Source organism: Squalius cephalus, assembly GCF_949319135.1.
Source record: "Squalius cephalus genome assembly, chromosome: 16".
Taxonomy (NCBI): Eukaryota; Metazoa; Chordata; class Actinopteri; order Cypriniformes; family Leuciscidae; genus Squalius; species Squalius cephalus.
Window position 1 is genome coordinate 21,354,850 of NC_137137.1, and position 72,089 is coordinate 21,426,938.

Genomic DNA, 72,089 nt, shown 5'->3' on the forward strand with positions numbered 1-72,089 from the left:
CTTCCCTTTTTATTCATTTTTATTGCATTGCTCATTGTTACAGTGTGTGTTATTTTCAAAATATTCTGCTGTGTTTAAACTTTAGGTCATAATTGAGGATTTTTTTTCTCAGTGGAATTCAGGTGTAAAGTGGTTAATGTGCTTTTAGAAAAATTCTACCTCAAAATAAAAAGTCTTCCATTATTTACTCACCCTCATGTAATTTTTCCAGAGGTGGACAGTAGTGAAGTATTTTTACTTTAAGTCAAGTACATTTTTCAAGTTTTCTGTAGGCTACTGAGTGTTTTTCTTTGGAAAACTTATACTTCACAACATTCCAAAGCATATGTTGTACTTTTTACTGCACTACATTTCATAAATAAAAGTCAATATTCCATTTTTTTTTTACCCTTTGATACTTAAGTAGCCTACATTATACATTTTGTACTTGAGTAAAAGTAAGAAAGTACTATATTTCCAACGTAATTAAGTATGTAAATGAAATGAAAAAAACTGAAACTTAGTGCAGTAAAAGTACGACATTGGAATGTTGTGAAGTAAAAGTTTTCCAAAGAAAAACGAGTTGAAAAATGTACTTAAGCAGAGTAAAAATACTGTCCGCCTCAGAATTTTTCGAACACAAAAGAGGAATTTAAGACTTTGCAGTTCTTTTCCATACACCACACTCGTATCTACACCATGTCAGACCGAAATTTGAATTGGTATTCCCAAAAAAAACTTTCTCTCCACTGCAATTTCAAATGTCTTATTTCCACAGTTTTATTTATTTACTTACTTTCAGCTCACATCTGTCAAGATATATTGTGAAAGATTTCTCCTTCTGAGAAATATATATTGTTATATGTTTTTTTTAGGTCAAACACTTGTTATTCTTTTACCTAATGAATCCGAATGAAAATGAATCGCGTTGCAAAATAGAGGTGAAGAGACTATAGATAAGTAGAGGGAGGATTGTTGCCCCGCCCACTAGATTTATGTACCCTGGCCACTTTAAGAGCAAACTAGGAGCGATTTGACATTTTTTTGTTTTGAGTCTCGCTCTTTTCACACTGGGCGCCTCGTGATGATCAAGGGAACACACACACACACACACTCGCTGAAACATGTGGACGGAGGTGAGAAACAACAACAACAGCTCTCTTCACGAAGAACCACAGGACCAGAGTCTCAAACAGGTAAAGCAACAATGCAATGCAATACAAAACTCTGTTCTGCAGTATGTGTTATAAATGCTCCACCTGTTGAAAGGCTTTTTAAAGACAGTGTCTTTTAAGATGAGGAAAGTAGTACTGTATACAAAATAGGTCAGTGTATCAGCATATTAGCTAACCATTTTTTATTTATTTTTTTGTTAGTATGCATTGACATAAAGTTACATTTTGCAAGACAGATGACTGCATTTACAGCACAGATCAACTGTTGTTTTGAGGAGCAAAACTACTTCTTGGGAAACAGTAAACTCTCTCTCAATCTCTCTCTCTCTCATTTCCTGTCTTCCAGCATGTTTTGGAAACTTTCAGTCATGGCATAGTTTCTTATCTTTCGACACATGCCCCCTCCCTCTCTCTTTGTCCTTTAAAGCCACCATGAAATCAAAATGGACTATTCTTTTTAATTTTTTTTTTATTGAATGTTTCAGTATTTATTATTTTAAAAAGAATTCTTTCCAAATTCACTTACCCATGTAATCTTTACTCAAAATAACTTCCCCTCCCTACTGGAATGATATTTCTTCTCTTCTCTGTTGACACTTTTTTCAGCGCAAGGCCCTACATTTTTTTTCTTGTTCGAAAAGCAGTTTCACTTGGATACGTTGCAATAGGGTTAGAAACGACCATCGTAACTTTGTTTCATGCTGACTTAAAGCACATACCTATGGAAGCTTGTTTCCGCCACTGAATAATAAATAAATAATAATAATTGCGACTTTTTATCTCACAATTCTGACTTTTTTTCTCACAATTGCGATATATCAAGTCAGAATTGTGACATTTTTTTTCTCAGAATTGCGAGATATGAAGTCAGAATTGTGAGATATAAAGTCGCAATTCTGAGAAATAAAGTCGCAATTGCGAGATATAAAGTCGCAATTCTGAGAAATAAAGTCGCAATTGCGAGATATAAAGTCGCAATTCTGAGAAATAAAGTCGCAATTCTGAGAAATAAAGTCGCAATTGCGAGATATAAAGTCGCAATTCTGAGAAATAAAGTCGCAATTGGGAGATATAAAGTCAGAATTGCATGATATAAAGTCGCAATTGCATGTTATAAAGTTAGAATCGTGAGATATAAACTATTCTGAGGTAAAAAAAAAAAAAAATCCGTCTTTTTTTCCCTTAGAATTGGACTTTATATCTCACAATTGTGAGTTTATATCTCACAATTCTGAGAAATAAAGTCAGAATTGCGAGATGTAAACTTGCAATTGTGAGATAAAAAGTCAGAATTGCGTGATATAAAGTCGCAATTGCGAGAAAAAAAGTCAGAATTCTGACTTTATAACACGCAATTGCGACTTTATTTCACGTAATTCTGACTTTATATCTCGCAATTCTGAGAAATAAAAGAAATAAAGTCAGAATTGCGAGATGTAAACTCGCAATTGTGAGATAAAAAGTCACAATTATCTTTTAAAATGTTTTATTTTGTGGCAGAAACAAGCTTCCATAGGATAGACCATAGACTGTAAAAAAATATGACGTGACGTCACCCATAGGTTTCTGAAGACCGTTTTTGAAGCCTAAAGTGGGCGTGGCCGACCGTCGCCATCTTGGCAGCGCGTCACTCTCGAATTTATTTATTTTTACAGTCAGACAATGAGCTGAAGTAACGTGACGGCTAACAGACAGCAGACAAATGGCTAATGATGACTAATGACCACAGCAGCAGGAATCCACCTGTCACTCAAAAGTGGACACGCCCTTAATTATGCAGAACTTTAAGGCTTAATATAATGTAAACGGACGAGTTATAAAAAAAATCACCCCCCTCACAGTTGTCATGAAGGGAAAAATAAGCTATATAGACCAAAGCCACTTTTTGCACCAGGCTGTAAACGTGTTTTAACATGGAGGAGATGCAGATTTGACTCACTTCTGCACCCAGCCTCAAGCGGCCAGTCAATGAATTGCCGTTGAATTCACTTCCGTGTTGGTTTCAAGAGAGAGACAGGGAGGTTGCTAGCCTGACTACGTCAGACTTCTTACTTCCGCTCAATTTCATTTCGCTTCTGTACTCAGTCTGAGACAGCGTAATAGCTTTCCGTTTTCCTCCGGCCTGAAAACAGCCGGCCAATCAACGAACAGAGGGCGGGCTGAGAGCCGTGACGTAGACGCTGATTGTTCCGTGGTGGATGCGTAGATTTACTTCACATAATCTGCAAAAGTCGTTCACAGCCATGTTCACTCCGGTATTTCGCTCGATGGTTTTGTTTTCGCATCATACATGTGTTTACAGTGGAAGTTAGATGCGGCTGAGCATGCGCATAACACACGCCATAACCAAACGTTATGTGATTGGCTTACGGGTAACCAATGATTTTAAACTTCAGATAAGCGCCGCCCCGCGAGAAAGAAAACGCTTTTCAATTATGCCATGCCAGACTCTGTCTACGAAGCAAAGCGAAGTAGCAGAGTTTGGTATTACCAGGTTAGGAGGTTGCCGCTTGGGATAGACAGGCTCTGTTGATACTTGTTTTGACAAATATGTTTAAAATGATGTACACTTGTATTTGATAATGACTACTTCAGCTATATCAGTGGCCTAGACAATTCTGTTTTATTCTACGTGATGGGGCAGGTCCGCCCTCATGGGAGCTGCCATTTTGGAATCACATGACTAGCTACCCGCTTTATCTCCATTACCAGACATGCTCTTATACAGAATATTAATCATGGCAGAGAAATAAATGCTACTTGTGAGAAGGTAATATCGAGAATGATATCTGTAGCTGTCATACAGTTACAGCATACATGACATTATATCTTATACCTTATTTATTTAACCCCTCCCTCACCCCCTCTATTATGGTATTTAACACCCACTTTTCCCAATTCAGTCAGGTAAAATCAAGCCACACCTATAATTTTCTCACTGAATAACCTGTTGTTTTCTCTCCCCAGATAGTTTCCCAAGTGTCTTCATGGCTCCCCTTCATCTCTGATAGAAATGGTAATGCATTAACAGCTTTAATTACATCATGCTAATGATGGTGTACATGCTTTAACATAATCTTCATTGTCTCCACAGGCTCAGTAACGGCCAGCCCACCCCCTCTTGCTGAGACCCCCGTGAACAGAGAGAGTGGAATCATACCAGGTAGAGTTTCACTCTCTGATTTCTCGAGGTCACAATAGAGTGCAAAAGTGATCGGCTTTTCAGCTACACTACCATTCAGTCAGTTTTTTTATTAATACTTTTATTCAGCAAGGATGGCTAAAAGTGATCATATATAATGCTACAAAAATTCCATTTTAAATGAATGCTGTTTTTTTTTTCAATATATTAAAGTATCCTGGAATTTCAATGTTGATAATCATAAGAAATGTTCCTTGAGCAGCAGATCAGCATTTTTAGATTGATTTCTGCTCGTACATTTGAAGTTGATTCTCTGAGATTTCTTCACCTGTCAGTGATCTGACCTGCCCTTCCTCTTTTATTTCTGTTCCTCGCTCTCATTCAGTCGGTCTTTGGCCAATTTTCCTCAGTCCTACCTTGTTCATTATCTGTTATAAATGTTGTCATGTCTTTCTTATCAAGCAGACATTAATCAGTCATGTTTTAAAACATACAAGTCCTGTCAAAATACAACCTTAGGGAACATGATTTATCTGACAGCTCTCCTTTCTAATTGCTCTTTTTCCTATGGATCACATTTTTTTTGTTTTTCTCTTCATGTTCTGAGAAGAGTGGAAATCAAGCGTGAGATTAATCATTTGATTTCACAACTTGTATGACCTTTTGCCTGGGAAATACAACAAGGGGTTACAGTATTTTTGTAGAAATATCAAAATCAACGAATTCTCAAAAAAAAACACCATACTGTATGTATACACAAAATTTCTAGAGAAGTGTGTGTGTGTGTGTATCGTTATTAAACACTTGGAATTTCTGGACAAGGGCAGAATATCAGAGGCTGAGCTGATCATTTGAAATGAGGACATAACCTAATTTGTTTGCAGAATGTTTATGAAAATATCATTCATTGACTACACATAGGTTGGCCCCAGAAGTATTTGGACTCCTATGTCAGACTTAAACATTTCAATATTTCATTGCATTCCATAAATGAGATTAAACCATGCAACTCACCTGGAAATAAATGTTGGTAATATGATTTTGTTTTGTTTCCAATACAATTTTTTCAAATGTATGGAATATGGAGTGTTAAATCATTGCTCAGGGCTGATTTTCCTTTTACCTGCTCACAGGTTTAAACAGGTTTCCATGCCATAACTGGAATTTTCCTCCTCCTCCATGCTTCCTCATTAGAGTATATATCTCTTTAAACACACAGGGTTTATGCCTTTCTATGTCTTGATTCTTGAATATAAAACACTAATTAAAAATGTTCTTTCTCATTTAGTGAGACCTTTGACCTTTTAGAGGCCTAAGATACGTATATAAAGCAGCTATGATGTTTCATAAACTGACTATAGGATATGGAGATGTTTACTAACAGTACCAATGTATCCACTAGGAAGACCAGTGACTGGATTGCAGACAATGAAACTGCGGCCTCTCATTCGGTCACACTCTATATCAGCGTTATCTCATCTCTGCATATAAGATCCAGATTATGTGCCTCTTCAAATGTTTTCAAGACTGCAGACAGCGTTTAACAAGCGTTTGGTGTGTTTGCAGGTGCGATCGCTGCCGCGGTGTTCATAGGCCTTCTGTTAGCCCTCTATGCTGTTCTTTGGAAATGCATGGGTACGCAACCGAAAAGGTATGAACCAGACAAAACCTTTCACAAGGTGCAAGTGCAATGCTGTGTTTTGTTGCATTTTGTTTAGCATTTTACTTTTTTTGTTTTGATTTAGTTTTGTTTTGCTGCAATTTGTTTAGCATTTTTACTTTTTTGTTGTGTTCTGCTTATTGTGGGGACCAAAGTACCCCAGCCGAAAAGTTATGAACCAAACAAACCTTTCACAAGGTGCAAGTGCAATGCTCCTTTTTTGTTTTGTGTTTTGTTGCATTTTGTTTAGCATTTTACTTTGTTGTTTTGTTTTGCATATTGCTTGCATCTTTTTTTTTTGCACTCGTAAAGGTACGAACCAAACAAACCCTTCACAAGGTACAAGTGCAATGCTGTGTTTTGTTGCATTTTGTTTAGAATTTGTCTTACTTTTTTGTTTTTGTTTTGATTTGCTTTGTAGTATTTTGTTTAGGATTTTTTTGTTTGTTTGTTTGTTGATTATGGTTTAGCATTTAACTATTAAAAAAATGTTTTGTAGCTTTGTTTTTTTTTTTTTGTTTTTTTTTTTGTTTAGTTTTGCACATTGTGGTGTCCAAAAGTAGACCAAACAAATCCTTCACAATGCGCAAGTGCAATGCTGTTTTTTGATGTTTTGTTGCATTTTGTTTAGAATAATAGTTTTGTTTTTTTTTTTTACATTTTGTTTAGCATTTGACTTTTTGTTGTTTTTTGTTTAGCATTTTACTTTTTTTCTTTTTTGCATTTTGGTTTATTTTTTTGTGCATATTGTGTGTTCCAAAAGTACCCCAACCGAAAATGTATGAACTTTTCACAACTTTACCACAACTGAAAAGGTATAAACTTTTCACAATGGTGCAAGTGTAATGCTGTGTTTTGTTTAGTGTTTTTGTTGCATTTTGTTTTGCGTTGCAGTTTGTGGGGTTCACAAGTAAAACAAATCAACATTATAACATTAAATGAATGTGGCATATTCGTTCAAAAACTGTTCTCATTAAAATTTTATGACATTTTGAAATAATATAATTTTCCAGTTTTTTTCAAGTTGTTATACTGAAATCATTTAAAAAAAAAAGAAATGAAAAAAAATGTGTATATTAACTTTAGAAAAAGTAAAGCAGCAGCAATTTCGGATCCACTGTAAAAATAAATAAACCATGGTATTTTAATAACGAATTTTTGTTTTGTCTCAGTGTCTCTGTTAGGAGGAAAAAAAGAACAAGTTTGAAGGCTCGTGAACAGCGGTCTCTTATGTGCTGACCCCTGGACGGGACGTCCGCCTGTCTACCGGAGATTCTGAGTTACTGTTCTTAGGTCAGATCTTCTCCTGCTCTGTATCAGCACCCTCATGAACTGTGTTTATGTCTTAACGCACACTATTTGAGGGAACATTTTGAGGTGCTTCTGTTTTACAGTTCTACATGGTCCTCAACAGATCAGTATATGCAGTCTTTCATAAATCACCCATCAGGTTCTTAATCAGTCTGCTTAGCTGATCACCAGACGTTATCCAATGGACAGGGGGAGTTACATTTTGGAAAATTGTCTTGATAATGTGGAATTTAGTCATTAAACTGAATCATTTTGTCTATATTATATGTATATATAGAAAATAACGAGCCCAAATGGATCTACGTATGCTACGTATGAATAGTTTACTTGTGTATGAGATATTTCCAGAGTGTATAATGTAGGTGTAGCGATAGGCCACTATGGCACAACACAACAAATGTCCACCAGATGGCAGAGGGCTCTGTGTTTTTTCACTTGATGAAACCAGGAAATCACGGGATGTAGGTTTATCTTCATAGACTTGTGTGTTTTGGGACGTTTATTTTATTGCTGATAGCGCTACGCTAATTAATCCATGGAAGATATAATAAATGTTAAGAGACTTGGCCCTTGTTTTCCTCCAAACTTCCCCTTTGGCCATAGTGAACTCTGCACCAGTGAATGAGTGCATGTGTGCGTGTGTGTGTGTGTGTGTGTCTGTGAGTGAGAGAGATTTCCCTTATGCAGCAGTATTGGCCAGAGAACAGCACATTTCTGGGTTAAAGGCTTTGGGATACGTGCTAGTTTAACATAAGAAAAGGGAGTTGCATATTGCACTTTTTTTTTATCGCAGGTGCTTTGTTTGCACAATTGCCGTAGCCTACTATTACTTTATTTTTTTAATTTTAATTTTAATTTTTTTTCATTGTGAAGGTTGGATTTCCTTTTATTTTGGATGAATTTGTTAAGTCGATGCAGTATAAGACTCTGTAGTGTGGCTGTACAAAACAAATTTTTCACCGCATAAATGTTTAGTATAGAATGTTATGATTGATATGTGCCTGTAAATGTCAACTTTGATATAATGACTTTGTACAATCACATTAAAATCATTTATTAAATGGTTAGTTCTGGTCCTTGATTATATTCTGATTGGTTGAGCTGCGTTCAAAACCGTTGTAAATTACTCTAGTGTACAAACATACACCAAATAAATGTTTTTATGGACTAACCACTCCGCGTTGGGCCTTACAATGTTCTTAATTCACTGTAAACCACTGCTTCATAGGGATTATTGCTTTATTTAATAACAGGCTTAAACATAATACTTGCTAGAACATATTCATGTGAGAAAAGGCAATATTACAGTATAGTTTAATATTTAATTCATATAATTTCCTGCAACAGAAATATAACTATTTGCATTTAATGTGCCATTTGACAGTGTTTGAAAGTATTACAATCATGTTTTTAAATATTTACTCTGTAATAAAATTAAAAATGAAATACCTCTGAAATGGGTTTGCCTACAATCATACAGTCAATAAACTGTCGTAAAAGTGCTTATAGTTACTTTAACAGTAAGTTTAAACTTTGAATGCAAAGTTGAAATCTATTTAACATTCAATGAATTTTTGCAGAATGTAGAAATACACACAGTGCATTTAATATTACTACAGTAATGCTTATAATGCAAGAGCGGACACTCTTTAAACTGGAGTGTTATTTGAGCTACATTTTCCTCCTTTCAGAGTTGTTTCTATTATGAACAAGACAATTACTATCATGCAAAAATGACAATATAAAACCTAAACAACAACAACAATTAAATATAACATTCAACAAATATTGCATAATAAAAAACTAAAATAATTCTCATCTACTGTAGTAATTTCCTTATTTCTAAAACAGTGGAATTGAGCTCATCATTTGTCTCATATCACTTTGTCTCAGGTGTGACCTGGGCAAGTCGATCTCGCTCTCGCTCATGAACATCTTCAGAAGGAGACGGACAGGTTGATAGCAGTCATGCAATGCTATCGAGAAGCCCACATAAGGAGGTATAGAGCTGACATACTGTAGCATGAGGTGATTCTTCTTGGAAAGTTTCAATGTGGTTGGTTGTTTTTCCCTCCAATGCTTATATGCAGTAGTGTATGTAATGGCAATCTTATGTCTGCCTTTCATGACTGCAAATTCAGTGTAATAGGTAAATGAACTGGAAGGAAGAGGAAGAGCAGTTTGTAAGAGGTCTTGGGCTACAATATGGCAACATCCCATTGGGTGGGTTCTTGGGTGGTGTTGAAGATAATGTCGGCCTTTACTGGACACGAAGGCTCTACGGGGATTTGGCCGTTCGATTTCTCGTGGTTTTCGAAGCTAACATTGTCATATGTGGCTTTGCTGTTGAGCTCCATCTCCTTGGCTTTTTTCTCTTGAATCTGCAGCAGAAGTGCGTTGTTCACACCAGGACCTGAGCAACACAGACAGTCAATTTTATGAATTAATAAATCTGTTCCATTTTGTTTAATCCAAACCTGTTCTAACACACACACACATATATATATATATATATATATATATATATATATATATATATATATATATATATATATATATATATATATATATATATATATATATATATATATATATATTTTATATTTTTCCAAATTCTACCACAATATATACAAAGAAGCACACACAAAATTGTTTGGTTTGTTCAGGTATTTGGAATTGAATACTAGTGTACTTTATATAGTTTGGACTGTATCATTTTTATTTTTTAACATGATCCCTTTTATATTTCTTCATCAGTTACACTATGCATTTTCTCTTTTCTTACACACTTTATTTGCACTATTTAGATTTAATAATACTGTTTTATTTGTATGTACTGTAGCTCAGCTGCAAGTACAACACAAATGTACAAATATTTTAAAAATGCTATACTGTCTTGAATACAGTTTTTCTAAATTCAAACAGTGGTGTAATAAACAATTACATTGTTGTAAGATGACCCCTTTAAAATGCATTTAATTCAGCAATTGGTGTCTAGTTATCTCATTTACTCAACCGTTTAGGGTCAGTAAGATTTTAAAAAATTAATAAATTAGTGTTAGTTTTAGTTTTATTAAGCAAGAATGCATGCATTAAATTAACCAAAAGTGATAGTAAAGATATTTATAATGTTACAAAAGATTTCAATTACAAAATGCTGTTCTTTTGAACTTTCTATTCATCAAAGAATCCTGAAAAAGATTTATCTCGATTTCCACAAAAATATGAAGCAGCACTACAGTTTACAACATTGATAATGATAAGAATCGTTTTGAGCAGCAAATCAGCATATTATAATGATTTCTGAAGGATCATTTGACACTGAAGACTGGAGTAATAATTTAGAAAATTCAACTTTGCCATCGGAGGAATACATTACGTTTGATCATATATTCAAAAAGAAAACTGTTATTTTATATTGTAATAACATTTCATAATATTTCGGTTTTACTGTATTTTTTTGGTCAAATTAATGCGGCCTTGATGAGCATAAGAAACTCTTTTAAAACCATTAATGGCCGTCGCCATCTTGGCGGCGCGTCACTCACGGATAACCGAAAATGGGCAAAGAGGCGGGATTAGCTGAGGTGACGTGACGGCTAACAAACGGCTAGTAGTGACAGGAGCGGCAATCCACCTGTCACTCAAAGTGGCCAAGCCCTTAATTATGCAGAAATTGAAGTCTTGATGTCATTTTAATGGATAAGTTATAAAAAAATCCACCCCCCTCACAGTTGTCATGAAGGGCAAAATCAGCTATATAGACCAAAACCACTTTGTACAGGGCTGTAAACTTGTTTTCTGCTGTAAAGTTGGGCATATTAACATGAGATTCTCTTTTGGAGCCTGTCTCTAGTAGCCTGGCAAGCCAGACCTACATCAAGATGTTAGGTCTGGCAACTCTCCATAGACACGGCTCAATCTGAGGGGCGGGATAAACGGCTGTCTTTCAAATTCCCTCGGCATGCAATAGGACAGCGCTTCAACCAACCAGAGCGTTTTCCCAACAGCGGAGCTAAACGTTAGATGATAGATTCAACTTTTGCCATATCTGGCCGGCAAAACTACGAACACATCTTCCTTTTTAAGAATGACTTAAATGCCGTTCTTTGCTCTTTTCTCAAAGAAAAACTTAACTCCAAGTCCTCCAGAGCATATTCGAAAGACTGTTCGCCAGAAGCAGGAACTCTTCTTTGTTTTCAAGTAGTAGGGAACCGTCGCAACTCATGTCATCATTATGTTAAGCCCGCCCACCGATGTGATTGGCCTGACTCAATTTAGGTTTTTACAGCTCCGAAAGTCAACGGAGAGTTGCTAGACTACCCTGGCTGCAAAATAAATTTTGCTGCTGCTAGGGTGCGTCTAGATTTCTAGGCTATGCCTCTAGAGGCCAGCCGATGAATTGCAGTTTAAGTCACTTCCATGTTGGATTCAAGAGAGAGACCGCAAGGTTGCTGCTTGGTCCTACTCGACCCGTTCCGAGCTTGTTTCAAACTCAATTTTGGGAAGCGGACGCATTAACAATGATGTTAAAGACCCTAGTCTCCAGCATCAGTAGCTACCGTGCCTCTTGAAGCCAGGTGAGTCTGAACATAGCCTTTGTTTAGAATTAGAACTAGTATTTTTGAACTTGATTAAGCACCAATGACATATGTAGTTATGCGCTTGCAGTCATTTTTGCAACATACCGAAGAAACTGAGCAGCACAGGCAGAAATATGAGGCCGTGGGCCATGCCGAGTAGAGTGATGACCAGATTGAGTCTGAAGAAGAAGATCTGGATGAGCTGGGCTTTAGCAAATGCCAAAACTACGATTCCAGGTAGGTTGGTCATTGCAACTCCAGCAAACACCTGGAAAAGAGAACATAGACAAATGTAATGGCACCACAACTAGACTGGAATAGCATAGCTGAGCAGGTCTTAAAAATTCATCAAGTCTAGCATCTTTGTTGTTCTGGTACTCACAGCACTGCCCATGTTCGCTGTGGCTTCCTTTGCTCTTTCCACCTTTGTGTGGCCAATGCTGAGAGCAAATGAGCGTGTTATATGAGATACAAACTCCACCGATATACCAACAGCCTGCAAAACAAACCGTGCGTTAATAATGCCAGGGATTGCTAATGACACTGTCATTGGTTTTATGAAATGCAAACTTGCTAATGGTTTCTTCGACACACTCACAGTCACAAGGTTAATAAGCGACACAGCGTTGAAATCGATACTCCACAACGTCATGACGCCAACCGTATCCACAGTGATCATCACTATGGTGAGCAGGTTCAGAAAGCCTGATCTCAAGTCCATGCCGAGCAGGATACAACACACAACGAATGTGGGGAGGAGACACATGGCAATGTTGAACAGACCCTCATTCACGATGGTCAGGTACTGTTCGTAATACACGTACGTCACACTGCGAAATGAAAGATCACAGAGTCAGGGCACAGAGATTTTTGAACCTGTTTCTTCTTGTGCATTTAATGAAAACTTTAATGCATGTCTTTTACTTGTATTAAGAACTAAGAACTTTTTTTTCTTTGGCCATGTTTTATCTTGGACACCCTTGTGAAAGAAGTACACTTTAGCATACTTTTTAAAAGAGCTGTTATTATGGATATGATATACTTTAAAATAATAATATTAAGTGGGAACTAAATGTAGTTTTTGCACAATTAACTGCATGTCATTTACTTAATGGCAGCATAGTTTAAATGTATATTACAATGCAATTAGTTGAACTTAAGAATGCTTTTTGACATTCTTGAGTAGGACTTAAGAAGAATTTCATAATTACTTATTCCCCCGGTTTCACAGACAAGGTTTAAGCTAGTCCCAGACTAAAATGCATGTTTCAGCTGTTTTAACTGAAAGCAACTTGCACTGAGATATCTTAAAATATGTCATTGCCATTGTTTTGCCTCAAGATGCACACAGTAATGTTATTTCTTAGGCACACTTATAAAAGCTACTTAAATGTCCTAATTGAACTAAGGCCTAATCCTGGCTTAATCTAACCCCTGTCTGTGAAACCAGACCATTGTGTCTTAAATATGGTTACTAAGTGTACTGCCAAATGTACTGACAAGCATTTATGCAAACTAAAATATATTTTAATGTCATTTCTAATGAAACATGTATGTCATGTATTTATAAATACACATTTGTAATAATGAAGTTGCAATTTAGTACTTTTAAAATGTAAGTACTTTACATGTGTTTAACATATGTTTGTAAACATCAAAATAAGTGTACGGTACTTCTTTAAAGCACAACAAAATAAAAAACAATGATTTAAAATGTACTTTAAAGTAAAGCTTTTAATTTGTCATTATTACAAGTGCACTTTTTAAAAGTGTATTTCATTGTGTCAAGAAACAGTCATGAAAGTGTAATCTCTTTAAAGTACACTTGAGAGACCCTTTATTTCATTAACAATATTAAAAGCAAGTAGGGTTAGTTAAAAATATACTATGAAGATCTGAAGTACTCTACAAGTGCACATTCAATATAATTAAGCACACTTCTTTTTCATGAAGCACCAAGTGAGCCACCAATCACCACTCAGAATTTACGCATATATATCACTTTTCATGACTTTAAACAGGAAGGAGGAAATGGCTCAGAAAAATGAGAAAAAAAGACACATATTTGCTTTAATAATAAACATAATGAGTGGTATTGCTGTTTTCATTGATTTCATTGATGCCACCAGCACATATCTGTTAACATCTCAAAAAATGTGTTTTAGGGTTTCATGACCCTTTAAAATGGATGCGTGACATCCCTGTTCTATCCTGGAATTGGAAGAAATGTATCAAGTAGCTCAAGGATTCGTGATGTAGTTTTGCAATTTATGAAGTAGCTCAAGGACGCGTTATCATTCAATAACATTTCATTTCCTGATTATCGCTTCTTATCTTATCCCGTAAAAGAAACAGCAAGGGTGAGGATGGTAAGATAAGGGAGGATTAGAAGACGACACCTACGTGTAAGGGAAGACCTCAAAGTCAGGAGAGGTGCCGGGGATTTGCCTCATGGTCAGCGTGATATTACGCGCCAGTTCTCTGACCTTCTGCAGCGCAGCCGTATACTCCTGCGAGTTGACCAGAGGAGTGTGGTAGGCCATGAACCGAGAAGCTGTAAATGTCATGATAAATTGTGAATAGACTGAAACACTTAAATGTGTCTTAAATGAGCTGTTTGTAGGCCTTAAAACCTGGAAGAGAATTAGCAATTAGCCTAAGTCTGTGGCTTCGTCACATTTTATTCTATAACATAAATTACAGTCATACCTCAAACATTGTGAACAATTCACCAAATAAGGGCTTCAACTACCATAAGGATGTGAGTTGATGTGTATAACGAATTGAGACAACTGTCGTAGCCATTGTAGCTTAGCGTCTTTTTAGCTTTTAGAAAAACGACAGTTTCAAGAATCACGATTCAGGTACTGTATGAAAGTGAGTAATTTATGTTGTAGAACAAAATGTTAAAATCTCTTGCAGTAATATTAGTAATAAATTTTACTCATAAATCAGAAACTGCTAATCTTAAATTTCTTAAGGGAACCAATTGTGAACAAGCCAACAAATTGACGTTATGACTTAACAGCTCCGTAGAACAGTGATTCTCATAATATTTTTATTCACAATTTCTACCCAATCAAATATTTTAGAGCTCGGCATAGGGAAATGTATATTCATTTTAAAAATGACCATTTCTTTTTAATAAAAGTGGTTTCTTTTTAGAACCACTATAGAAGGTGTATGCAAAATGTTACATGTACAAATTGATGTATCTCACCTATTACTTCCCCAGTTTCATTGTCTCTAATTACAGCTTTATCATAAGCTCCCAAACCACTGTAAATGAAATAAAAACATTTTTAGTAAATACACTATAACCATTCTAAACATTCAAAGCTTCTATTCAGTCCTTTAGATGACCAGATGTAGTAGCATTTCTTACCCTTTTGGACACTGTAGGTCAGGTCTGTTGCTCAGAAAGTCTGGCAGGAATTTGTAAAACTCTTCAACACTAGGCCGCAGAACCCCATCTTCGGGGGTTTTCATACACTTCTTGGCACACGTAAAAATACCCGCTGTCAAAAAGTTTAAAATTTAGTTCATTGAACCATACATAAACATAAAAGCTTTAATAGTTAACTGGTAATTTATACATAAACACTTACTCTCATTGGCAGGACAAAACGTTCCATTTTTTTGGCCAGTTGTATAGATACGACAACATTTGGATCCAGGGTTCAGCCAATCAATATAGTCATCCACCCAGGAGGATGCTGGGATAGCCAAATAAGATCTAGAGCAATCAGCGAGATTCAATTGTGATCTTGAACTCCTCGTATTTTGTAAAAATGTACGTGTGTAATGAAGCAGCACAACTATTTTCAACATGTTTCTTGAGCAGAAAATCAGCATATTAGAATGATTTCTGAAGGATCATGTGACACTGAAGACTGGAGTAATGATGCAGAAAATTCAGCATTGCCATCACATGAATACTATAAAATATATTCAAATAGAAAAAAAACAACAAATAGAAAAGCTGTTACGTTTTACTGTTTTTTTTTTTTTTTATCAAATAACTGCATCCTTGGTAAGCAAAAGAGACTTCTTTCAAAAATATTGAAAAATCTTTCCAACACCCAAACTTTTGTATGGTAGTAAAGCCATAGCTCATAATTGATCTGGCTCTTTACCAGTATTATAAAGATCTTTGTCTCTGTTCTAACATTATAATTAGAATGACTGCAGAGGCCGTATTCAAAGAATACTAAGAGGTAGAAGTGATAAAGCATTTTTGTCACAGTCATTTCATTGTATAATTCTCAAACATTAATAATAGTATCTTGCCAGGACCGTGTCACTGTGGACTTTCAAGATCGATAACACAAATCTGTAAGTTCAAGGTCTGATGTGATGCAAAGTGAGGTAAAGAGTAGAGGAGTGCAGAACACCAAATTACATTTTTAGTTCACTGAAAGCGGAAAGACTTATAGTGGAGATATACAGGGGAGATATATAGTGCTCACCGGTCAGGGTACTCAGTGGCGTATCGGATCTTCTGGGTAAAAGAGAACTGGTCACATCCCACACTAGAACATACTGCATTTAAGCCCTCCGCACTGGTGAAATTGAACCCTTTGGTCGTGATAAAATACGTTGGCACGCCAACCTCAAAATACTTATTGAGGTATGCGAAGTAGTCCAACATGTAGGAATCCTGGTAATATTTACACACAGGGGAAGAGAGAGACAACACGGTAACTAATTATTGAATAACTGAAAGTGTTTTTAATTGGCATTTTGGCATATTTGCTCATGCATTTTTATTGGTGTGTTAAATAAACTTCTGTACTTACAGTTGGCATGGACAGTTCCTGATCTAAGCCCACTTTTACATTGAACAAGAGGAACACAGAGGCACAGAACATCACAAGGAACACCACCATCTAAGATAACAAGACATCATGATATTAAACTATTACTAATTCTATTATATAAAAGCATGTAAAGAATTAACAAAAAAAAACACCATACCTTATTTTTTTTTAAAGATATGCATGAAATTCTAGAAATTCTAGTGTTTTAAACAATGGACACTTGTTTTAGTCATGTACACATACTTTTACTTTTTTAATTTACATTTATACTGGAATAAAATGTCTGATTCCTTTATTCTGTTAAGGTTGATTTCATATTTTTATGTAGCCTAAAAATAGTAAAATGAAATTAATGAACATTTTGAGAAAATTATAGCTTTTATTAACTTTTATTAGTGGGCAAAATTGTTGGTTGTGTTGGAAATCAGGCCAAGGACAGCTGAATATTTTGTAAAATGTATATAAATTATAAAACTTTACTTAAAGGAGCTGTATGTAAGAAATGTATTTCAATTAATCATAAAATGACCCTGATATGTCACTAGACATTAAGAAATCATGTTCATTTCAAATACTTATATCGCTGACAACAGTAGTACGGCCAGGATATTGTCATTTAAAAAGTAAACTTGCAGCCCTCAACTGATGTTGATGTTGTCATCTTGTGTTTTGGCCTGAAGCCCCACCCTCCACCTATCTACCAATCACGAAGTCAGAAGTGTTTCGGCATCCGGGTTGCCAGCTCTGCTGCTCTTACCACAGCTGCAGCTCAATTGTAGCAGCCTACGTTCCTGCTGGATCCTGCAGCATATCTGGCAACCTCGAGTCAGGGGGGAGGGGGAGCGGATACACTGCTCTACAGTAATTTGAAAGTGATTGCAGTACCAGTTTTGGCCACAATCTTACATACAGCTCCTTTAAAGCCTTTATATATGATTCATTATAAAAGTATTTTAATGCATTAATTATGCCTTGTATGGTCAATATAAATAATTGTAACCACAGTTATAATACATATCTATTCATTGTTAAACCTTTAGAAAGCATTAAAACACATGACAACCACTTTCAGATGTAACAAGGAATCTGCAAATATAAAAATAATGATTTTTTTATGAAAAGATTTAATGCATTATAAAGTACATTATGACTACCTTTATAATGCATTATACATAAAGGCTTTAAGTGTTAACACAATATTTTTTTACAAGTTGTTTTTATTACTATAGCTTTAAAAATGTACTATTTTATATCTTTATGATGAAGTTTCATATTTTATGACTGAAAGTCTAGAACTGGGATAAAGGTAAATCCATTGAATATATAAATAAAAGACATATGAAAAGTAGCAATTGTAATAAAAATCATAAAATGACTGTAGTTAAAGAAACCATAATACTGTAAAGTAGGAACGTACCACTATTATCCTGCTGACAGGGTTGAGCAGTGCAGGGGCGTAGTATTTTTTCATTAATGGGAGCAGGATGCCCTGGTTGGGTTTGGATGGGTGTGGAGTTGTCACAGTAACACAGCAAGCTATCTCACAACGGTTTGCATCTTGTCGTCGAGCATCAAGTGAGAGCAGAGCCACAAAGGCAGTCATCTGTAGAATGAAGTCCATGAGCACAGCCAATGCCGCGTATAGGGCAAACGACTTCACCGCCGGCATAGTGCTCAAAGCACCTGCAAAGAGACAATGAGGGTGTGTTTAGAGTGTTTACTCATACATGGAATTAATCTGAACCCACTGACTGCATTATATATATGACTCATTCAAAGTACATTATTGCCACTATACATCAATCATATCTCTATTTAATTAGGGTGGTACATATCTGATGCTTTATGTTTCGCTGACATGCACATGTGAGTAAAGGTCAGGCACTATAATAAATGTTCCTCGTTTCTATCCATAATTTTATAAAAATAAAATTTCTCTTGTTCTTGTGTTTTATGGGATGAATCAGAGTTAAAGATTAGTGGGAAATTCTCACCCAGGAAGAAACAAACAGATTCAGACAAACTGCAAAGGAGCATGCTGGGAGCCACATTTCCAAGAACTCTCCCGATATGTTCCTCCCTCTGCTCTCCTGGTCTGCGGATATCTCTCTGATTGAGATTCAACGTGGAAAAGAGAAAAAAAAGCGTGGTTTATGAAGTTATAGGCAGTAGTTGAGACATAAAGTAATATCTTCTACTTCTAATATATGCATGCATGTATGTTTATGTATGTATGTGTATGCATATGTTTTTATATGTATATGTATATAAGGATGGATGGATGAATATACACTAACGTTTCAAAGTTTGGGGTTGTTAAGATTTTTTGTTTCATGCTCACCAAGGCTGCATTTATTTGATCAAATATTGTGAAATATTATTAAAATTCAAAATAACTGTTTTCTATTTGAATATATTTTAAAATGTAATATATTCCTGCGATGGCAGAGCTGAATTTTCAGCATCATTACCTCAGTCTTCAGTGTCAAATGTTCCTTTAGAAATCATTCTAATATGATGATTTGATGCACAATAAATATATTATATTATTATCACAGTTTAAAACTGTTGCACTGCTTTTTGTGTGAAAACTGTTCAAAAGAACAGCATTTATTTGAACATTTATTTTAATTTAATGCATCCACGCAGAATAAAAGTATACATTTCTTTAAAAAAACTAAACAAAAACAAACCCCAAACATTTGAACGATACTGTATAAAACTAAGAACTGTAAAAGAAGTGATTTGATTCACGATTTAAAGCTGACCCCTAGAAAGTATGTCAGAAAGATAAGCTACAAAGAAAAACAGAATGAATAAAGAAACATACCTGATATTCTAGAACAAAAATGAAGATGTTATCAGCTCCCACAGCAAGCACGAGGAAGGGGACCACCTGCAGAATGACCAGTGAGGACGCAACCCCAATCCAGGCATAGAAACCCATCGAGGCCAAGACAGAGCAGCCGACGACCAGAATACCACCCAGTCCGACCAAGAACTTTGAGTCTACCTAAGAAGACAACCATACAACCATGGTTTGTAGAAGCAGCATTAGAATATATTTACTTGTCAAACTAGGCCAATGGATAGTTCATCTGAAATACTTTTGGAAAGAGGAGATAATACTCAATCTATAACTAAGCTTATTCATTATTTTTTTCTGACCTCCATACTATATCAACTGAGAAACAAATGTGAAATATTTTGAGAAAAAGCCTACATGTTGTCACTTCTTCTTGAGTCTCTCCATCTTTCTCACTTTGTTTGAACATAAAAGGCTAAAAGTTTTGAAATTTTCAGTGCATGTCTGTGTGAGGTAAAAGGACACAAGCTCTTGAAGCTCCACCCTCTGTGCCGGGAGCAGCAGCTCATTTGCATTTAAAGGGACAGACACAAAAGGTGTGTTTTTGCTCAACCTCAAAAAGTGACAACTTTAACATGCTATATAAAAATATCTGTGGGGTATTTTGAGCTAAAACTGTACATACTCATTTTAATCAGACTTTTTTTACATCTAGTGAAAAGGGCATTATACCACCCCTTTAAAGGGGTCATATAATGGTATATGCACTTTTACAAGTTGATTGTACTGAAATGTGTGTTGGAAGTGCCTGTACACAACCATCATAAAATGATAAAAATCCATCCAGTGTTTTTTTTTAAATCTCCTTATATGTTTGACCCTCTCTGAAATCAAGCCGTTCGATTTTGTGACGTCACTAAATCGACGCCCCTCCCACGATTGTGATTGACAGTGCAGCGTTTCAACACAGACCCGCCCTCGCTCGTGAGCAAGCTGTCCGTCATCATAGTGCATTGATATGCTGGAGAAGAATGGCGTCTAAGCGATTGTGGCGTCCTGTTCTTGTGTGTAATAAGGAACACAGCAGTCATTTTGATGTTTTGATGGAATATTCCCAAAGCATTGACGCGGTGATTCCCTCGCGGGGATTCCCCACGATTGTCCATGCTTTCATGTTTGCGCGAATCATTTCACACCAGACTGCTTTACACACGAGGGTCAGTAAAGCTGGTTTTGCTAAGAATCGGTCCCAACTATTCGTGTTCCTGCTGCACCTCTCAACTGAACTGAGTGTAACGTTTTATTAACCTTTATATTAATATTTATATCAGTCTTTGCGTATCGCTTGCTGCACGCTTCACGATGAATGGCGGCTGTTTACACTCAAGGGTACCTTATGCCATGTTTTCTATGTACGACGTTCTCAATATAATTCATAATCCCACGTTTATAATCATGAACAACGCGTTATGGTTATTAGAAACGGTGTACACACAGAACAGAGGGGCGGGGTGAGCAAAGCTCATTATCATTTAAAGACACATGCACTGAAACGGCGTGCTGAAAACAGAGCTGTTTTTGACCAGGTAAAATGAGTGTTTTCTTACAATACTAATGAGAATTTTTAATTAAAGTATATTACAAACTTTTAATTTATACCCTAAAGAATCATATTAGCTTGTACAAAAATGGCATTATATTAAAAAATGGGTATGTTACTTAGATTTGATATCCAGAATGTATCATTTGAATTGCTCAGAACAGTTTACGTTGAGTTTCCATTAGGCCTTCATTTTGAGAAAGTAAATGCTTCTTCCTTTATTCCCTGTTATCAGAAATTAGGAAATTCCCAGTAAGCCATTAACCACTCCGTTACTCACTCACCAGGATACGCTTCCAGGATGAATATTCCCCAAGAGCCACAGCAATGTAGAGGAAGATGACAGCATAGCTTATCATGAATATGGGGATATCCTCTGAAGTCGTTCTGTTAATCTCATCTTCCAAAGACCTCTGCGGAGCACCAGATCATTCGATTATGACACTGTTAAAGACTGGCTTCTTTGATCTATACAGCATATGGTCAACCAGAATCTCACCTCAGCCATGTAGGCAAATGTGAAGTTTGTGCTTGTGTTTTTCTGATATTCCTGGACAATTTTAAGGAACATGCTTTCCCACTGTTGAACCACCTTAAATTTAACGTCGGATCGTGCGTAATTGTTCAGGGAGAAGGTGAGGATCAGGGCCTCAGCAATGGTGTATGCCTCATCTGAAAATGTAATGGAAAGCTGAAAGTCAGCTCAGTAAATCTTTAAGACAAAGATTAGATGCTAGCAGACAGTTTTGTGCCTTACCCTCATATCCTCCTACAGCCAGGAAGGGGAAGACAGGACCTCCATAGTCTGCCATGCAACTCATGCCAAGAGCTGTGATGTCTTTAAATGATAATGGAGAGCTGTGGGCAAGCAGAATGTAATTATGTTATGTGTGATATTGTTTTTATAAAACAGTTTAATAGACAAGAATAATTGAGTTACTTTGTCTATTTTTGCGGCAACAACAAAACACTCAATAGGTGCTGTTTCATTCCTGAATGATTCAGTGATTTTGAATGATGAAATTGGTTGAGTGAACGATTCAATGACTCTCCCATAAAGTCTTCATTCAAAATACCTACTCTTATTATTTATTTTATATTATAGTAGTAGTATGCTATATAGTAGCCAGTCTCTGGCTTCAATGAATATGCATGCTATATAGACTTAACTATACTATATAGTTGGCAAAAACAGTATATGAATAGTGTTCAAATTCACAGTATTCATAGAACGGTATGCACAAAGTACATGTATGACCTACTGCTCCTGAAGTGCACATCCTATGGATATTTTACTATGCCATGAGGCCATAGAAGAGGATTTGGTCATGTAGTGACACAACTAATGCTGGTAGGTCAGATGACAATGACAATATGAGGAAAGTAGTATTTCATCCATTCGGATTACATTCATACACATTCATACTAAAACATTTATTTTTAAAAGTTTCAGAGTAAGTACTTATTTAAAAGAAGTATGCGAGTATGTCATAAAGACTGTGACTGAATTCGGAGTAGCATACTAGCATGTATTAGTTACATTAATATGAAATATTTTATATTTTATTAGTAGTACGTATTAGCTTAAGAGAAGAGTATGCTACAGAATTCTGAATTGAACAAGTTCTTATTTCGTTCCTGAATGAATCATGTATTTGAATCAATCGGTGAGCAAATTATTAAATGACTGACTCATAAAGAGTCAGTTTCAGTTGATGCCGTTTATGATGTAAACTGCAGAAAGTCCCAGCATGCAAAAACATGAAAAGTCCCAGTGCTTGAAACAACTTGAAACTTGTTCAGTGGAACTTCAAAAACCTGGAAATGTTCCTAAGTTAATGTAACAACTACAGTTATGGATATGTGACTTACTTTACACAGTAGATGAAATGGTCCCTCCAATCCACCTCCTTAGTCACGCCGAGCTCTGTCATGTTTGCTTTGGCGTTTAGGTTGTCCAAGCTATTTTGGAAGTACTGCGGTAGACTGTTGACAGCACAGTCTGTTAAAGAGGGGTTGTCTGGATTGAGTGGCGCATAGCAAACATCTTTAAGGCTTGCAGTTCGGTTTAGATCATCTGACCAGAATTCAATTGCCTGGATTCTCTGCTGAAGCTCCAGCAGCTCTATGATCAAATCTGTGAGAAAGAAACATACTCAGTAAGCCTATATTTGAATGACTGAAACCTAAGATTCAGGGGAACAGAAAATTCTCAAAAATGAAAGCATTGCTACATAAAACACTCATTAGGACTGCTTGAGGCTAAGGCTACACATCCCAACTTCACAGTAGTTATTCCAATTGTGAATGGATTATATACAGAAAGCTATGAGCAAAAACTTTTTCCAGTGATATTCTCACCGGTGAAGTACAGTATGCTGGACTTTTGCAGTCATGTGGTACAAATGACTGCAAGTTCACATTCAGATCCTTCTCCATTCAATCAACAACTGATGGATAGAACCAAGGTAGAACCCATCCTACACCTTTTTTCTTTTTTCGATAATCCATTGAACATTACAATACGGAAGAGATCTGTCGCTACTTCTCTAGATCTAAATAGTATGCGTAATACTTTTGACACGTTTCACAATGAGTTAATTTTTGACAACCTTATTGGTAATCACAATTCTTTTTTTTTTTATTGATTGTGTAGCCATCAAACTAATTATTTTGACCAACAAGTGAAACAACAGGAAGTTTTACCTTTAGAGATGATGCCACTGAAGTTCTGTTCGCCAAAGAGTAAGGAGTCATAGTAGTGGCTGGGCCGGTCTGGAGCGGTCAAGATCAGCTGATTGGTGCGGTAAAATGGATCAAAATGTGTATCATGGAAGTCCTTCTCACGCATGGCACGACTTTGGGGTGCTGACCAGAGCTGGACAGGATCTGTGGTCAGTTCTATGTCTTTTATTCCCACTGTGAATATTATCACAACCACAAGGCAGACCGGAAGCACAAACTGAGGATACCGTGCCATAATCGTTCCCCAGGTCTCGAAAAGAGATCCTAGGAAGTCCTGAGTGGCAAGACTGGCTCTGTCAGAGCACGAAACATCTTTAGGACTGATTTTATGGTTAATCTCATTTTCGTTTTGGTCCGTGGTGCTCTTGCCCTTCCGAGCGCTCCTTGACTTTTGGCAGTAGGTAGTGCACTCTAAAACTACGTAACACATAAAAAGGAAAAAGATGCAGGCAAAGACTATGATACAGATGACAAGGACGCCGTTAAGTCTACCAATCATGAATGGTTTTGGTAAAGGTGGTGGCGGTGGTACAGCTGGACAAGATTGCTCACAGTCCTGACAGGAACAGGCCTCACCCCCTGTAGGTGTCATCTCGTTGCAATTCAACGCTCTTCCTGCAAATGGAAACGCTCCTTGTGGGAGTTCAGCGGTCTGTCCTTCTGGCAAGAGCCTGAAATTAATATCCAGAGGAGCCAGTCCATTGCTTGAGTCACCCTGGAAATCATACCAGCGTTGCGGTGTACACAGAGTCGCACCATAGCGGCCACACATCGTGGCAATAGCGAACCCTCCGGTGGCTGGGATTCGTACGTTTCTGCAGGATCTAAACGAAGCATCTGAGAAGTTGTTGGATATGTAAGCCTCGTAACCTACCACAGCTTCCTTGACAATGCCAGATGGCTGTGTGATGTTCGCGGTTTTGGTGATTTTTAACAACTGACTTTGGTTGGGACTGCAGGTGGTGGCACAGTGGAGATGTGCAAAGTTGTCTGCGCAGGATGGGCATCGGATCAGCACGGCTTTGGACAGCGTCAGGCTGCTCTGTAGAGCTGTGAGCTGCCTGATGGAGCAGCAGCCCAGTGTTTCACCATCACCGTTGGCAAACATTGGGCATACAGATTTGAAAAGTGTATAGTGGTCTCCCGTCACATTAACGGCTTTTCTGTATTCCTTACAGGGTACCCTAGGGGGAATAAGAGCCCCCTCGACACCAGGGTTTAGGCCACAGTCCTCATAAAACGAGCAGTAGCCTGGTTCATGCTGAGCACCAGTGAGAACCTGCAAAAGACAGAGATATAACATAGATAGGGATGTAACAATCTGTAGTTTAGTCAAGTGTCTTATACAGTAGATCTGTATCGAATCTTTAGCACTCAGAACTCAACAATAAGGATTTTTCCTGCGGAGTTCAGTTTTTTGCCTGCATTTACATCAAAGATTTTTCAATGTTTTTGAAAGAAATCTCTTATGCTAAAGTCAAAATATAATAACAATTTAAAAGAACTGTTTTAATATAATGGTAAAGCTGAATTTTTAGCATCATTACTCCAGTCTTCAGTCACATGATCCTTCAGAAATCATTATAATATGCTGATTTTCTGCTCAAAAAACATTTATTATATCCAAACTTTTGAATGATAATATATTTAATTAGTTTTTTTCATTCAAAAAATGACAATGAAATGAAATGAAACGTTTTCTTTACAATTTGTAACAAATAATTTTCAGAAGTATCTGGCTCACACACATTCCACAGCGAGAAAAAGTGTGGATGTGATCAAATGAGGTGCTATTTGTTTCATATTCACAAAAATTGATCCACAAATAAATCTAAAGTGATTCACAAACAAATACACAAATAAATCAAATGAGATACATTGATAAATGTATTGTGTTTCATGCAAACAGATTTGAAACTTTTGCAAATGCCTCTGACCAATCAACCAATCATATTTTGTACCACAATTATAGCCAGAAAACTTTTAATAAAGCTAGATGTGGCGGAGTCTGGATGGGTATCGTTGGAAAAAGCATAACGCCAACTTTTCTGAATTTAATGATAACCAGAATCCATCAGTAAAAACCATGGGCATGAATGTTTAAACCTGGAATTATCAGTTTTCATTTATAGACAATATTCATTCTCCACATGCTGACAGACGATTTTGTATGGTCAAAATTCCATACATATTTCAATATCTCATTATTATGAAATGCTTCACATTTATTTGTGGATCAATTTTCTATTTCGGAAAATGAAACAATTAAGTATGACCTCAACTTATACTATTGATCCCTATCCCGCATATAAAGGAAACTTGTGGAAGACAAAACTCTTCACTTTGCTATTTCCATATTTACAGCAGCACGCTTCAGATATTTTGTAGAATGATTCCGCCATTCAGACGATTTAGATATACAAAATATGACAAGTGAAGACTTACCACGCAAACAGCAAGTGACAACAATGTAACGGACCATTCCCAGCCCTTTCTTTGGGAATACATTTCTCTTCCTAAGTCTTTGCTTTTCTGTGTATGTGGAGTGTTAGTTCCAGTGGAGAGATGAAGGCAGGAGGACGTCAGGAGCTTCGGGTAGCTCTACCTCTGCCTGTGCTGAAACTGTAGAGTAAGACAGGGGGAAATGAAAGGCTTCCTCACTCTCATTGGATGAACATAAGTGATACTGATGATGACCAGAGTCTTATCTGGCCTGATGTTTGAACCACCAACCAGAATGGACAAAAGCCAATCCAGCTCACTGATCATTAACTAGATGGGAAGACTAAACCAAAGGTATGTTACAGATGCTATGGAACTTCGAAAGAACAAAACACACCCACCAAAATCTGATAACCACCCGATGACTCTCATTAATAAAATGTGCATGAAACTATGGTCTGAGCAACTGCAAAACAACTACAATTTTATTTCCCCTTTTCAGTCGGGTGAATCGTATTTGTACACAATGTGTGACATAAAATGACACTCCAGTGTTTGCTCTTTTTTTGTATTAAAACATAAAATAAAATAATCATCTCAAATAATCAAAAAAATATTAAAGTGCTTTTTTTCTTGCAGTGAAATCACATAACCATTTATTGGTAGAGAGTCTAATGAAAGACATTCAATCAAGACCCCTGGAGGAGTTTCATCAGTGCTGAAAAACAGGTAATGTAATATTTACAGTTTGACAAGACTAAAGAAGCTTAATGGTTTTGTGTAGCCATGAAATCACAATTAACCATTTCATATTGTACACTACCATTCAAAAGTTTGGGGTCTGTAAAATATAATGTTTTTGAAAGAAGTCTCTTATGGTCACCAAGGCTGCATTTATTTGATAAAAAAATCGTTTTTTCTATATTAATATATCATACATTTTAATTTATTCCTGTAGTGGCGAAGCTGAATTTTCAGCATCATTACTGATTTGATCCTCTTTTGTGGATTTTTTTTCTTTTTTTTCCCAGAATTCTTTCTTTGATGAATATATAGTTCAAAAGAACAGCATTTATTTGAATACTCTATAAATACTCTGTAACATAATCAATGTATTTACTGTCACTTTTGATCAATTTAAAGCATCCGAACAAAAATGCATTAATTAAAAAAAAAACTTTTTGTTGGACAATAATTTGAATTGAATTAATGATATGTGCATGTCTCTTGAAGCTGACCATTTATGGCATTACTTCTAAGCAAAAGCTTTAATATAATCTAAAAGTAAGCCATATAATTATTTTAACAATGGTTATTAGTTATTTGGTAAGAAGCTTAATCGCTTTTGTTGTAGCATTCCTCATTTCAAATGCCTTCAAATGAAAGTGTTTGCTAAAGGAATAAATGTAAATGTGAAAGATATAAGGGGACTGCAAAATAAACCAAATAGATGTAAAAAAAATCAACCAATGACAACAACAAAGAGAGAAAGCAGAAATATGCAGAAACAATCAAGCAAAACTGGAGGTGTCTGGAGGAACAGAGATACATGTATGTACAAGTATGCAGTAGTTCACTACATCGTACAACATGTGATCTGTTTGGAAGAAATCTATCAGCAGAATTATTTTGTAATCTATCAGTTTTTTTGCTAGTTCTTGTAACATTTATAATTTCAAAGAATTTCTCAATTTTTTCATTAATAAAAAGGGGTTAAATTAAGTAATGTCATGGTAAAAACATGGTAACATTCAACACTTTTTTCAACACTAAAGAACAATTTAGTGTTTAATAACAGGTAGGGCTGTATAGGGCTGCTAACAATTTAATAACAGGTAGGGCTCAACCTGTGCAGCGCACATTCCCTTTTTGCCTTTAAACTCCGAAGTGCCCTTTTTTTGGTGGTGGTGGTGTTTTTTCTTTTTTTTTTTTTCTTTTTTTTTTATAAATCAATGCTTTTGTTCACCCTTTACGTCTGTCTGTCTGTTTTACAAATATTTAGCCTATGAAAGTTTTTAAAAAGAGCTTGTAAATCTTGTTCGATCCTCAAACTGTCAGTAAACCTGATAACTCCGCCCCCTCTATGCCGCACAGCAGACAGCAGCTGAAGGTTTGCAAGGGTAAATAAAGATTGTGTTGTTTGAATAAGTACTAAACACTATGTCTATAAAGGCTCATATTTTATTTATTTGATGTCTGACTGAGACATGTGAGACCTGAGAGAGAGGTCTAGCATTTGCCATATCATAGCCAATATAGCCTACACTTAAATAGCCTGTGCATAGCATTTCATCTTTTATAAAATGAGATTTTGGCCAAATGTATTTTACAACAGGAAAAACTGAGCGCCCATATATATAGCTACAACAAACTAGTTTGTAACCTGTTGATGAAAATGTGATGCCGCCGGCGCCGTTTTAATGAGTTTTTTTTTTTTTTTAATGACAAAAAAAGCACATTTGCACTCATTCGCTGGTCAAAACCCCCATAACTGCATTTGAGTTAGACTTTTGTCAAATGTTAACAATATATTGATAAGTAATACAACAACATAATTTGTTTTTACCATCAGAAAATCATAAGCACAGGTGCGCCCCCGCACTATTTCGTACTGGAACTCACATAAAGCGACTGAGTGATCCTCGTCACCTAAGTAACATGTATTTCTAAGAAATTTATTCTTGGATTTATGATTGCTGATACACTTAATTTATTAACATTTAATCATGTTATGGTAATAATATTAAATTATGGTTCATTCAAGGCTGTATTCACTATCTAGCTAATTTTTGAATCTATAGTATTCTATAGGCCTACTCTCCACTCGTCTTCACATGTATAAATGTAGTAGCTTAAAACATGTTTTTTTAGGGCTTTAGGGCTAAAGAAGCCCTGAAACCCTGTATATCTATATTATCTATATTAGTATTATGGTTGTTATTAATAGTGAAAAAATCTAAAGCTTTTGAGACTGTTATTTTGTGTTATTGAATTTGTTATGAAGATGTGACCATTTCTTCCTTTTATGTAGGCTTACTAAATAATCTTAATAAAAATAATAATAATAAAAAAAGGTGAGGGGGTTGCCCTTTTTCAGTTTCAATACATGCCCCTGTGCACGGCCCTGACAATGGGTCATTGATTCCAAATGCGTTTGCAAGCTTAATTTTTGCATGTTCAGTATGAGTTTATGGAATTGCATGTTTAATCTTATCATCAATCTGAAGTTAACTTACCCAATTGCTTTAACTGATATTCCTGAAGGACGACTATTGTAAACCTTTGTCCTATCTGGTACTGGTTCATGGAAAGTGGATCTAACCCTCAAATCTGTTATTTTTCAAACACAAAATTAAAAAATATTACAGTGATGGTTTGCCTTTAGAACCTCACATCCTCACTACAAGGAAACTTTTTCATTGGCCATCAAAAATAATGTTCCTTTACTAACAAACCATAAACAAAGAAAAAAAAAGATGATAAACAGCCTGAATCTTCTTTTCATGCTGCAATAGTTCATCCTTAGTTGGCAGCAGAGTGAAATGTGTTCACTCTTTCCTTTTTTTAAATTTAGACTATTTGGTCTATGAACTTTTTATATACAAACAGACATTCATTTTATTTATCATTTTATTTTAATTTCAGAATTATTGTGTGTGTGCAAGCATGTTTAGAAACAAAATACAGGTCCAGTGGGAAGGAAAAAATGTGCATGTGACTGTAGGAAAGAGTCTAAATGTATTTTATAGAAGTAATTTGAGACAGATCAAACTAATAGATGGATAACCAGCATAATTTCATTTTATGGTTGTAAAACCACAGTTCACTCAAAACGGACCTGAAGGCAAAGGGTGTAACAATGTAGTTTAAATGATTATATCTCTTACATCAGAAAAAAATAAATGAGGTGTACTTTTTGTAACATTTCATTTTCGTACCAAAACATATGTAGTTAAAAAAACCTTTGTACCTCTCCTGGGTCAAAATGGGACTTCCTTAGTATTAGTTATTTATTTATTTATTTTTACTATGGAAGTCAATGGCTACCGTCAACTGTCTGGTTACCAACATTCTTCAAAATGTATTTTTTTGTGTGTGTTCAACAGAAGAAAGAAACTCAGACAGGTTTGGAACAACTTGAGGGTGAGTAAATGATGACAGAATTTTCATTTTTGGGTGAACTATCTCTTTAAGAGTGTTAAGATCAGACTTACAGTACATTTTTATTTCTATTGTTTTGATGCAGATGTCTGTATACAATTTAGAAATAATTCATATTAGTTTTAGTTAGTTCATAATAATTTTAATGCAAAAATATTTGTTTTAGTTTTGCCATCAATAGGTTACACATCACGAAAAAAGTTTTAAACTGCACTTTATGAGAGTATAGCCTTAAAGAGAAAAAAGCTCATTGTGATGTGTAATTCATAAATATTTAAAATCTGCCTTCTACTTCTATTGTAATAACTGTGAAGACTATGGACACTTTTCACATAGTTGGGTAAACTTCTATAGCAGTGAACGGGAGATGACAGCAAATATAATTTCCCATTTGCTCCAATGACAAAAGAAAAAAATCCATGATAGCATTCCCCAACTTTTCAAAAGAGAGAAAAAATATAGATTGATTACAACAGTTAGAAGAGAGAATGATGTGAAACTTGCATTACCCACTTAGCTGTTGTATTAGAAACACCCTCTGCCAAGATAATAGCCTATAACAAAGTTTAGCATAATAAATATATAATTTTGCAATGTTGATAACTGTGGAAATGCATCATCAGTCTCTGAAAAGGATCTATTGTTACTTTGTGTGCATTATAGGGCTGCAACTAATGATTATTTTGATAATCGATTAATATGTAGAATGTTTTTTATTTAATCAATTGGTCTGATGAAAAATCTAAAAAATTATTATACGGTATATTAAAAAAATTCACTTAATAATTAATAATATATTAAATAATAATTACACATCCTGCTCAATGCTGTCCTCCAAACAATGTGCAATATGAAGCCTAAAACAAATGGGCCTATAGTGAATGTATGTAGACCTACATTATTATAGCAAAAAGGGCTAAAATACAAACATTACATTCTAAACATAAAACAACATAAACAACTGACTTTACTATTTTAAAGCAGAAATTAAAATGACCAAATTAAAAATGATAATACACAAAAACAAAAGCACAACATGTTAACTTGTACGAGCTCATGAGGAACACGCACTCCTCTGAACTAATTGAACTAATCTGAATTAATTACACTAACAGGTTATTCCAACAATAGTGCCTTTACTGTTCCTGCTCTCATAAATATGATTACTTGTGTTATATTTTTAAAACTTAATTTGTTAATTTCTAACAAAAAAAGAGAGCAAAATTCTACTTCGTTTGACTTTTTAAGGACTACAACAAACGAATATGAATATGCTAATCAATCAATGACTAGAAGATAACTACACATAAGCTACATAAATTCATTAACTAACCATTCAGAAATGTTGTCTACATGTTGACACTGGTTCTTGAGTCTCTCCATCTTTGGCTGACTCCGGTTTGATCATAAAAGGCTAAAAGTTATTGAAATTTCCAGTGCATGTCTGTGTGAGGTAAAAGGACACAAGCTGTTGAAGCTCCGCCCCCTGTGCTGGGAGCAGCAGCTCATTTGCATTTAAAGGGACAGACACAAAAACGGTGCGTTTTTGCTCACCCTCAAAAGGTGTCAATTTTAACATGATATATAAAATATCTTTGGGGTATTTTGAGCTAAAACTTCACATACACACTCTGGGGACATCAAAAACTTATTTTACATCTTGTGAAAAGGGCATTATACCACCCCTTTAACACAACGCTTGATTATGTAACTGGAAATTCTCGCGGTGACTTTCTATATTTTACAGATAAGGATATAGGCCTAACCAAAAAAAAAAATTAAAAAAAAAATTTAGTTGTCAAAGCACTTGAGGGCAAGGCACGGTAAATGCTTTTGTCTGACGCGCTTATAAAGCATGTTTAGGACAACTTGGATAATTCCTGGAGCAGCTCACTCTGTGTCCAGCACCATTCCATATTATTTTTCTATACGCCAAACTGGTATTTATTTATTGTATGAATTTCGTATTAAAACTTTCAAATTTTCAAAGCTGAGACTTTGTTTCATATCAAAAGCAGGGCTGCCAATTTGCGTGAGAGTTGGCAACCCTGCAATAGGATGTTATAGTGACTGTGTGTAAGCAATGCTCGTACACTTGAAATACCATCGCATGCATGCGCACAGCTCAATTCGTAGCGATTATAAATGTTAACATGCCTATACGTTATGCTGGCCAGATTTCTGAAATGGAGCATACAAACAGTATTACTTTAATTTAACATGAATACTAAGTATGTTACTACCTTGGTGCGGGAAGAGGTTTTAGGTTGGGGGTGCTGATTTTTTTTTGGGGGGGGGGGGGGATAGGGGTGTCACCCCTTTTGAATAAGAAACAATATCAAGACTGTAAAACTCCTCAAAAAACGCGCACACACTCAAACCTGACTGCACATCACATTTTTGACTTTATTGATTCTGCTTTTATTCAGGAGTCCCTTTTATTTTATTGCTCCGGAGTCGCATATCAGTTAAAAAATGCGCCACGAGGAAGAAAAAAACATATAGGCCTATAGCCTAAGTCGCACTGGACTAAGTCGCATTTTTTTTAGAAATTTATTTCACACACACACACAAAAAAAATGTTACAGACAGTTCTCCGTTACGGAAGTGAGCACTAAAAGAATGTTTTAAAACTTTCACAGAGACCTCAAACTGAAAGCACAAAGCCTGTCTTTAAATTTAATTTCGTTTTGTATTAATTGTATCTTAATTTTAATCGATGATTCATCAACCAATTGTCTAATAAATAAATTAATAAATAATTAATTTAATTTAATAAATAAGAAGTAAATATAGGCTATTAGAAAATAGATAATCAGGACACGGAGGCGCTGGCGAACCTGGAGCTCGTCTCATAAATGAACCGAAACTCAGCGTATAGGCCTATAATAGGTAGCCTATTGCCTCACAGACCTGAGACATATAGATAGCTTGAAATGTCTACTTTTAAGCAGAACAATTCAAAACGAAAGAAAACAGACTGCGCTTCTTATGTAATTCGTATGAAATGTGCATTTCTCTCAGGCGCTGCGAAGATCGCGAGTCGTCAGCTTCATTTGTCTAGCCGACACTGGCATAAAAAATAACTGGTTTATTAGTAAACAATTAAAATGTCTCCTGCTATATTTTACATATTTGCCTGTTCCTTACAAAACACTGACAGTGGGGTTTTTGACGGGGTTTTTTTTTTTTTTTTTTGAGCAGCTGCGACAAATTCTTTCGACACACACACACACACACACACACACACACAATATTACGTAACACTCTGCGCTTATGTTTTAAAAAGATAATTTAACTTATAAATAACAATTTTTAAATAGCCCACTTAAAGTGTTTATTACAAATAAATGACTAAATGCTATCAATTAATACATTTTAATGAACAAACATATGCGTTGCATTTACAATTCTGTGAAAACAGGGGGTGCTGCAGCACCCCCAGCACCCTCACTTCCCGCGGCCCTGCTACCTTGCGATATGACGATCATTGCGTTCTGCTCGCGTCCAGGTCACGTTCTTCATGAAGTAGCGGCGGCGCGCGCTAGCGTAGCTCGCAACGCCATCTGTTGGTGAAAATAATCATTACATCAGCAGTCTGCTGTATGTTGGTCGGGCTCTCTTGCAATGTATTTGCGGGTTGTTTTGAACGAGCTGTAAAACACCAAAGCGAGTTCTATCTGTTTTCAAGCGCTCTCAGCTCCCTCAAGCGAGGAAAAAGCTTTACCGATGTCTTGCTGTATTTTTGTATTCTTATTTCTTTTAGGACATTTGGCTATGTTTACAGTGATTGACAGATAATAATTTCATCTGCGTTCTCGGCTTCCGGTTTCGCATATGAACATGACTGCCCTGAAATGATTGACCAAAGATGCCTGTTTTAATTTTATTGTATTTTGTGGCGCAAACAAGCTTCCATACTATTACAGTTTTTCTTGATTGCTTAAAAATACTATAACCAGGCTTTTGAACAAAATTTTCAATTTTCTACATGTACTTCAGACTGCTCTGTAACTTTTGAGAGCTGTACTATGTGCTGTTACAACACATACATGTACTGTAGCTGTTGCACTATACTTTAATAAAAAGAAATGCGTCAAATTGCCTCACATACAGATAGTTTTCTGAATACGGAATTCCATTTTGAAAAAAAGATGTGTTACAGTTACAGTAATCAGTACTTCTATTTTTCTAGGACACGGAGACGATGAAATGGAAGAGGCCTGACAAATATTTCAGTTGATGCGTGCCAGCTGGGAACAGGCATGCAAGAGGATAGGCTACTCTGCTGCCTGAATAGGGCCAATATAGCCTGTGATGCTGACAAGATTCTCTGGCCTGACCCAGACCAAAGATGCAATGCTGAGGCGGAATAAAAAAAAAAAAAATGTTGTGTGTGTGTTATACTGTGTGAAAAAAATAAAAAAATGTGCCAATGTATCCATTGGTTGTGCCTTTTGTGTTCATCATGTGTCACAAGCAACATAACTTAGGCTACTAGTTTTGGAAATGTTGTTTTAAATTTATTGCACCAGTGTGTAAGACTATGTTGTAGTGTGTGTGTGTTTGTGAGGTCTTGTGTGTGATGTCTGAGGGCAAAGTTATTGGTATTTCAGCAAGAGTGAATGGTTTTGAGTGTAGAGCTTCATTTTTACCTGAAAATGGGATGTTTGGGGAATTGGGTAAGACGTTATGGATTTGTGTTTACTGTTTTGAGAATACGAGGCATAGCTTCAAGAAATGTGTTTAAGCAATCGAGAAAAACTGTAATACCACTTTGACATAAAGGCAGTCTCACGGGATGCGGAAAGCACAATCTCTAGGCCTATATAAATATTAGGCTACGCCACACACACGACTCTCTCACACACAACAGCCTTTCAGCAGCGCGCGTGTCGGGCTTTAAACGTCACTAGTCATCATCAGCATGCAAATACTCCATCTTTTGTATTTATGTCCGGATAGTTTTATTTGTTTTGATGACATTTTCGCATGTACATCTGGGTGTTTTGCAAGTATAAGTAGATTAATTGATGCCGACTTCAGGTGTGCGTGCGATGATGATTCGAATTGTATTTGCTATGAATTCTGACTTCAAAATCAAATATATACACTCAAACATTGCTATCTGTTGGTTGAGAGATGAGGCGAATTCAGAGACTTTTGCCAAGTATTTTCTGTGCAGATCTTGCGATTTTGAAGCTATTCGGAGAATTCCTGAGAGAAAACTTATATTCTAGGGGTAGATCGGAGGATATCCTTTCCTTTGTTCATATTCATATTATTTCTGAGGACGCTTTTATCTAATTGTTATTATCTGGGAGTTAAACTAGGAGTTTGTAGTTTTATTTAATTTTGTATTTAATTTTTTGTTTGTTTTATTTATTTATTATTTTTATTTATTTATTTGGTTTCTTTTGGTAGTATTTCAGAGGAGGGTTGTATTGTATTATTGTTTTGTATTGTATTTTGCATTGTTTCTATTGCAGGTTGGAGGAGGACGTTGATGACTCACATGGGTGAAAGAGGAGGTGAGTGCTATAGTTTTTCATTTGTTTATGGTATGTTATGGTATGCTGATGGACTAAATGAATGTGCAGAAACTTGTGCGAGGTACAAGTTTGATCAGACTCACTCAGACGGCTGGTTCTGTGTTCACAGGTCAGGATCACAGGAAGAGGAAGAGGCAGAGCGGCAGCCAGCAGAGCCCAGATGACGGATGTGCGTCCACTTCTATTATAACAATATACTTATAACAATTTGATGTGACCACTGACATTGATTATTGATATTGTTTCAAAAAACTGTTTTTGATGTTTGAAATATTCCAGTCTCCAGATCCAGTCTGATGGATTCTTCACCGGTCATCATGTCCACATCATCTTTGTCCCTCTCCGAGGACATTGTAGAGAGGCGGTCATGTGGAGAGTTGAATCTTAGCAGCAGAGGGACGTACATCGTTGATTGGAGGTGCAGTGGCGACCGATCGAACGGCCCAAGTGAACAGGACAGTTGTGGCAACTGGAGTTTGTCCAGGTCCGACAGCCTCCAAGAGATGATGTGTTCTCCGCTGCCAGGTCAAGTTCCTGTGGAGCCAACAGTGACTTCCAATGACCTAACCGCTCAGGGTGCCGTGGAGGCGTCTCCTGCGAACAAGAGCTCAACGGGTGAGATTGAGATAAGAGTGGGGGGTTTAAAGTGTACTGATAGAGATTTTGCTATTTCGTGCATAAGACTGCTTCAAGCTTTTAACAGGTTAAGGTCTAGGCATATTTAACATTGCTAAGGATCATTTAGCTAAAAATTTTCTTTCAGAAATTTGTCCAAAATATCTTAGTTGGACGTTTGTCTAACATATTTAGTAACGTACTAGTACTATTCAAAAGTAACGTTCCCATAATGTTTGCAAAATTATAAAACAGAATGTTCCCTTAACATCTGTATAACCAAGAAAAAACATTTTTGAAACATTGAAAAAGACTTTGGGACATTTATGCAGGCATTAAGCAGAAGCACGGCCTTCGTATAATATATGCATTACTTGGTTTTGTAACATTACAGATAAGAATCAAACAGTAAAATGTAAGTGTCATTATGTCATTGTTTAATTTGAGGTCAGAGATGTTTCTAATAGTTGTCTTTTCAATTGTTTTTCTTCATTTCAGAAAACCCTTCAGAATGTAGGAAGAGGAATGGAATTTGTTTCCTCATGAGCGTGTGGAAGGCTATGAAACAAAATTTCGGCTGCTGTTGTCACAGTAGTGCTGTGGATGTTGTGGAGCCTTTCGTCCCTCCACCAAATCTGGACCCAGAGCCGGACCCAGAGCCTGATCCAGATCACTCAGTCGTCAAGCCAAATAATGGTAAATCCACAGTCATTATTTCTTGAACATTATTTTAAACATTATTGTCGTCTTGTTTTCCACTAAAAATATCTTAAGACTTGTTTTCTGAGAATAATAATATTATTCTCCTCATATTAATATAATATAAGGTAACTACAGGGGTAAAGGTTAGGTTTAGGTGAAGGTTTAGGGTTAGTACCAAGTTATTACCCAGTTATTGTAATAACTGTAATAAGTACATATGTACATGGGAAACAGGACTGTAAAATAAAGTGCACAGTATGTCACTTTAAAATAAAGTGTAACCTTTTATTATTAATTCAAAGGATCTACAGTAGCAAGCTCATATATTTATCATATTGTTTCTGTTTTTCAGAGTCCTTTGCGTCTCTCTTCAACGTAGGAAATATGATTGGATCCGGGGGATTTGGCAGGGTGTACGAGGGAACATGGAAATTTGATGGCAAAAAGGTAAATATTACCAAAAATTTGCAAAACATTTTTAAAACAATTTCACAGATGGTTTAATACCTAGTGCAAGGTCAGGTGCCTGAATACTGTTACTGTTATTGAAACATTTTTTGTTTGTTTTTTTGCAGGTTGCCATCAAGCAGATCAGCAAGATTGACAACAATCATTATCTTGATATTGTAAGTTGTTTAAAACCTGACTGTGTATTTAGTTGTTTAAGTGCTGATTACTGTAGTCAATACACCTGTAGGAAGCATTAGCTGTAAAGGTTTTAGACAAATAAGCCTAGAAGCACCAAATAAGGCTCTGGATCTACAGAGGTCAGAGAAAAGTACATTCAAAAATGAGATTTGTACCCAGCTAACCTTCTGTCTGCTACTTTTCTCTAGCCTGGGCATCCCGAACCTCTCGTAACAGAAGTGGCGCTGCTGCTAATGATGAGGCAAGAACCCAGGAGCCCCTACATCATACAGCTATACAAGTGGTTTGAACACCCTCGAAAATTCACTCTCATCATGGAGTACCCCGAACCGTGCGAGAGCTTGCTGGACTTCATCATTCGTAACCCTGAACTGGATGAACCAACGGCACGGGTCATCATGAGACAGGCTGTGATGGCAGTACAACACTGCATCGAACGTGGCGTTTTTCATAATGACGTTCATGCGGAAAACTTCCTGATGAAGAAAAACACGTTAGAGCTCAAGCTGATAGACTTTGGCTGCGGTCAGCTACGAGAGCAGAATATTCCTTGGTGAGCATTTTGGCAGTGTGGAAACCTGAATGTAGTGACTTTCTGATTATTTGACACTTTAAAGAAAAAAGCTCAACAATGCGTGAATGTCTTGCTTACAGGATTAATGTCTTACTGCCCACCTGAAGTCTTCACAGATACGAGATTCCACGCCGTCCCAACAAATGTCTGGGCTCTAGGAGTGTTGTTATATGAGATGGTGAACGCATGTTCTCCTTTTGACAATAGAATGGAAATCACACAAGCCAAAGTTACATTTAGGAACTCCAACTTATCCAAAGGTGAGTGAATAATATTGATATCTTTGATAAATGCACAACATAAAGCAAAGGCTCTATACAGAAACAGTTAAAGTTGAAGTACTGTATGTAAGATTTTTTTTTTTTAACCAGTAAGAGTTGCGTTTGTGATGTTTGAGTTGGGAAAAGGCACGAAGCATGCAAGGTCTTTTGAAAATATGCTCTTTTTTTGTCGCAGAAACTGCATACTTTACCTTTAAAGTAAAGATAAAGAACATTTTACCTTACATTAATCATGTTTAGATGCCAAGTCACATGGTCATGACTAACCAGCTCTCTCCTTATTAATATTTGTACAGAATGCAGTGATCTGATTAGCCAGTGCCTTGGAGAAGTTCAGCTGATTCACTCGATCAGTGTTTTCAGGTGTGAGGAAGTGTAACAGACGGACAGAGTAGAATTATTATCATTTGTTATGATCATTTATCTATTTTCAAATTTGTGTAGTGAACGGAGTTCATTTTAATGTTGTTGTCATAGTCTAGTCACCTTCATTTATATAGCGCTTTATACAATACAGATTGTTTCAAAGCAGCTTCATGATAATAAACAGGAAAATAACAGAATCAGTGATGCAAAAAGAGTTCAGTTCTGCTGTAAAAACATTTATGAGTTGACATGTTCATATAATCTTTGTATTGGATAGGAAATAACATACTTACTGTCCTTGGTGGAGGGTTTGAGCTTGGGACGTGACCCGAATCCCGAAGCCGCCACACCAGAGAGCTCAGAGCCTGGCAACATGGGGGATCTTTCGGACAGTAAATCAATCAAGAACAAGTTGGGACCCTAAAGTTAAGCCAAAGAGTCTCTTAGGTGGTCATTTGAACACACAAAGTATTATATAAAAAAGTGATCAAATTCATCATCTTTTACTGGACTCTAATTTAGATGTTCCTTGTTTATGTGAGAGATGGCTTTATGTAAACTCCCCGTTGGCAGCATTATAAGAAATAAGAAAATTTAAGAAAGATAGAGTTGGTTCTAAGAGAGGTGGAGTTATGATCTATGTGAAAACTGGTATCCAGTCTAATGAAATCGCTTGGTCAAACTGTATGGATTTGGAATGTATGGGTCTGAATCTTATTCTATCACCACAAAGGTCCTTTGTATTAATTGTAATTTACCGTCCTTACTCTTCACTGTCTAGCTAATACAGTGGAACAAGCCTTTAAAAGCAGTCAATGAATTGGACATTTTTAGACCATTTACATCTCTTAAACCATCCAGAGCAAAGGATATATTTGGTATGGATGTAGTAATGCTTAAAGAGCTCAGTGAGTCACTAGTTAAAACCATCACCAAAATGATAAACTTTTCACTTTCTCAGGGGACGTTCTCATGTGCTTGGAAGTCATCATCTGCTGTAGTGCCTAACTGCCTATATCTAAAAGTGGAGATTCACATGCTGTTAGTAATTACAGACCTATTAGTTTTTTACCAATAGCCTCAAAGGTTGCATAGAAATTGATGGCTGTGCAAATCACTGATTATCTAAGTTCATTTCATACTAGTTCATCAAATGCAATTTGGCTTCAGAGCAAGCTATTCAACTGAGATGGCAAATTGTTATTTCACTGACAAAGTTAAGTCTCTCTTAGACAAAGGTGGGGTTTTCGGGCGATGTTTCTTGACCTCACGAAGGCTTTTGACACTGTAAACCACAGACGTCTTATCTCTAAATTATTAGTATTTTTCTCCAAAGACTTTTATGTGGAAAGAATCATACTTGTCCAGTCGCACACAGTATGTCCGAGTTCAGAATTATAAACCAGCCCCCAAAGAGCAGTCTGAGCAGTCTTAAATTAGTTTAAAAAAAAGTCGTAAATGAAAGCAAAGAGTTGTGAGAGAATGAGACGCGTGTGAGATCCGTCAGCGGCTGTTTTTAAAGAGACAGTAGCCAATAAAGCTTTCTACAAAGGTAACAGAGAAAAGCACTCACTGCTCTTGACTAAAGATCTTTTTTTACTTTAATAAGGATTAATCTATGTACAATTTAAATTGTATGCAGTGCAAACTGTTTGATAACTTCAATTTCTGTATATTTTTCCTACCTGTTAGACAAATATTTAAAATATACTGTTTTATGTTTTTCTACCTTAATTTGGAGATTAATTGTGAAATTATTACATTATAAAATATGTTAAAAAGTAAAAATTTTTAATGGCAATTAATCGTGATTAATGTAGTTAATTGTTGCAATTGATACAAATAAATAAAGAAACATGAATAAGTCTTATTTATGTTTATTTTAATTGAATAGTATGTATTTATTTATGTTAATATCTGCGCAATTAATGTCTATTTAGCCTGCCTCTGCCATCCATTTTTTTTTAAACTTAAGACAATCATCTTTATTTCATACTCTTTCAAAGCAGCTTTACAGTTATAAACTGGAAGAAAATGATCAATGATGAAAACACATTCAGTTCTCTAAGATTCAGTGTCATTGTTCAGCTGCAGTCAGTTCATAGTTGATTCAGTTCATAGTTGATTCAGTTCAGTATTGTGTCAAGTTCATCAATTATGTAATGAGTTCATTTCAGCTGTAAAGCAGCTCTGCAGAAAACAGTGATGTCATCATTCAGCTAAAAAAAAAATCTTGACAAACATTTTAAGTGGATCTTAGTGGGATTATTATGGAAGCTTGTTTCCGCCACTGAATAATAAATAAATAATAATAATTGCGACTTTTTAGCTCACAATTCTGACTTTTTTTCTCATAATTGCGAGATATAAAGTCAGAATTGTGTGAAATAAAGTCGCAATTGCGAGATATAAAGTCGCAATTCTGAGAAATAAAGTCGCAATTGGGAGATTCTGAGTCTCCCAATTAAAGTCAGAATTGCGAAAGTCAGAATTGCATGATATAAAGTCGCAATTGCGTGTTATAAAGTCAGAATTGTGAGATATAAACTATTCTGAAAAAAAAAAAAAAAAGTCTGTCTTTTTTTCAATTGGACTTTATATCTCACAATTCTGAGAAAAGATGTCAGAATTGCGAGATATAAACTCGCAATTGCGTGTTATAAAGTCAGAATTGGGTGATATAAAGTCGCAATTGTGAGAAAAAAAGTCAGAATTCTGACTTTATAAGATGCAATTGCGACTTTATTTCACGCAATATAAAATTGTGAGATAAAAAGTCACAATTATCTTTTAAAATGTTTTATTTTGTGGCGGAAACAGCTTCCATAGATTATAAAGTAGTATGACATGATCCCTTTAAATGAATGCTTTCAAAGAATAGAAAATGTAGGTGCATGACAGCCCTCTCCATGGTTTTTTTATATATATTAAAAAAATGCCAGCCTCTATTTTCATTTAATTCCTTGTATTATTAGAAAGATTCAGGTCTCAAATCTTTAAAATTGAAGTAATAGTTACACAAAAACAAATTACATCACTTAAAAACAATCTTATCATCACTACTCACCGTCTTTTTGTGTGTGTGTGTGTGTGTGTGTCAGTTTGAAGTGAAAAGACAAAGGCATAATTTTGTGCTTCCGGAAATAAAACTCTTTAAAATATCTATCTACATGCTGCAAACTCCAGTGCACTAACATCTAAAACATAACCCTACAATAAATGAGACTATAGCCTGTGGACAAAAATAATAAAAAATGCAATTTGGTGCGTGGCACCCTCACTGGTTATGTAAGCTATTATTGTATTAATAGAAAGATTTAGATCAATCTTGAAGCTTATTGGAAGAGTTACCCAAAAACAAATTCTATCATCATTATTTACTCCAAAGTCATAGGCCTACCACAATTACAGTGGTACAGTGGAACACAATTTTGGGAGGGCAATTTTGAAGAATCGTTATGCAGCTCTTTTCCATACAATGCCTTTTCATATAGTCACCATGTCTGTAAAACTCCAAAAAGGCATGCGTGTATCCATATGGCCTTATACGCTGTATATGTCCAAGACTTCTGGAGTAGCTTTGTATGAGAAACACTTGTTTTTATTCACTGATAGTATTTCTATAGAAGTTTCCAAGGAAGTATACTGTGTCTATTAATGGTTGAAGCTAAACTACAGTATATTACTGTTGTTGTTTTTTTTTTTTTTTAATAATGTATCCATTATATAATACAATTAAATTACATTTATGTGATACATTTTTGTGTTATATTAATACATGTTGCTTTTATGGAAGCAAATTGGCACAGTGGCATATAGTGATATTTTGCCACAGTGAATGACAAGATTAATAAAGATTCCGAGAAAGACAGAATCTTAAAAAAGACAGATTGATTTAACCTCAGTGAGATATTTGACCTTTTTACCTAATAATACCAGTTGAAAGTTGAAACCTTAAGATTTTGTGCCTCTTTGGCAGCTGACACCTTTCAAATAACTTAAATATTTTAATAGATATGCTATCTTTTGGCACTTAATGACTTGCAGGCCTAGATATTCTACAATGTCTAAAAATGTCATTTTCTATGCACACAAATGGGCTGTGTGACCAATAAATAGACTATAATGACAATATATGATTTGTGTATATTCTTGAATCTATAAGAAAAGTAAATGGACAGGCATAATTGTACAGAATCAAAACAAATGATTAATGAATAAGATATTGTTGAATTTCACACATAGGGGAGAAGAGTGAGGGGGTTTGAAACTGAGAAACATAGAATAGAGTGAATATAAATAGTAGACTCGATCCATATAGCACATCAAAATTTCATTTAATACAATAGTGCTCAACAAAAATCATTTTAAAAATCAACAAAAATGTCTGCACAAGTGAAAAACACTTGCCTGGATTTGTACTAGACCATTGCCAGACTTGTGGCTTTCACTCCATTGTGTTTCTAAGCAGATTAGATACAACCACATGCATTTTTCTATATACAACTATTTTAAGTATTTTAAAAGCTTGCCAATGATTTTAAGCTTCTGTGTTTCTTTAGTACCGTAATAGTTTGAGTAATTCAGAGTCTTGGACAGTAAACTCTTAATGTGCTGAATTATGCTTATAATACACCAAACACAAAGATGTTGCAGTGATTACATAAAAACACAATATGAGTGGGGATAATATGAAATAGAAATGCCTATAGGATGCCTTTTTTTTATAGGAGAGATGAATTTCAGCATGTGTATAAAAAGAAGCTGAGTGAAATCACTTCAAGAAACTTACTTGCTTGTAATTTTGAAGTCTTCTAGAAAAAATATATCTGTATAATCTGCATATTATCTTCAAATCTTGTCTCTTCATGCAAGACATATAATCCCATAAACTTGTGAATGATTACCTGCCCTGTCCTTGAGAATCCAATTAATTAAGATCAGTGTTATCAGTGTGTGATATGTGACTGATAATGCAGATATTCAGGAAAGAGTGACCGTTGCCATAGGGAACAGGAAACATAAGGTGTTACGTGATAATTCTGAGAATCTCTGTTGAAAGGGGTTTCTTTACAGGGCTTGTTTTGCATAAATTGAACTTATCTGTCGGCTGATGAATAAATGAACATACATCAGGTAACATAACTATTTTTAGAGGCACCTTTTAACGCTTTATACAATCCAGATTAGCTTCACAGTGATAAACAGGAAGTGATCAATGATGCAAACTTCATCAAATATTAAAATCAAATGTTGCTGTAAAGCAGCTCTAAAATTCAGTTCAGTTAAAAACTGTAAAGTTGATCAATTATCAAATGTTCAATTCAACTAAGCAGCTCTACAGAAAACCAAAGTTTCGTTATTTACTTTGAGTCAGTTCAGTGTTGATTCAGTTCAGATTAGAGATGCATTTCTCACATTTTATGAATGTCAAACCGCCAACATTTACATGGACTATGTTAATATCACAACTAGTAAAAATCCTAATTATGTCAAACTTGAGATTTATTAGTTTGATCAAACTATTTAAAGAAATGGGGAAATTTTATGTGAATGGTAAAAATCTTGCAAATGCTGAATAATGACAGGGGGTTACCAAGCAAAAGGAGATCTGAGTAAGTAAAAGTGAATTTGAAACACATTTCAGTCCAGTCATCCCAGTTAAATGCAACCACTGAGAGGGGCTTTCCATTTGTTCTGCTAATGGTGAGTGTACCTTTAACACTTGTTTCGATCTTCAAACGCATGATGCATCCTGCCATTAGAGAGCAGAGTTCTTCAGCAAACACCTGGCTGGACATTGAAGACTATGGCACAACAACTTTATTATTTTAGGTGTGGTGCCAAAATGATTATAGTTTCTATAATCAAAGGGTGTGTGAGAATGTTTTTTTCTTTAGTGTCATTGTTTGTTCTTGAGTCTGAGAGTCTTGTATTGTGTTTTTACTGTACACGTTGTAAAACGGTTGTAAAAACACCATAAAAAGCAGTTTTGGTTGATGCACTATACTAATAACGGTAACACTTTATTTTGATAGTCCACTTTAGACATTCTACTAACTATATAAGTAACTTTGCAACTCCATGTCAACTAGCAGTATTATTAGACTGTCTGTTTAATATCTGCTAACACTTTATTGTGATACTCCACAACCGACATTCTACTAAGTAACTTTGCAAGTACATGTCAACTTATTACCCTAACCTAACAGTTTGCTAATAGTCTAATGAGAGTTAGTTGACATGCAAGTCATCGAAATAAAGTGTAACCCTAATGACTTGAAACTTTCAGGAAAACAAGTAATGCATCTGCATGCAGTTATTTAATAATATACTCAGATTTAGTTTAAGTGAACTGGTTTAATGCATTTTATTTTAGCTCAAGCTTAATTAGAAAAAAACACCCTCTTCCAGCATGCATTGGGGCATAGATAATTAATATATGTACATTGTTTGACTTTATTTTACATTGTTGTAAATTACATTGTTACATTGCTCTTGTCACTGTAACTTGTCTTGTGATGTAGGAGCCATTTTTTTGGACTAAATGTATTAAGTTAAAGAAAATGTTTAAAAGTTAAATGCCATGCAAACTTTTTACAGTTTTAAGTCTTGTGTATTTCATGCAAGGGGTCAGTTTAAGTAAATGTGCATGGATGAAGATTTGCACAGATTATGCACTTATTTAAACGCACATATAGACATGGTTATGCACACACAAATTAACTTCTGAACATATAGTTTCTTTATGGTGAGACAGTATGCTGAACTTTACCCAGGATGTTCTGGCAGGTGATAAACTATCAGGTAACTATATATTTTCCCTGCTTATAATCTTTTATCCTTTTATAAATGTTATCTTCTTGGTTAAAATGGTGTCCGAATACCTTTACATTTGATTAACTAAAAATTATCAATTTCTTGATTGCAGGGATGTCTTAAAAGGTCCAGCATTTCTGCTTTTTGTACCAGTGGGTGGCAATATTTCACTGATATTGACTTCTAGAATATTTTTGCATTAGTTGTTTGACATATAATACTGTAGAATCTTTAATATGTCTTCTTCATTTTACATTATAAAGTTTCTTTCTTTTACATTTTTCAAAACTCAGTGTACTCACTGCCACGCATGTACACGCATGACTACGTGCAATTTGATGGTTTGGGTACATGGAAACTTCAAAACTTTCCGATGTGCTCATGTTCATTGTCATCACACCTACGTAATCATCACACGTCATGAACGAAGCAAAAGGATCTTGCAGTTGTCACCTAGAGCGGGCCTGTGCCGGGGTGGGACGGCCCGCCACTGTTATGGTTAACCACTGAGTGGGCTAACTTACTGTGACGGTGTACTTTGACATCAAGACTCTGATCTAGAGGAAGTAGCCTGCCTGAACCCTCTTGTCTGCATAGATCTGACATAACCTTGATGTCTTGAAACATTTAATGAACATTGGGAGTTCTTGATTTGAACTAAAATGAGAAGTTAGGACTGTCAAAATAAAAAGAGTGAAAAAAGTGGTAAAACTTTATTTCGATGGTCCCTAACTTTGCAACTACATATCAACTAACTCTCATTACAGTTTTTACCAACTGCTTACACACAAAATCTTTTCATGTCACACGATTTTTGAAACCTCTCACTCAAAGTGCAAAACTACATGCCAAATCTTCAAAACCATAAGCTATTTCTCAGCCTTTGACTCAGTTTTCAATTGCATAAAACACTTTTTGCAAAACACTACACACAATTCTCTACCTAAAACACAAAGATCTATCAGGAAGTGACTTGCTTTCCTTTTCCAAACACAACCAATCAAAATGCTACACTTATTCACCAGGTCACACAGACACACTCCTCACATGTGCAAACACTAATTGCTTAACTGATTACTAACCAATCACTGCTATACTGTAGTATAGGCCTAAATAGGTCAAAGGTCAGATGATCTGTTTTGAACAATGGATTCCTGGGATTTGGTGCAATTGGTAAAAACTGTAGTAGACTGTCTGCTTTATATCTGCAAAGTGCTAACACTTAATTTTGATGCTCATCCAACAGACACTCTACTGACTATAAGTAACTTTGTAAGCATTTATTACCCTTTGTTAATGTTAGTTAATAAACATGTTTGTGTTCGTGTTAGTTCACACTTCACAGTGCATTCATTAATCTTAATAAAACTTTTGATTTAAACAATTTATAAGTAAATGTTGAGATTAATATTAAGGTTAATTAATGCTGTAGAAGTATTGTTAATTGTTCATTTATGCTAACTAATGCAGTCATTGTAACAAATTAAACCTGACTGTAAAATGTCAATTTCATTTTTACAAAATCGTATAGCTACTAATTCAAAGGCAAAATCAAATGTGCTTTCATGCATTGGCTGACCCTGAGCCAGAGAAAGATGCGCTCAGCGCTTTCACATATCACTAGTTCACAACTATTCAGTGTTTTCAACTATACATGTTTAGTTTAGGTTTCAGACATTTAAATACACATAAGTACTAGCAAAAGAATACATTTATAGTTTGTAAAATACTCATGTCTATGGAAGTGGCAATAACAATACTTTCAATTATAAATTTAAGTGGTGTTTTATTCATATTTGATACACATTGTGTAGGTAACTAAAACGTTTTCTCACACTTCATCGGCCACTTACTTTCATCTATTTCGGGTGAAGTGGATGAATGGACGTGTTGTAAATCCAACTGATCTGATTCTCTGAACTGCATCGCAAAATAACATGGACACAGACACTTGTTGCGTTTCCCTCGATCTCTGTATTAATGAGTGCACAAAATTACCATTAAAAGCATAACAACTTGCATATAACAATATTGCATTCTCTGTATACATAAAGTAGCCTAACCCATATTGTATTTACTGTCAAAACACAAAGATATTATGAGCATCAATTGGCATAAAACACAATATCCATCCTGTTACACACAATACAAGATAGCTTGCATCTGTATGTGTGACAAAATAAAATATAAAATAAATAAAATGAATAAAATATAAAATAAAGAAAATGCAAATCATATTACTTATAAATCAGAATGATACTCTGTAGGCTAGTCTATATGCATATTAATCTCAAAACATTTTAGTCACAATATAATACCACTTTACACGTCGTCCATTTTATGTGACAACTGCAGGTCACACTTGGACGGTTCAGCACGTGACGCATTAACACTCACTCATGTACGATACAGACTCAAATAAACATAAAACCGTGTTAGACGATAATATTACAGCCAACTCATCTTAACAGCATAATAACATAGTATTTTCATTATACGAATTGTTAGAAACCCATAAAACTTCATGTACTAACAATACAGTGCATTGAGGCGTGCTGATGGTAGCATAGCATCGGAAACTATTCACGTTCGCCATGTGCGACAATCTCATCTCTTTTTCCACAGGGTATAACAATTATACGAACATCCTATGCACAAACTCATATTAACATAAAATATTCATCAAATATTCGGTTATTTAAGGGGCTTACCTGAAAAGGGGAACATAAAAATATTAAAATTACAGACAGACACTTGTTGCGTTTCCCTCGGTGTCTGTATTATGATGTGGGATCACCCCACCCCCTGCTGGAGTCTTTCGGTACTGCACCATAACAAACTACGTGAACCAATGAAATAAACAATCATAACAATAGTATTCTCTTCTCAATACCTGCTACACTTACACGTAGGCTATTTGAGAATCGGAATATCAGGTAGTTGATGACAAAGCCAACAAGTTTGTGAATATTTTGAATAAAAAGAACGCAGTAAAAGCAATACATCTGCCATAGGCTACAGTGCTTTTGTGGATTCGGTGTGTCACGTGACCGATACGTTCTAAAATAACGGTCACCTTAAATCTCACGCTAAACATACGTGTGAAAGGGTTAAATAATACCAAAGATTCACGTTTTATATTTTCCAAAATGGCGTTTGCTTTTCTTTTTGGCTGTTTTTTGATTCTGGGATCATGCCCCAGTGTAAGGTCCTGTCTACAGTGTGACCCGGTGGTTCGTTATGTGCACGAAGATTTCCTGTCCTCAGTTAAAGGAATCACTGTCCGTGATCAGATTGAACTGAATCAAATCATTGAGCAAGCTTACATCAACTATCGGGAGACCAGCACATCATTTCGGGGTGTCATAGGTAACGTAAGGCCTACTGCTGTTATAGCGTTATAACCTTAAGGTGAATACGTTAACAATAACAAAGGCGTTGGAATGCTAATGCGCATGTCTGGTCCTGAAGCATTTCCGGTGGCGCCATTTTAAAATCTCAGATCTGTGAAAACCAGCGAAAATTTCCAAACTCTGAAAATAAACGATGATTGGAATTACCGGACTCTTTCAATAAGAGTTTTATGATTAAACTTTTTACACAGAACATTAAACGTTTGTCTGAATAGTCTGACGGCTCATTGTCTGATTGCGTGTTGCGTGCAGGTTAATAATTGGGCAATTAAGAATAAAACATACAAATACACTTTTTAGGTCCTTGAAGGTAAAGTGTTATATTATGGTGTTCAAGTATAGTCACATACAGATTTGCTTGCTGTGTGTGTGTGTGTGTGTGTGTGTGTGTAGTCAACATTTGAAGTGGATCAAAAAAGTTAATCAAAGTTGTTCTAAGACAAGAACGGGTAAGTTAGGCTATTGTTCAAAATTCATGTATAACTTTGATGAAAGGTTTTGATCCACTTCAAATATTGAAATGGTCTATATCAGGAGTAGTGAGGAGATGCCGCTATTCTTGTCTGTGATTTTTGTTGTTGTTGTTGTTGAAAGTAGTTGAAATAACCCATTTAGAGTTGAATAACCCATTTAGATTAACAATAACTTTGTCTAATAACTGTGTGTGTATATATATATATATATATATATATATATATATATATATATACATTAATTTTAGTTTTTTTTACTTTTACTTTTAATTGAACTAAAATAATACTGCTCCTAAGATCCATGAGATCATTGAGAGGATGGCAACCTTGAAGCTCAAATATAAAATAGTTTTGATTGCTGAATGATTATTTTATTAGGTTTTGTTTCACATTCATATCTGCAGAAGTCTAAATAAACGTGTAGGCCTATATATATTTATATATATATATATATATATATATATATATATATATATATATATATATATATATATATATATATTAATTTTAGTTTTTACTTACTTTTAATTGAACTAAAATAAGACCGCTCCTAAGATCCATGAGATCATTGAGAGGATGGCAACCTTGAAGCTCAAATATAAAATAGTTTTGATTGCTATTATTCCAGAATTTGGAAAAAGGTGCAAAAATGATTAAGCTTGTCCAAACTTTTGACTGGCAATACATGCAAGATTTGCCAAATTTCTGCTTGCCTATGTCTTCATGTTATATTTATAAATTATGATGTTGAGTGCTATCTGATTTGCTTTAGATCCTACAACTCTCTATCGTGCACGGACTGAATATCAGAGTGAATTCAAGAGGCACTGGAAAGAAGACAGGACAGGTGAGAGCTGCCTTTATGCAGATTATGTACTTCCAGCAGTCGTTAATTTTTTTTCATGTTATTATTATGTTACAATTATGTTATAATTTTCATGTTAGAGTAAAACATATGAAAAATGAAGATTCTTTACATCTGAAACCATGAAAAAAAATCACTGTGTTATTCTTGTGTAGGTTCTGTTCAGTGGGATATGATTACTATAGTGGAGAAAGGAAAAAGAATTCTTCAGAAACATTTGGAGATTTTTGTTACCCAAGGTAAGGGTCTATAGACAAAGGGCATACTGTAAATGTTTTTAAATAGCAATGATGTTTCAGAACTCCTAATTCTCACTAATTATGTTTTATCATTATTATTTTCCAAAGGTCTATGTCCAAATAAATGCGGTAAGTACCAATTTGAGTTTTCTATCCACCTTATTTTTCAGCGTGGATGTAAACTATTTTCTGTGAATGTGCAAGAATTACAGAAATTAAAAAAAGCATGAGAATTATATGGCAACCAAAAACAAAGCCACCCTCCGCCTGGATTACAGATCTTGACACTGAATACAGCTCTTCATGTATTTAATGGACCTATTATGCTTTTTTCCCCATACATTAACAACTTTCTTTAGTGTGTAATCTTGCTGTTTGAGCTTGAAAAATGACACTCCAAAGGGAGTTATTCTCCATATTAGTGCACACTGTTTGTTCCTGAAATGCCTCGATTCTAGTCTTGAGTTTTCTTCCGGGAACGTACACGTCACAACATTTAAATAAGTCCCGCCCAAGGCATAAGTAAAAAAGGGGTCGAGGTCTGGTTGCATTAGTAGTGTGTTGAAACGTTTATGAAGCGGGGCGTGACATTTTAGAAAATTCTCGAAACGGTTGACCAATCACAACACGTTTGTCCAGCCGACCAATCTGAGCACATTGCACTTTTCAGAAGGAGGGGCTTCATAGAGACCAGAACTAAACAAAGCGTTTCTGACAGAAAGGGAAGAGAAGTGCTACAACAATGTAAAATATGTGAAAATAATGTGTTTTTGAACATTCAACCATGAAAACCTATTCTAGTAGACCCCAAAAACAAAATCAAGACTTTGTAAAATGGCATAATAGGTCCTCTTTAAGCTTTTAGATCAAAATGATTTTCCTGAGAGACATAAATTCAGTCACAAGTGTGTTCAAATCTTTGACTGGTTGTGTACTGTATGTGTTACAGGACACTGAGTATAATGGAGTGTGATGATACATGTATTATATTGCTCACTGGGTGTGTGTGTGGGTGCGGATGATTGTTTCTTACAGGGCTGTTGTATCAGAGAGTGATGAACTGCACTTCCTGTCAGTATAGACTCTTTACATGTCTGTCAGCCACTCCACCTCTCGACTGTGGAGGTGAGACAAACACCCACGGATATACACACCTTTGTATGTGGCTTTAATGGACTATATCAACACATCTCTTTTGTCTTTCTCTCCTTCTGTTTCTATCAGAGAATCATCTTAAGGCAGATGAAGGAGAGGAGGTGGTGCTGGACTGTTTCCTGCCTTGGCACGCTCTTGTCATTGGACAGACCGAGTACCATTACTCCTGGCATCCTGATGAAAAGAATGTACATGCACACAGACACACACACACACACACACACATTTGAATGCATTTGCAGGTTTCAAATCATCTTGAAGCCATTTTGAATAATGTTGCATACAGTTGCTCTTTAACACACTTTTTATAAAGACTTATTATGGAAATAATAATTTAAAAGAATATGCTTAAGTGCAAACTGAATATCATGTTTTTGGACACTCAATTGCATGTTATTCGCAATTAAATGGAAATGTATTATAGTTTATATTTATAATAAACCCAATTAGTTGTACTTCTTTGACCCACTTAATTAGGACTTAAGTATATCTTTATTTGTAAGTTCATAATTAGTTCTATTGTCTTTGAAATATGGTTAAATATGTATGCCGATTTACTGACAAGCATTTATGGCAAATAAAATATACTATTTGTGGCGAGGGGGGCGTGGTTCTGCAGAGTCTGTAGCGGGAGAGAGACGAAGGAACCGAGCGGTGAGTAAGTAGGTCAAGTGCAGATGATGAACACCTGTGTCTGATTTCAGTAATTGGCGTGGAGAGAGCGGCGGTACACTTTGAAGGAGTGAAGAACCCACTGGTCGAGCTCCCTCCCCTGGAAGGAGTCCTAGGCACGGCCGTCGGCTCAGTCGAATTCCCCGTCCTCCACCTCGGCATTGGTTTCGGCGGGAGCCCTCCACGTGACCTGGGAAGTGGAACAGGTTTAGGGGAGATAGAGTGAGAGAGAGAGAGAGAGAGAGAGAGAGAGAGAGAGAGAGAGAGAGAGAAGCAGATGGAAGGGGTTCGCCGACCCCTGGGCACACCACCATCTGGTCCTCCGTCAGCTGGATGGCTTGTTTCAGCGATGTCGGGCGGTGGCACTGGACCCACTGGGCAGTCTTCCTCGGCAACCTAGCCACGAACTGCTCCAGTACCACACGATCGATGACTTCCTCGACGTCGCTTCGGTCGGCCATCAGCCATTTGCGGCAGGAGTCCCGGAGCTGCTGTGCCATGACGAAGGGTCGGCCGGACTCTTCCAGGGTCACCGTCCTGAACCTCTGTCGATGTTGTTCAGGAGTCCGACCGACCCGCTGGAGGATGGCATGCTTGAGGTCTTGGTAGACCAGGAGATTCTGGACTGGCAGTTGGTGTGCGGCTACCTGCGCCTCCCCGGACAGCAGAGGGATCAGCCGCATTGGCGTTTCCGAATTGCGTAGGGCCACAGATTTGTCTCTCAGGGCCACCAAGGAGACGGCTAAATCCATCGGCCGCTCTATGGCAGCCCTGGTGGCCACTGAGAGGCATCTGTGGCTCAATCTGAGCGAAATATAGGACAAAGAAAAACATTTTCTTTTGGATGCTCCTATTTCCACATCAGGTTTATTTGGTGATGCTGTAAATAGTGCTGTTGTTAAATCGCAAGAGGCTTCTAAGCAGGCAGCCGCACTTCAAAAACTTCTCCCCCGCCGTTCTTTCCATGAGGCTGCTGAGCGGGAGCAGCCTCACTCATCTAAAAAGAGCGCTGAACATCGTGCCACTCAAAAGCAGAGCGTGTCCTCCCGTGCTCCCCCACAAAAATCACGGGGACACGGAGGGCGCTCTCAAACCCAGCAGTCTTTGAGGGGTAAGACGGATCTGCGGACCGTTATTATTGCCAAGAAGGCTGCTGGGAAAAAGTCCTGACGTCCGAGGGCTCAGGACAAATGAGGGTAGCCCCCCCCGAAGCAGAGCGGTCAACACCTCTTTTTACGGTGCCCGTCTCTCTTCGGTACCCTCAGGGGGCCGTTCTGCCAACCCTGCCGCCTCCGGTGTTACAGGGCGCAGCGGTCTCCGGCGAGCACATATCTCAAGGACCACCCGGAAACGTAGTGGCCTCGGGATGCCCGCCCCCTCCGAGGAGGGTGTTAGAGCAGTCTGTTCGGTTGTTCCCTGCCGGTGCGCCGTTACAGGGCGACGAACTGACTACTCAACAACAACAAAATCCAGAAACCAGTCTCGAGAGGCTGGTACCTCTAGTAGAATCTTTGACAGCGTGGAAGCTACTGTCAAATGTTTCTCGTTGGTTCCTGCAGACCGTAGAGAAAGGGTATCAGATACAATTCAAGAAACGCCCACCTCGGTTTATGGGGGTCCTACCCACAGTGGTGGCCCCCGAGTAGGTTCTGGTTATGGAACAGGAAGTAAACACTCTGTTAGAGAAAGGGGCCATAGAATATGTACCTCCCTCCAACAGGGAAACCGGGTTTTACAGTCGGTATTTCATTGTTCCAAAAAAGGACGGGGGATTGCGTCCCATTTTAGATCTTCGAGTTCTGAACGAGTCAGTAATGCAACTCAAGTTCAAAATGTTAACGTTGAGACAAATCGTGCCACAGATCAGGTCCGAGGACTGGTTTGTCACGATAGATCTCAAGGACGCGTATTTCCATATTTCCATCCGTCCGTGTCATTGGAAGTTCCTGAGGTTTGCTTTCGGGGGCAAAGCATACCAATATCGAGTTCTTCCATTCGGTCTAGCTTTATCACCCCGCACTTTCACGAAATGCGTGGATGCAGCTCTGGCGCCGCTTCGCCTCCAGGGCATTCGCATTATGAACTACATCGACGATTGGTTGATTTTAGCTCAGTCGCAGCAGATGGCGGTTCAACATCGAGATGTTGTTCTCGCCCATATGAAAGAGCTGGGGTTACGGCTGAACGCCAAGAAGAGTGTGCTTTCTCCACTACAGAGGACCACTTTTTTAGGCGTGGTGTGGGATTCAGTGTCGATGCAGGCGCGCCTGTCACCGCCACGTATAGAGTCCATTCTTGCAGCTGTGAAAAGTGTAAAGCTAGGCCAGCTACTCACTGTCAAACAGTTTCAGAGACTGTTGGGTCTCATGGCAGCAGCTTCCAACGTGATACCTTTTGGACTACTGCACATGAGGCCCCTGCAGTGGTGGCTCAGGACCAGGGGGTTTTCCCCGAGGGGCAACCCTTTTCGCACAATCAAGGTCACGCGGCGATGCCTACGTGCCTTGGTTATGTGGAAGAAACCGTGGTTCCTGTCCCAGGGCCCAGTGTTGGGAGCTCCTTGTCGTCGCAAACTGCTAACGACGGATGCTTCCCTCACGGGTTGGGGAGCGATCCTGGAGGGTCGCTCATCTCAAGGTCTGTGGGAAGACCATCATCGTTCCTGGCATATCAATCGCCTAGAGATGTTAGCTGTCTTCCGGGCTCTGAGGAGCTTCATCACAGACCTCAGGGGGCACCATGTGTTAGTGCATACAGACAACACGTCGGTAGTCGCCTATATCAACCACCAAGGGGGTTTGCGCTCGCGCCCGTTATCAAATCTGGCACGCCATATCCTCTTGTGGTCCCAGGGGAAGTTGCTGTCACTCAGGGCAGCCTACATCCCCGGGGTCCAGAATATAGGAGCAGACACTCTGTCGAGACAAGGGCCGAGGCCCGGGGAATGGAGGCTCCACCCCGAGGTGGTGGAGTTGATATGGAGGGAGTTTGGCCAAGCACAAGTGGATCTGTTTGCGTCTCGAGAGACGTCTCACTGTCCACTTTGGTTCTCCCTCACGCATCCAGCTCCTCTCGGACTGGATGCTATGGTACAGGCATGGCCGAGGCTACGCCTGTACGCCTTTCCCCCAGTTGCTCTGCTCCCGGGAGTTCTGGAGAGAGTTCGCAGGGACCGGGTTCGCCTGCTTCTTATAGCCCCGTGGTGGCCGGGCAGAGTATGGTTTCCCGATCTTGTGTCCCTCCTCGACGGGCATCCTCTGGAGCTTCCTGTCAGGAGGGACCTTCTGTCCCAAGCAGGGGGTTCAATATTCCACCCCCGCCCAGAACTGTGGAACCTGTGGGCTTGGCCTCTGAGGGGGCCCAGCTCATAGAGTCAGGTCTCTCAACTGAGGTTGTTGAGACCATTCTACAGTCCAGAGCTCCCTCCACGAGGAAACTTTACGCCCTGAAGTGGAGGGTTTTCACTTCTTGGTGTAGTGACCGTCGGTTGGACCCAGTTAACTGCCCAATTGGTACAGTGCTGGAGTTCCTGCAGGACCGGTTCACGGCAGGTCTGACCCCGTCCACTTTAAAGGTTTATGTGGCGGCCATAGGTGCTTACCACATTCCTTTGGGTGGAATGTCTGTGGGGAAAGACCCTTTAATATCTCGTTTCCTTCGTGGCACTTGGAGGCTGAGGCCTGCAGTTCGCTCTAGGGTGCCACCATGGGACTTGTCCATTGCTCTACAAGGCCTGTCCCTGGCCCCCTTTGAGCCCATTGAGGAGGTTCCTGAGAAGTTTCTAACTCTGAAAGCTCTTTTCCTTCTGGCTATTTCTTCTCTTAAGAGAATAGGGGATCTGCAAGCATTGTCGGTTGCTCCGTCATGCTTAGAGTTTGCTCCGGGTATGGTTAAAGCCTTTCTTCATCCAAGACCGGGTTATATCCCCAAGGTCCCCACTAATGTGGTCAGACCTATTGTTCTGCAGGCCTTTTGTCCTCCTCCCTTTCAGAATGCGGACCAGGAGGCTAATAATTTGCTTTGCCCAGTTCGGGCGTTAGATGCTTATGTCCACAGAGCTGCCCTGTGGCGTAAAAGTGATCAATTATTTGTGTGCTTTGGGTCCCCTAACAAGGGAGGCCCAGTGTCTAAGCAAAGAATGAGCAAGTGGGTGGTTGAGGCTATCTCACTTGCTTATGAGGCGGCTGGGCAGCCTTCTCCTTTGGCTGTCCGGTCGCACTCTACGAGGAGTATGGCGGCCTCTAAGGCCCTTATTTCAGGAGTATCTTTACAGGACGTTTGTGATGCGGCAGGGTGGTCCTCACCGCACACTTTCGTCAGGTTCTACTCTTTGGATCTAGACTCTGCTCCAGGGTCTCATGTTTTGTCATCCTAGTGCTGCTCTACAAGATTTCACACAGGACAGACATTTGTAGCTATGGAGGCGTTGGTATAGACGTTCCCCATAGCGTCATTCTCGACGCAACGCGAGTTCCCTTGAAAGGGAATGCCTCGGTTACGACTGTAACCTCGGTTCCCTGAAGAGGGAACGAGCGTTGCGTCGCCTTGCCATATCTCCTTCATGCCTGTCAGCACGACTTCAGACTTTACGAAGCTTTCGTTTTCTGTTTCGGGCCGGCTTTTATAGCTTCCTGGTACGTGACGTCACCCGCCTCTGACGTTCCGCCACACCATTGGACTGATTTTACATGTGCTTCAAGACGTCATCACGCAAAGCGTTCCCCATAGCGTCATTCTCGACGCAACGCTCGTTCCCTCTTCAGGGAACCGAGGTTACAGTCGTAACCGAGGCGTTCCTTCCTCTCTCTCCCGCTAAAGACTCTGCAGAACCACGCCCCCCTCGCCACACTATTTATATTGAAATATGCCATTTCTATTGAAAAATTCAGGTCAGCTGTACACAATGTAATGCAGAATTCAAAATACGGGTAAAACACCTGCGAAAAATCAATATGAAAAATTCCTTCATTTTAACAGAGTACATTGTCAGTGTAATGATTAAGTTGCAATTTAGTACATAGCAAATATATTAACGAAATGAACAACAGACTACAGTTAAAATTATAATCAAGTACTTTACATGTGCTTTAGTATGTTAGTCAACATATCAAAATAAGTGTACTTTATTAAAGCGCAACAAAATATTTAAAACAATGATTTAAAATGTAGACCTACTTAATGTCGATGAAGTACACTTAAGTGGCCTCTTATGTTAATAATGTTATAAGCAAGTACGGTTTAAAAAAATACTTTTACAATTAAGTGTACTACTTTTTTCATTAGTGAATGTTGGGGAGTAACTAGCTAAAAAAAGTGATGCTAACTTGACTAAATTTAAGCACAACAGCAGCTCAGCTTTCCAGTTAAAAACGACTCTTTCTAATAAGTACTGGTTAGACCATGTAATTATATATAACTTTACAGTAATGTTTAAGAAGGTAATGCCCCCTTAAGTATCTTCAATAGTGGTCTAGCAACTAGCTTACTTTAAAGGGGAACTATGCAGTTTTGTTTAGCTTAATTTACCTTAACTGAACAGCTTCAGAATCATTGGAATGGTTATATTACTTTTTTCAGGTTGAATGGTGGCCGTCTCGCTTCCCCCTAGCACCGGTGAGCGGAAAAACCACCCTTGCAACTTTGGGCCGCCGGCCTCAGCGTCAGGAAGTTTCGCGTGATATCAGGTCTCGCAATGTAACGAATTGCTTTACGGCACTGCACACATACATTTATATACGAGCCTTCTGTGTATCATACATACCTCAGTGGACATGGCTCCATGCGTTCGCCGGCTTCTTTGAAAACAAATGCACATGACCAGCGGGAGAAGATGGGAGGGGGAAGAGTCGCCAACGTTTTTACTACAGTGTTGTCAAATAACTATTCCGAAGCTGTAGGGGGAGCTCTATAGAGAAACCCACGAGCAAAAAGCGAAGAAATTGAAATTGCCAAAACTGCATAGCGCCGCTTTAAATGTTTATCTTTTAGGTTGATATGTTACAGTTTTAGTATTGATCTTTCCAGAGATCCACAAACCTGATACCGATTGTGATTTGAATTATTAATTAAAATGTACTAAAATGAGTTTGTTCATTATTCATTGAAAGCTGTCACGTGATGGGGAGTATGAAGTGCTGGTGGTGACAGAGGAGTCTAAAATTGTACTCAATCAGCTGACAACCAGTGAGGAAGGCATGTACCGCTGCCTCCTACAGGATCAAAAGGGTACTGTGCTGTCCTGCATTTATTTTAAACTGAAAGGTAGGCCGGGTTTATAATGCTTTGTGTTGAATGTGACAACTCATTGTGGTCTAGTTAGTAAAGTTTTTTTTGCCCTCCTCTTATCTCCTTCCCTCAGTCAACCCACTGCCGTCTACAACCCCTAGACTGATTGCGATGTTGCCGTCCCTGCCCTCGGGTTATGATGCCACACCTCGCCCTCATAGGAGCAGTTTCCTCATTATATTGATTTTACTCACTGTACTCAGCATCACAGGCAGCCTTGTCATCATCGTGTACCTCAGGTCTGTCATAATAACAACAGGATTAGGTTTGATGCTCAGCAGTTTGGGCATATTAAAAAGGGGCTATGTAATACACTTTAAGACAGGGAGAAAGAATGAGTAATTAAATGATTAAGCAATTATTGATCAGAGCAACACTTCTGAGAGACATTTCATAGAAAAACGTTTGCTTCACAAAACACATTTGGATGACCTCACAGATGTTTGTTAAATATTTGTCTTGCTTAGCATTTTTTTTTTTTGCATATGTTGCTTTTACTGTATATATAGTAGCAGTATTTGACTACAGTAGCTGTCAAATTTAATTTCATTAAGTGACATTATGTTCGCATTAAACTTTCATATTTTGGTTAGATATAATCAGGCCCGCATGGAATCTGCACCCACGGAAATCAGCAGGTTCCCACAGAATTGGAATGGAAGGCCTGCTATTGTTTGTTTATAAAATATTGTGGCCAGTGTTGTTACTGTTAACTAAAGCTAGTTAGTTAGTATAAATATAGAAATATTAGGGGAAAAACTAATGAAAATGAAAATGTTACCTTAGCAACTAGCTAAAATAAAATTAGTTGAAGTTGAAGTATAGGCTACTAAAATTACAAAACCTAAAACTGAAATATAAATAAAAGATAGAAATAAAAAAAATATACAAATGACAAAAGCACTTAACAAAATTAATAATACTAAAACTGAAAATATAAAATGAAATGCTAATAGATGCATTTGCGATGACATCACGGTTTTCTCCAGAGCGGCTATGTATATTTTTTACAACAAAAATTTAACATCACTGAACTTACTTAAGCTGTACTATGATGCTATTTTCTTCTAGAAACAAACTTTGTTGCATTATTTTCCTGTTATCATGTAAAGCTGCTTGGAAACAATCTGTATTGTAAAAAGCGCTATATAAAGAAAGGTGACTTGACCTGACATAATTCTATGTATATATATATAATTTTTATTTTTTTTTACTAAAATATCAATAAAATTGTTATTATGTACTTATTTTAACATGATTAAACATCTGCAAAATTCCATAGATTTTTCATCAAATTCCTACAAAATTACTGTAAAAGCTCTTTTTACTAATTCCTCTTTTAAAATTCATGTTTTAGAGTATATGACATCCAAGCTGTGCTCAAGTTTACATACGCTTGTAGAATCTGTAAGATATTGCAGTAAAAATTTTTTTTTCAAATATAAGAGAAATAAAACATATACACTGCCATTCAAAATGTTTTTGATTAAAGTCTCTCACGCTCTCCAAGACTGCATATATATATATATAATTTTTTTTTATTTATTTTTTTATTTTTTTATTGGAATATACAAAGGGTACAGCAATATTAATAAATGTATACATTCCTTTTTTCTTTTTTTACTAAGACTGCATTAAAGGAGAACTCCGGTCAATTTTAACATTGAGCTCATTTTTTTGTACATTTGGAGTGCTGTCAATACAGAGAACAACGACAAAAATCGGTGTTGCCTACACCGAGTTATTCTATTTTTAAAATTTGCACCCTGTTGACTTCAATGGGGCAAGTACTAAACCTGCTTTTAGCCTCTTAACATCCTTGATGTGTCATTACAAGTGCACATAAAATGTGAGTGATTCCTTCTGAGTGAACACGAGTGAGTCTGACTGCAGTAGATGTGAAAGAAATGTATAAAAATGATGTTATTTAAGCCAGCGCAAATACCTTTGTTTACATCCTGTTTTTCGGTTGAAGTCCAAAGTAGTCGATTGCAGAGTTCACACGCATAGGTTTAATACCTATGATCACGCGCGTGAACTCGTCAATCGACTACTTTGGACTTCAACCGACTAAATAAAAAAATTAAAATTAAAATAAAAAAAAACTAATATTGTGAAATATTATTACAATTTATTATAACTGTATTGTAATACATTTTAAAATGTAATTTATTCCTGTTGTAAATGTCTTAACTGTCACTTTTGATCAATTTAATGCATCGAATAAATGCAATGAATAAAAGGTTGTTTTTTTTTTTTCAAAACAAACAACAAAAACAACAAAAGACTACTGACCAAAATTGTGAATGGTAGTGTATATAAAAAACAACAACTGATAAACATCTTGCAGATTCTACAAGGGACATAAACTGAACTGCATTAGGGTTGGCACATGCAGGTAGAGAGAATGGGGAGGAAAAAAGAATGACAGTGGGTGATCTGTCATGGCATCCAGCTGATTTTATTCAGAGAGACAAGATTAGGAAGGAAGCACACTATGTTTTCATCCATTCTGTCATGTTGCTTTGTGTCCCTCTGACAGACTGACCATGAAGCGCCAGAAGGAGGAGAGAGACAGCAGGAGAGGAGGAGAGGGGGAGGATGGAGAGAACATTGAGCTGGTGTCTGTGACAGAATGAGGGATGTGATCCAAAGAGATACGTGAATAAATGACTACATTCCCAAAAGAGTATGGGTGTGGAGTCATTTAGATTTTTTCAAAGAAATTCATACTTTTATTCAGCAAGGATTCATTAAATTGATCAAAAGTAACAGTAAAGGCATTTATAATATTACAAAGTTTTCTATTTCAAATAAATTTAAAAGAACTTTCTATTCATCAAAGAGTTCTGAAAATAAATGTATCACAGTTTTCACAAAGGTTATCTGAATTTTATTACTATTTATAATAATAATAATAACAAGTGGTTATTTTTAGCAGCAAATTAGCATCTTAGAATGATTTCTGAGGGATCATGTGACACTGAAGACTGAATAATGATTTCTTTGTCATCACAGGAATACATTTGCCACAAATATTGTCACCCTTGGTAAATATGAACATAAACATTTGTTTTTGCCAAAACTTTATTCAACTTCATTAGTCTTTCATTCAAAATATTCAAAAAAATCTAACCTTTAAAGTCAGATCGTTTTAAATTTTCAAAAAGTCAAAAATGTTATCATAAAACATCTCAGATTACGACTATTAACACGGTTTCCTAAAAAGGGAACGAGGCGCTGCATCGGAAGTAACGGCGCTATGGGAACGCGTCTTTAAGCACGTGTGTAATCAGTCCAATTGATTGGCGGGACGTCATCCTTTATAGTGTGACTTCATGACCAGGAAGCTATAAAGCGCACCTGGACCAAACAATGTCAGCTTCTGATTGGCCAAAGCAAGTCGGCATGCAGGAAGTATGGCTTTTCAGGGAACCTACTTACAGTCACAACCTGAGACTTTATTTTTCAAGGGAACTGAACTGTGTCTGAAGTTACAATGCTATGGGAACACCCACTCCATCATACTGACAAGTGCCTGTCTAGTGTGAATTCTAGCGTGCACAATCTAGGATGTGAGCACCCGGGATCCCGGTGTGGAGTCCAAGTCTAGGTCGTAGAACCTCACAAATATGAAAGGAGAGGACCAGCTCGCCACATCACAAACTTCTTGTAGGGAGACCCCTGACAACAAGGCTTTAGGAGCCGCCATACTTCAAGATGAATGAGCTCTTACAGCCATAAATGAAGGCTGACCACACACCTTATATGCAAGAGAAATAGCATTGACTATCCACTTGCTAATCCTTTGTTTGGTTGGTGGAGACCCTCGTCTATGCGACCCAAAGCACATGAAAAATGTATCAAACTTTAGCCAGAGTTCAGCTCTTGGACATAAGCATCCAATGCCCTGACTTGGCATAGCAAGTCTAGCTTATCCTGGTCCAAAGTCCAAAAGGGAGGAGAGCAAAAGGCCTACAACACTACAGATTGCGCCACATAAGTGGGGACCTTAGGCACATACCCTGGTCTAGGGTGTAGTAAAGTCGTATAGACGCAGCCTCGACCATGTCTGCATCATGGCATTCAGTGGGGCTGGATGCGTGAGGGAGAACCAGAGCAGACAGTGAGTCGTTTCTTGATACTCAAACAGGTCCACTTCTGCCTAGCCAAACTCCCTACTAATCGTCTCCATTCCCTGGGCCTCAGCCCCTGTCTGCTCCCTGATTCAGGCTCCCAGGGATGAACACTGCCCTTAGTAAGAGCAGCTTACTAAGCTGGGTCCATAGGAGTATCTGGTGCGTCAATTTGCAAAGGGGGCGCAACCACAGACCCCGCTGATTATTTATGTAAGTGACCTCCGATGTGTTGTCTTTACGAACAAGCACATGATGGCCCCTGAGGTCTGGAGGGAAATGTTTCAGTGCCAGAAAAACAGACAATCGACTCAGCCCCCACAGACCTTGTGTTGTGTGACCCTCTAGGAACTCTCCCCAGCCTGTGAGGAAAGTGTCTATTGTAAGCATCTTGCGATGACAAGGCACTCCCAATATGGGTCCCTGGGAGAAGATCTCAGGCTCACTGCAAAGTTCTCATGTACAGCAGGCCAAATGGTATCACGTTGGATGCAGCTGCCATCAAACTAGATTTAACTTATTTAAGGCTGAAAGGATTGATTCGATACGAGCAGGTGAGAGACGGGCCTGCATCGTCATCAAGTCACATACCACTCTTTGAAAAGTGGTCTTCTATAATGGAGAAAGCACTCTTTTCTTGGCACTCAGCCTTAACCCTAACTCCCTCATTTGGGAAAGGACGATATCTCAATGCTGAATCCCCATTTGCGCCGATTGAGCCAGAATCAACCAATCAACGATATCGTTCAGTATGCGAATGCCGAATGCTAGGCCGAAAGGAAGAAACTAAATTCTGGTAAGCTTCGCCGCCTAAGCGAACCTGAGGAACTTCCTGTGTTCAGGAAGGATGTGGAAGTATGCGTCCTTGAGATCTATTGCAACAAAACAGTCCTCAGATCTGATTTGAGTCATGATTTGATTTGCTAACATCTTGAACTTGAATGTTTATAATGTTCGATTCAGTCTGTGCAGATCTAGATTTAGACGCAACCCCCCATCCATTTTTGGAATGATAAAGTACCGGCTGTAGAACCTGAACTTTCTCTCAAGAGGAGGAACACGTTATATGGCCTTCTTCCCCAAGAGAGCTATGACTTCTTGTTCCATTATCAGAGCCTGCTTGGGACCTACCACTGTGGGCAGGATCCCATTGAACCTAGGCGGATGAGAATCGAACTGAATTCTGTAGCCTTTTTCTATAATCTGCGGGACCCACTTAGACACATTTGGCAGAAGTTTCCATGCTGCCAGATGGTCTACAATGGGAACCAGCCTCTCAAGACTGGTCTCTGGTGTATTTCAAGTAGTCAGCTTGACGCCCTGAAGCTAATGACCAGGAGGGAACAACCGAACTAGCTTCTCTAAAGCCATCCTCTGAACAAACCACAAGACTTCTGGAACAATGTCCTTTGGACATGAGACCAACGTGGAGATGTTTGGACCTAATGCATGATTTGGGCTTGTTTTGCAGCCACAGGACAGGTGCACCTTGCATTCATTGAGTTGAATATTTTGAACCATGAACCAGTGTTTTAGAGTTAAATGTAAGGCCATCTGTCTGACAGCTAAAGCTTCACCTAAATTGGGTCATGCAACAGGACAATGATCCCAAGCACACAGGCAAATCTACAACAGAATGGCTGAAAAAGAAAATAATCAAGGTGTTGCGGTGACCCAGTCAAAGTCCAGACCTCAACCCGATTTAAATGCTGTGGCAGGACCTTATAAACAGATGCCCACAAACCTCAATGAACTGAAGCAACACTGTAAAGAAGAGGAGCCCAAAGTTCTTCCACAACGATGTGAGAGACTGATAGTCATATAGAAAATGATAACTTAAATGTATTGCTGCTAAAGGTGGTTACAAGCTATTGAATCATGGGGTGTATTTAGTTTTTCACACATGGCTTCTCCATTTTGGCCTAGTTTTTGCCACAATTATTGGCACCCCTACACATTCTAATTCATAAAAATCTAACTGAAGTACATTTCCATTCATATGGTAGGTTTTTAAGTTCAGAGTTTACGTTCAGGAACATGTAAGTGTTAAATCATAACTTCCTGTGTCACTGGGTTATAAATATGATGTGACAGAGGCCAAAATCCTATAGTCATCCATCACAAAAGACCTGAGAATACAGTAATGATGTGTGAGAAAAGGTTATTGAGCTACACGAATCATGAAATGGTTAGTTTAATTGTTGGAATACTCATTTCCACTATCTGGGCAATAATTAAGAAGTTTAAATCAACTGGAAATGATCACAATCTACCTGGTAGAGGACGTGTCTATATTGGCACCACATGCACTGAGGAGGATGGTCTCCAAACAAACTGTAAGGATCAAAGTTGTAGGAGAATGACCTCACCTATGACCACAACTTGTTTGGCAAGGTTGCAATAAAAAAGACTTTGGTGACTTCAAACAGCAATCTCAGTTATGCCTGACGTTAATGGAACTGGGACTTGTTTTATAAAGCTTTTTGGAAAAACACCAAGGGTGGTTTTGGCATGTACAGAAACATAGCAATGTAGAAAAGTACCTCATCCCCACTGTGAAGTATGGTGGTGGATCTTTAATGCTGTGGGGCTAATTTTCTTCTGAAGACCCTGGACAACTTGTTGGGACACACAGTATCATAAACTCGTTGTTAAATCTTCCAGCATGACAATGATCCAAATCACATCTCAAATAAATGACAGAACAGTTCACTGACCACAAAATGAAGGTTTTGCCATGTACATAGCAATCCCCTGACCCAAACCCCATTTAAAAAAAGATTAAAAAATAACTAAAAAATTGTTTTATGATAAGAATATTTCTTCAACTATATGACTTTAATTAAAGGTTAGATTTTTAATAATATTTTGAATGAAAGGATAAGGGAGAAATGGCAAAATAAATGTTCACAGTCAGTTTTGTAGAGCCCTGTATTTTAAATTGTAAAAATATTTTACATTATTACTGTTTTTACTGTATTTCTGATCAAATGTTGTTTAAACAATGCTCAATTGGTACTAAAGGGCCCAAAGTGTGCCAAGAAAATATCCTCCACATATTACACCACCACCACCAGCTCTAACCGTTAATGTAAGGCAGGATGGATCCATGTTTTCATGTTGTTTACACCAAATTCTGACCTGAATGTCGCAGTAGAAATCGAGACTTATCAGATCAGACTATTCAAATCTTCTACAGTTTAGGTGAGCCCGTACGAACTGTAGCCTCAGCTGACAGGAATGCCACCCGGTGTGTGTCTTCTGCCTTCTGTAGGCCATATATATATATGTATATGTATATGTATATAACATGAAAAGTTGGCTATTTTAAGGTGCAAATAAACTTAAAGAAGAAAAAAAGAGAAGTAAGCCTTCAACTTGCCAGAAGCTCATCCAGAAAATGGTGACATCATGATTTGACATGAAGTCATGTGACATACTCAGGGACAAGCTCTGAAGGTAGATTTTCATGGGTAATTTATTTTGGGTTTATCTCAGTGGTTAATGCCATTTACATTATTATCTGTCCAGCGGGTGCGGTCATATGTTATTAAGTTACAGACTGAGTTCACATGTACATGTAAATGAAAAGAGATCCATTCACTGGTAGCCTATTTAAAAAAAGGAAGACACGTTTCAGTTGAATGAATTACACGTTTTGGTCGGGCAGACACGTGGGAGGAATGAAAGATAAAGTGGGAGAGCTAAATCTCTTGGATTACAATGTTTTCTAGAATTAATATTCCCCTGCCAACTGGTTAATCCCGGGGATTATCCCCTCATCTGACCAGAGGAGTGTACACTGAAAACTCTGAAATGCTTGTTTTCATATGAAGTTCCCCTTTGGTAACCGAGAGACTTTCAGACTTCCTGTTTAGAATGCCTTCTTTACATATGATTGATGATGGGACTATTTTTCAGTTCTTTTAGTTACAATATTGTGTTGTTCGAAATGAATTGGTTGATGGAATTCTCCTATTGTGTACTTTAATAACATTGGTTGTATCAAGTCAATTTTATTTGTACAGTATAACACTTTACACAAAACAAAAGTGGCTAAATCATGATGTTAATGTTTATAACATCTTATTGTTATCATGTCACTGGGGATTCTGGGGAAAGTCCTTAAATCATAGGAAATTATCTGTTTTGAAAGTTCTGCTCAGTTGTGATTTTATATGACTGGCTTTGATGCTTTCAGTTTTTGTTTATGTAAGTCTTTCTGCATTTTCCTATTGTTTTACTGAGACAAGTGACATCATGGGAGGCAGGAAGTGCTGCAAAAGTAAACACAAGTTGGATAGTTCTTTAAAAACATTTTTTTTACACAGCTAACTAGCTTATTTATTCCTCAAGCTTTCTTACTTGAAGTGGTTGGTTGTTTTCTCTAGAACAAAATGTGCATAGAGTTGAAATTTACGTTCGAGTAAGTATTGATTTTTACCGGATTACTCATCAACTTCCTGTATAAGACAGACAGCTTGAGTAAACGTGGAGGGGGTGTCCCTTAAGACATTTGCAATTTGTGATCAATACATAGTTATTAGTATTTTTTTTTCTAGTATTATTCTTTTCTTTCTATACAAGAAATATGTAAGTACATAAGAAATGTGGTCCACAGGAACACTATTTAAATTAATTATTCTTTTTTTTTTACTGTAATATATATATATATATATATATATATATATATATATATAGATAGATAGGTAGATAGATAGATAGATAGATAGATAGATAGATAGATAGATAGATAGATAGATAGATAGATAGATAGATAGATAGATAGATAGATAGATAGATAGATAGATAGATAGATAGACAGATAGATAGATAAGGGTTAATCATATATACATAAACACCAATTATTAACCTTTAAATACATACCTTGGGTCTTTAGTGACCCAGGACGTCATTCATTAACCTCCTCCTCATTCATTTTTTAAAGTTAGACATCAACCTTCTTAGTAATCCTCAATCAATTCATTGTAAACAATATAATAAGAAAAAAATATATATAAAAGAATGTCTGGTTTCCCCATTCATTTTTTTTTATATATTGTATAGGGTCGCTAACAATTGTTTTTCTGCACAACAATAACTGAATCTTTGATGACTGAATAAGTGCAATTTATTCCACAAGGTGGCAATGTCTGAAACAAAATGATGAAGTGACGTTTCACTCATAGTTACCGCAGGCAGAAAACAAAAGAATAGGAAGAATCATCAGCAAAACTTGAAATGGCTCAGTGATTTAGTGCAGAGCACACTCTCAGAAAAAAAGGTACAAAAGCTGTCACTGGGACAGTACCCTTCAAAAGGGTTCTAATATGTACCATTTAGGTACTAATATGTACACTTTTGGTACCAATATGTACCTTTGAGGGACTAAAATGCACTTTTTAGGTACAAAGGTGTACCTTTTGAAAAGGTACCGCCACAGTGACAGCTTTTGTACCTTTTTTTCTGAGAGTGCAAGTACTGAACGCAGTCAAATTTTAGTGTCACTGTCACTTGATGGTGGTTCTGGTGAAGAAGCTGTCAGCGATCAAAATATTGATTTAGAAGATGTTGAAAATGATAGTTTTGAGAATATGTTTTGAGATCACGAATATGAGCCAGATGCTGCTGTGCTGAAATTAGCTCTGATGAGGACAGTGATGATGGTATAAAACATCTGCTCAAACTAAACCCTTTAAAGCTAAGATAATAAAATATGCTTTATTTTATTTTTCTGTAATTGTTACTGTAATATCAGGAGAGTTTTAAATTATTGCGACAAGTAGAGATCCGTGTTAGAAATAGATGCAGGTTGCTAAACACCCCAATATGTAACAAATCATTGGTGAAACATTAATGCAGGGTTAAAGTATTAAATATTTAAATTTGTTTTATTTTTTAGTAAATTCAAATTATAATTGAATTAAATGATAAAAATTTCAACAAAGTTAATAAAGCATAAGCCAGATTAATGTTTTTGCAATGCTTCTAGTCTTAAAAACAGTCGTCACTCGTCTCCATTTTCCACTGTTTTCCACTTGTAGTTTCTGACAGTAAACAGGCTCAATTCTCTTTTTCTATAGCAACGAAGGACAGTTTTATTTTTTTCGCATTTATTTCTTCCTTAGACAGGAAGTTGTGACACTGCATGGCTCGTTAAACTAACCTCAGCCCACAACACCACCCTTGCAACAATAACTGAAGCACAACACCCTCATCCTGACACCCTCACAAAGCCACTGGCACATGAATGACACACACACACACACACACACACACACACACACACACACACACACACACACAATGCAGCAGGTGTCTATACTAGATTCATTGAATGATATATGATGAGAAATAAAAAAGACTGGCATGCAGGAATGAGAGACAGATAGATAGATAAAATCAAAGGGTGCTTCAACTTAGTCTTATTTCAGGTTGGTGCACACTACTGCAGTCAGGTTATTTTACGTGTGTATTTTTATCTTTTTTCTGTGAAATTTGCCACTGTGGTTTTCGGTGGCATTGCAAAGTTTGTAAGTTTTACATTAAAGGTCAAACGATCTGATATAAGTTATCTATGTTTCATTTTTAACATCACAAAAACCAGTTGTTTCAACAGGGGCGTGTAGACATTTTATATAGTTTATTTCCATATTATAGGCCACGGCAATTCATTTAGCTTCTGAGTTTATTGAGCCTGATGGAGATTTAGTTGCAGCTCATGAAGGATGTTTTTGAACACCAGAGTGAACGGCTGTTTACTCATTCTGAGCAGAATGAGTTATTGTGGTCTGGCAAGACAGATTGTCTGTAGTAGCAGCAACAACAACATGAACAAGAACATGACATTTGACTCACTGCAAGAAAATCACTTATACAGTATATTTAGATGCAGGCAAAAAAGGCAAGATTGTGTTCATTTACTGTAAAAAAATATTGTGATTTTAACAGTCAAAGACTGTAAAAACGCTACAGTGAAAAACTGTTTATTGGTTAAGAGAAAGTTTCCTTACTATATACGGTAAACAACTGTGATAGATCTAACACGGTACATTTGATGTAATTTTACTGTAAAATACCATTAAATTTACAGTTTTTGGAAGTGAAAAAGAACAAGTCATTGTATAATTTACATTGAAAAAACGTAAATTGACATTCCCACAATTCCCTGCGTGACACTTCACATTTGATGTATTTTTGTTGAAATAACTATGTTTCTTCATAGTGTTCTTAGTTTTTTCTAATCAGTTATGACATTAGGGTTTTATGTTACATTTAATGTTGTTAAATTAATGTTTATTGCATTTTTAAAATTTCACGTGTGTTACCATGATGGTGTTTAGTGTTTGTGTGAATGACACTGTACAGCTTCTATATATTAGTATTAAATGTCTTGTGAAAGAGCTGCTTGTGATGAGCTTTAATTCATCATGTGATTTTCATCTCCACTGTGATTGGTGGTTGTCAGTGTATTACTATGGTACAAAACAGATATAAATACTTCAATAGGTCAGTAAATTAACATTATACCAGATAATTAAATACGGTTTATTACTGTAAATTTAAGTAAAGTCTGTAAAATCTAAAATGTTGCTACTGTATTTTTTACAGTAAATTTCTGGCAACCACAGCTGCCGGTATATTTTACCGTAAATGTAACAGATTTTTTTTTACAGTGTAATTAACACACTGAATTTACTGCACTATACAATCTCATATCAATTGTGACACAAGTCTTCACTAAATTCTTATTTAAAGGAATGACGGTTATGTCACAGTCAAATTATTTGACAAGCAAAGACATGCACTGACAGCTAGATTAATATGAGGCAAGCATGAACACAAAACTTCAAATTCTTAAACTTAACAGGAAGAGGAGTGTGGGATGGAAGAGTGGCCACGGCTGTGGGAGAAATTGTAGGGGAAAAAGACGGGGGAGAAACAGAGTGAATGAAGGGGAATTCAAGACTGAGGGAGTGAATGAGAAAGGAGGACAGAGCTAAACTCAGCTGCTCTTTACACACTCAGTGCATGGGAGGATCCTCCTCCTCTTCCTTTGACAACAGTGCTTTTAGTTTTGCTTTGTGATTTTAGGCTGAGTTACTTATTTTCAACAGGCAGTGGAATATTATGATATTGTGAAATGCTGTATATTTTGGCGGATAATATTTTAATCAATTCAATGATACTTTTCATTAAAACATTGATGTTTCTTATGTTCCATTTGGGTTTCAGAGAGTAATTTTAATTGCTCTCTCTCTCTCTCTCTCTCTCTCTCTCTCTCTCTCTCTCTCTCTCTCTCTATATATATATATATATATATAATAACCTCTTTCAAACATCACATTAGTTCGGCGTCTCAGGGGGCCTGGATATCAAACAATAGATAATGCAGTTAATAAAATTACTAAACTATAACAAAAATCTCTGACCCACTTTTGCCATTGGTTTATCATTTGTTTTGGTAACACTTTATAATAAGGTTTCATTTGTTAACATTAGTTAACTACATAAATTAACATGAACTGACATGAACTACTTATTTATTAGTCTTAGTGGATGTTAATTTGAACATTTACCAATACATTATTAAATTCAAAAGTTGTATATTATTTAATGGAACTGAGTTAACATGAACTAACAATGAACAGTTGTATTTTTATTAACTAACGTCAACAAAGACAATTTAATGCAACACATGTATTTGCCATTGTTACTTAATGGTAGTAAATGCATTAACTATAATGTTAGTTAACTAATGGGACCTTATTGCAAAGTGTTACTGTAGTTTTCACATCGACCCAAAACAGAATAAAATCCTTGTCACATGATAAATCAGGCAGTTAAAGCTTCAAAGAAGAAAAAAAAGA

At 37.0% G+C, this 72,089-nt stretch overlaps 3 protein-coding genes across 5 annotated transcripts; 2 read left to right on the top strand and 1 right to left on the bottom strand.

Moving 5' to 3' along the window:
- The first annotated feature begins 992 nt into the window (after window positions 1–992).
- Window positions 993–8,436, top strand: LOC307174355 (uncharacterized protein). Of its 2 annotated transcripts, none has more exons than XM_079898114.1 (5): window positions 993–1,175; window positions 4,122–4,170; window positions 4,249–4,317; window positions 5,863–5,947; window positions 7,129–8,436. In XM_079898114.1, the coding sequence occupies exons 1-5, from the start codon at window positions 1,104–1,106 to the stop codon at window positions 7,193–7,195; spliced, it is 342 nt and encodes a 113-aa protein (XP_079754240.1). In that variant the 5' UTR covers window positions 993–1,103; the 3' UTR covers window positions 7,196–8,436. The 2 variants fall into 2 exon arrangements, with proteins under 2 accessions (XP_079754240.1, XP_079754241.1); XM_079898115.1 differs by having other exon boundaries at window positions 1,042–1,175; window positions 7,141–8,325.
- A 54-nt stretch (window positions 8,437–8,490) lies between these two features.
- npc1l1 (NPC1-like 1) lies at window positions 8,491–26,439 on the bottom strand. Its single transcript, XM_079897890.1, has 19 exons — window positions 26,267–26,439; window positions 23,783–25,100; window positions 22,949–23,213; window positions 21,834–21,934; window positions 21,576–21,748; window positions 21,361–21,489; window positions 19,501–19,683; window positions 18,665–18,779; window positions 18,088–18,353; window positions 16,650–16,739; window positions 16,320–16,510; window positions 15,459–15,586; window positions 15,236–15,368; window positions 15,071–15,129; window positions 14,254–14,404; window positions 12,449–12,680; window positions 12,233–12,346; window positions 11,956–12,118; window positions 8,491–9,680 (listed from the first exon to the last, which is right to left on the bottom strand). The coding sequence occupies exons 1-19, from the start codon at window positions 26,327–26,329 to the stop codon at window positions 9,466–9,468; spliced, it is 4,089 nt and encodes a 1,362-aa protein (XP_079754016.1). The 5' UTR covers window positions 26,330–26,439; the 3' UTR covers window positions 8,491–9,465.
- A 22,619-nt stretch (window positions 26,440–49,058) lies between these two features.
- On the top strand, window positions 49,059–61,763 carry izumo1 (izumo sperm-oocyte fusion 1). Of its 2 annotated transcripts, none has more exons than XM_079897928.1 (9): window positions 49,059–49,350; window positions 50,640–50,714; window positions 50,888–50,971; window positions 51,080–51,100; window positions 52,007–52,096; window positions 52,196–52,314; window positions 58,906–59,059; window positions 59,157–59,322; window positions 61,626–61,763. In XM_079897928.1, the coding sequence occupies exons 1-9, from the start codon at window positions 49,131–49,133 to the stop codon at window positions 61,720–61,722; spliced, it is 1,026 nt and encodes a 341-aa protein (XP_079754054.1). In that variant the 5' UTR covers window positions 49,059–49,130; the 3' UTR covers window positions 61,723–61,763. The 2 variants fall into 2 exon arrangements, with proteins under 2 accessions (XP_079754054.1, XP_079754055.1); XM_079897929.1 differs by having other exon boundaries at window positions 59,157–59,216; window positions 61,626–61,674.
- Window positions 61,764–72,089: the final 10,326 nt, after the last annotated feature.

Coding starts and splice junctions, on each gene's coding strand:
- LOC307174355 (XM_079898114.1), top strand. CDS start 1,104: ATGTGGACGGAGGTGAGAAACAACAACAACAGCTCTCTTCACGAAGAA. Junction 1,176..4,121: donor AGGACCAGAGTCTCAAACAG/GTAAAGCAACAA, acceptor TTCTCTCCCCAG/ATAGTTTCCCAAGTGTCTTC. Junction 4,318..5,862: donor AGAGAGTGGAATCATACCAG/GTAGAGTTTCAC, acceptor GTGTGTTTGCAG/GTGCGATCGCTGCCGCGGTG.
- npc1l1 (XM_079897890.1), bottom strand. CDS start 26,329: ATGTATTCCCAAAGAAAGGGCTGGGAATGGTCCGTTACATTGTTGTCA. Junction 21,749..21,833: donor GGCTGTAGGAGGATATGAGG/GTAAGGCACAAA, acceptor TTACATTTTCAG/ATGAGGCATACACCATTGCT. Junction 16,511..16,649: donor AGGAACTGTCCATGCCAACT/GTAAGTACAGAA, acceptor AAATATTACCAG/GATTCCTACATGTTGGACTA.
- izumo1 (XM_079897928.1), top strand. CDS start 49,131: ATGGCGTTTGCTTTTCTTTTTGGCTGTTTTTTGATTCTGGGATCATGC. Junction 51,101..52,006: donor TCTATGTCCAAATAAATGCG/GTAAGTACCAAT, acceptor TGTTTCTTACAG/GGCTGTTGTATCAGAGAGTG. Junction 59,323..61,625: donor GTCATCATCGTGTACCTCAG/GTCTGTCATAAT, acceptor TCCCTCTGACAG/ACTGACCATGAAGCGCCAGA.